Consider the following 56,474-nt stretch of genomic DNA (forward strand, 5'->3'; position numbering starts at 1 on the left):
AACAGTATGGTACTGGCATTAAGTCAGACACACAGACCAGTGGAAAAGAATAGAGTCTGGAAATAAATCCAAATATATATGGTAAACTAATTTTTGATAAGGGCACCAAAAAGAGACTATGGGAAAAGGATTGTTTCTTCAATAAATGTTTCCGGGGAAATTGGATTTCCACATGAAAAAGAATGAAATTGGATTTTTATCTTACACCATACACAAAAATCAACTCATAATCGATAAAAGACCTAAATGTAAGACCTGAAGCTACAGAAGAAACTGAAACTCCTAGAAGAAAATGGGAAAAGCTCCTTGACATTGGCTTTAGCAATAATTTCTTGGATATCGCACCAAAAGCTCAGGCAACGAAAGCAAATTTAAATAAATGAGACTATACCAAGCTAAAAAGCTTCTGCATAGCAAAGGAAACAATCAACAAAATGAAAAGGCAATCTACAGATTGAGAAAAAATATTTGCAAACCATATATCAGATAAGGGTTAATATCCAAAATTTATAAAGAACTCACACAACAGCAAGAGAACATAAAATCTGATTGTAAAATGGTCAAAGACATCTCCAAAGATGTCATAAAAATGGCCAACAGATACATGAAAAGGTGCTCAACGTCACTAATCACCAAAGAAATGCAAACCAAAACCACTATGAGATACTATACCTCATACCCTTTAGGATAGCTCTTATCAAAAAGACAAGAGATAACAAGTTTCAGCCAAGGTGTGGAGAAAGGGGAACTTTCTACGCTGTAGGTGGGAATGTAGATTGGTGCAACCATCGTGGAAAACGGTACGGATGTTCCTAAAGAAATCCAAAATAGAACTGCCATACGACCTAGCAATCTCTCTTCTGGGTATATGCCTGAAGGAAATGAAATCATCCCCTCGTTAAGATATTTACACTCTCATATTCATTGTAGCATTTTTCACTATAGCCAAAATATGGAAATGACCTATGTGTTCATAAATGGACGAATAGATAAAGAAACTGTGGTATATATACAAATGGAATATTATTCTGTCTTGTAAAAGAAGATTCTGACACATGAATGCTACAACATGAATGGATCTGAAGAAAAATAAAATAAGCCAGACACAGAAAAAATATTGCATAATCCCACTCATATGTGAAATCTTAAAAAGAAGAAGGAGGAGGAGGAAGAAGAGGAAGAGGAGGAGGTGAAAGAGAAGGAGGAGGAGAAGGAGGAGGAGGAGGTCAAATATATAGAGATAAAGAATAAACCAGTGGCTACCAGCATCAGGTGGGGGATAGAAAATGGGAACATGTAGGTCAAAGGACACAAAGTACCAAATATGTAGGGTGAACAAGCCAAAAGATCTAATGCACAACATGAGAACTATAACTATGCTATAACTATATATAGTTATATAGAACTGTAACTATAGTTAATAGCATATTTTATTCAGGATTTTTGCTAAATGAAATTATTGTGTTCTCTTGGTGGTGATGTCTCTTTGGTTTTTCTATGCTTCTTCTTGTATTTCATCGATGTTGCAATTTGCTGGAGTAGTCACCTCTTTCAGACATTATGGGCTAGTTTCAGCGTGGACAGACCTTTCCAAACAGAGCAGAGTGAGGGTGCTGGCTGGATAATATGAAGCTCAGTGTCTCCATGCAGCTCTGTCAGCTAAGTTAGTGTTGACGAAGATTGCAGGATCCTCAGCAGCCAATGCTCTCTATGTTCACAGTGGTGGCAAATGTTGTTGGGTTCTTCAGTGACAACGGCTGCAAAGGTCTTCCCATTCTTTTTTTCTTCCACCAGGGAAGCTGTGGCTGAAGAGATCCCTCTTGGCACTGGGTCTGGCTTCCAGGCCCTTTCGCAGTGATGGTGGCACTGGTATCTGATGAGTGCCACCCATGGAGCAGCCGTGGAGCTTAATCCTGAAGCATGGGCACGTATGCAGGGATTACAGCTCTGGGGGCTGGGGCAGTAATGATGCCGGTGCCCAAGAGGCAGGCATGGTGGGAAGAGAAGGAAAAACAGTCATCTGTATTTCTCAAAGCCTGACCATATGATTCTGACATTATCCTGACAGCTTTTCATAGGCCTCCCTTATATTTCAATAACAATTGGTATCTCTAACCCACTGACTTTCACATACATTCAACAGCTATTTATTTCCTTATCATTTTTTAAAAACTTCACCAAGCTACATTCCTAGGTTTCCAGTCTTTCTTAAAATACAATTTCATGTAACACACCCTAAACTCTGTCCTCCTCATACCAAATGACTTGTCAAAACCCACTCAGGGTCAAGGCCCACCTCTCCCTCATGTGCAGACAGAGAAGAAAACACCCACGGAATGTGCTGACCACAGGTGAAGTCCTTCAAGAAAAAAATACATTAATCTAGGCTAGCACTCCATCCTTCAACTCCAGGACACTTGTGGATGAGAAATTGTGACTCAGAAATGGCATCCAAACCGCAGACTCAATGACGTCATTGAGTTCTTATCAGTGGGATATAGGTTTCCAGTTGATTTTATTCAATGGTCATGAATTTGTGCTGCCCCAGCCACACTTCTTACTGTCATTTGAGTAGCCAGAGGAACAAGTTAACACAGCAAAATAAACTGGCCTGTGAGGGAATCCCACCAGTGACTATGGTCCTTGGAGTGGGATAAGGGGGTTCGTGTCCCCCTACCAAGCCAGTAGCTGAACCCTGATAGCCATTCTTGGCCTGCCTGTTGTTAGAGCCATTTCAGTCAGCTCCATCCCTTCACGGAGACTGCTATTTCTTGCCCCCCTTGTTGCTCTCTAGACCTTTCCCATTCTTCCTCCCCTGATCTAGTCTGAGCTTCTTGGTATATCTGCAGCCCAGATACTTCTCCAGCCTTCATAAACCCCAGGACTGACCCAAAGTTACCAGTAGAGAAATCAGTGGAGATGCTAAATGAACAGCCCTGAAGAAAATCCTAGTAATTGCTTTCTGCAAACTGGACAGTTGGTGGTATGCATGATATTCCTGAAATCTCCTGTGGTCACCCACAAGGCCAAACCCAGGGGAGCATTTCCAATCCTCTCACAGAACAGACAGACTCCAAGGTCAAGAGACACCATGACACCTGAATAATGGGCTTTATTTATTAATGATAATATTTTCTCAGTAAGAATTTGTTCCTTTCCCAGAATGGTAGAAAAAACATCTAGGTTCTGGCTGATGTTTCTAGAATATCACATTTGAACATTCATATATTTAAATTGTTGAAGTCTATAAAATGTGTTATCAATTTCAGATATTTCATATTTAGATCATATTGGCCATAGATTATTTTTGCAATCTTGAGTCTGTGTTATTCCTTCCCAATTCTCTTCTAATCCATGCCCTTCTAACCCCACCGTAAGACACTTCCTGAGGCTGGACATATGTGATAGTCTTTGAAATTACATTTGATTTTGGCTTTGACATTATTCTGTTCTTTCAGAGTTAGGCAGCATGTTACATTGAATAGATTCCTGCCAGGGATACCAAATACCAAGATTTCAGTGTAACTACCATTACCAGATGTAGAATTTTAAGTCAATCAGAAGGGGCCTTCATTTTTTTCAAGTGTAAAATGGGGGATTAGAATAGACTGTTTCTAAAGTTCTTCCTTTCCTCTTTAACATTCTTGACTATAATTTCAGTATTTGTAATTAAAACTGCTTTAAGTAGCTTATGGACACTGCTATAGTCTTTACAAAGTGAAAGAAGTACCATGGCATAAAGGAACAGTCAACATTACCCTCAAACACAAATTGAGACTGATGGAACACTGCATAAACTTGATTTGTTTGTAATTTTAGACCCTGATATATTATTTTTGTTTTAACTGAACAGTTCCATCATTTAAATATGAATTTGAAACATACAAAACAATTAGGTACTGCAATGTCATAAACTGCATTTTTACTACAATATTATAGATTGATTTTCAAGAGGAGACTTTCTGCTGCAGAGAATTTCTGGATCCATATTTGTATCCTTTAGCCATGACTTAGACTCCACATACACCTAGGGGAGTCTCTGCATTGTTTTGGCTGGGTAAACATTGTTCTGGGAAGAGGATAGCCACATGGTGTGGAGGTAAGATTTTCCACTCAACTTTGTTCCTAATCACTGACAAAGACATTGTGTGAGGTTACCATTATTTTAATTTCTAAATCTTTGTTCATAATGAAATCTTAGTTTCTTATCCTTCTCCTAATACGCTTTCTCATATTTGTTCACTCATTCTTCTTGCAATATTGCAAAAATTTTGTTATTATAAGTTAGCTGAACAAAGACTATATAAGGTTCAGTATTTGGAAATGTCAGATGTCAGTATTTAGGGCTTAAAAATAATACATGTAAGCAAGCATCTAATTGGCATAAATGACTGAGAAATAGCTCAAGAGCATCACAACAGAAATGTTTGTTCTTTCAATAAAAGGGTACTGCAATAATAAGAGAGTAAAAGCTTTAATCAATTAGCAATTATCACATAAAAAATGTTACAGTTGATGTGGAGAAAATGACAGACTAGAAGCAGACTGCATGCACCACTGTCAAGGAGACAATCAAAAGTTGTAGGCAGATGCCTACCTATAGATGGTTCATCTTGGAAAGAACATTGTCAAAGTCTGGAGAAGTGACAGGGGACATTTAGAGTGAAGGAAAAGGTGACAGGGTGATTCGTTTGGCAAAATCGAAGGGATCTGTGGGGAGGCATACCCACTTGGGGAAAGTCAGGAAAATAGAGCCCTGTGTCTCCACACTCACTCCACAGGCACTGTGGCCCTAGCTGTGAGGGGACTCCCTCCACTGCCACAGACTTCTGGACTGATTAGGGAACTTCTTAGAGTCTGTGCAGAGACATTGCACTGGAGAGCAGGTGCAGTAGGGGTCAGATACCTGCTGATCCCGGGTTTCTGCAGCTGATGCCATCCTGAGCTCTCAGGTACATGGCACCAGGACTGCATGGGACTCAGCTTTGCAGCAGCAGACTTTACATCACCCTCACTGGGCCAGAGAGAAAGCAGGCAAAGTGAACACTCCCCTGTGCTATGCCCTCTGATTGGGAGCTGAGCGCCCTTCTCATACCTCTCGTGCAGGATCTAAGCAGAGGATCTGGCCAGAGGAGACATCTCAGGTACCACAGGCACCACCTGGGAAGTCTTGGGCAATTGCCTCAGCAGGACTAGGTGAGGGGAGAAGCCCAGCCGTCTGGTGGCCCTGAACCATCTCTGTGGTCCCTGGGCCACCAGAAAAGGCCTCTGCCTGAGTGGCTCTGCCTTCATGATCCCCAGGTCCAGCTCTGAAGCTCTAACTGTGCCTGGACTGAAGCTCTGTTCCTGTGGCATCAGAGCTCCCACCAGGCCCATGACACCACCTCCAAGATTCCAACATTGCACTTGGACCCCAAGACCTGACCCTCTGAGTCTCCACCACTGCCACTGGGTCTTCATAACAGCCCTGAGGTCTAACGCTCCATCAGGGATCCCTTAGCCTAGAGCCACCATTATACCTGAACCTGTTTTGAGCAAACAGCCACAGACCAGACACCCATGACCACTGTCTAGATAGCCTTACTCAGCCACTGTCACCTCTGTGGGGAGACTCTGGGAGGAGCAATCCTCCACAGCACCAGCCTCTATGGAGAGTGTCTCATCCAGCCCCTAACTTGAGCTTCCAACAATGATCTAGGGAACAACCTACCACCCTTCATGAAGATCATCAAGCACTGGATTGAACTGTGACAATCACAGGGAAAGGGACAAAACAAAACAGCTACACTACAGGCCTTCAGTGTTCCTGGCTCTCCCCTGCCAGGCCAACATTCCAGAGTAGTACATAAACATGCCATCTAGGTACCTCCTCTTCTTTGCACTAAATAGGAGAGTTCCCAGCAAAGGAGAGCAGGCACCCTGCAAAGCTGTTATCCCTCAGCCAAGAGAAGAGGATTCAGGTGAGAAGAAGCCAGCCAAAGAGCAAAAGAACCCTGGCAACGTGAAAAAACAAAACAGTTTGACACCCCCAAGGGATTACAGTGGAGTAACAGTAAGGGTCTACAACAAAAAGGAAATAGTCAAAATGACAGAACATGGATGGCCAATAAGATGAGTGGAATTGATGAAAAAGTTGAAAACCAAACAAAAAAAGAAGCAAAAAAAATTTTCAGGAAATCCATGAAAAACTGAAAAAGTCACTAAGGAGCTAAACAAGATAAGAAAGAATATAATAGAACTTAAAGAAATAAAAGAGTCATTTAGGGAATTTCAAAACACACCAGAAAGCTTCAACAACTAAACCAAGCAGAAAAAGGAATCTCAGAGCTTGAAGACAAGGCCCTCAAGCTAACCCAGTCATTTAAAGATGCCAAAAGAGAATAAAGAAGAATGAACAATCACTTGGAGAAATATGGGACTTTATGAAGCAAACTAATATCGTATACAAATTATAGATATCACTGAGGGAGAAGAAAGAGCAGAAAGCATGGAAAGTCTATTCAAGAGAATTACTGAGGAAAACTTCCCTAGTATCACCAGAGGTTCAGATATCCAGATATAAGATGGTCATTGAACACGAGGAAGATTCACAGAAGTAGGACATCTCCAAGACACATAATAATCAACCTAGCCAAAGTCAAACTGAAGGAGAAAGGTCTACAGGCAGCAAAATGAAGGCAACAACTAACTTACAAAGAAAAACTCATCAGGCTAACTGCAGACTTCTCAGCAGAGACCTTACAAGCCAGAAGGTACTAGGGCCCCATCCTCACTCTTCTTAAACAGAACAACTGCCAGCCTAGAATTTTGTATCCCACAAAACTAAGTTTTGGAATTGATGGAGAAATAAAGACTTTTCCAGTCAAGCAAACACTGAGGGAATTTGTCACAACCAGACCTGCCATGCAGGAAATAGTTGAACTGCACATTATATATGGATCAGCATAATAGATACCAACCAATATAAAACTATCCAAAAGCTGAAGTTCACAGCTCATATAAAATAATAGCTCAACAAGGAAAACAAAGCAATGGAATGCTACCCAACATGATGAACAGAGCATATCAATACTATCACTCAACATTAATGGTCTGAATGCTCCATTCAAAAGACATAGGCTGGCTGAATGGATGAAAAAACACAACCGAAGTATTTGCTGCCTTCAGGAAACACATCTAACCCACAAGGACTCACACAGACTCGGGTGGAGGGATTAAAAACAATATTCCATGCAAACTGAAACCAAAAGAGAGCAAGTGTAACCATTCTCATATCAGATAAAATTGACTTTAAATCAACAATGGTAAGGAAAGACAAAGATGGTCATACAATGGTAACGGAATAATTCAACAAGAAAACATAACAATCCTAAATATATGCACCTAACATAGGAGCTTCCAGATTCATAAAGCAAATTCTACTAGATCTAAACAAAAAGATAAATATTAATAGTAACATTGTAATTGCTGGTGATTTCAACATCCCATTGACAGAGCTGGGCACATCATTGAAGGAGAAAACAAACACTGGATTTAAATGAGACTCTAGAACAAATGGAACAGAAATTTACAGAACATACTTCCGAAAAACTACTGAATATACATTCTTCCTGTCAGCACATGGGACATTCTCCAAGCTTGATCATATCGTAGGGCACAAAACATGTCTCAAAATATTCAAAAATATTGAAATCATACCATGTATCTTCTCATACCATGGTGGAATAAAACCAGAAATCAATTCCAAGAGAAACAGTCAAATCTACACAAAGACATTGATATTAAATAATCTGTTGCTGAACAAATCCTGGGTCAATGACAAGATTAAGATGGAAATCAAAAGATTGTTCAAGACAGACAGACAAACATTGATCAGATGTGGGTCTGAAGGAAGAGTGCCAGAGCCTTCAGGAGACTCCATGGGAAGAAGTTGTGGTGCAGAACAAGAATGAGCAAGCTATTGGCAAAGATCACCCTCTGACAGGCTTGGAGTCCAGTGAGAAGGGCGGGTGGAGTGGTTTGTTTCTCTGTCCCTCACATCTCTGACAGTTGGTAAGTTCCCCAGCTGCTGGAGAGACTTTCTATCCACATGAGGCAGGGGCTGCTGTTGCCAATAGGCTGGGAACTTCTTGTGAACAGGGCACCAGGCTCCCAGTCCCTCTGGGGCACTTCCCACCCCCTTATCCAGAGGAGGGCAAGTGGCACTATCTTATCCCACTTTACATGGGTTTCCTGTATCAATTCCAGGATGCATGCAATTTCTATTCTAGGTGTAGGGCTTTATTTACTTGCTGGGTTACCTCTGCTACAAAGGAGATAAGCTAATACAAGTTTACAAATCTTTTCGATTGCAGGTTCCACAAGTCCCCTGCTAAGTTTCTATCAAACAGAGCAGGCGAGCCCTTTTAAACCCACGAGGCAACAAAGTCCCAGGATCCTGCCATTTAACGTAACTGAGTACCATTCAAGTTCCCCAGCTGTTTGCCTCCACTGCCTCACTGTTGCCTGGCCCCTCCTCCACTCCTCCCTGTATGGCAGGGTGTGGCTGGTGCTGGGGTTGGGGCTACAGCCAGGGGAAGGAGCTCCCCACCAGATTGCTTCTGTCCACACAGGTTGCCAACAATCATATCCCCACTGTCAATTTTTCCCAGGGCTCCTGTGGGGATATGTGGAGCCATCTGGGTCCTGGACTTAAAAATTTTTTTCTTTCCTGAGGGCTTCTTGCTACCTGGAGGCTTTTGCAACCTCTGGGCAATGGTCCTTTCAAGGTCTTTCTTCTTTACAAAAAGTCAGTCCGGGGTAGCTTTTTTACCCATTCCTTTTGATTATCTCAAAAAAAAAAAAAAAAAAAAAAAAGAAAAGGCAGACTGGCTCATTCATCACCATTCAAATGTCATCTCTGCAGAGAAGCAGTCTCATATCTAAAATAGCCCCACCTCATCCTCCCATTCTCTTACCATCCTGTTTCATTTTCACTGAAGCATTCGTCCCCATTAGAAATGATCTTTTATCTCCATGTTTATTTGTTGCCTTCCCCATTTCTCCCACCCCTCACTAGGGCACAGTCTTCTGCCCAGGATGCAAGGTCTTGTCTACTTAATCACTAATGTAGCTCTACTGCCTACAACAGTGCCTGGTACATACCAAATATCAATAAATATCTTTGGAATCAGTGTATTATATGTAGGGTTTGCATCTGGAGGAATAGGTATAAATAGGAGTATTTTATGAATAGGTGTCCCAGTGAGTCTAAATATTAATAAAAAGTGGGCATTGTAATCGAACTCCTCTTCTTTCCCAACTCTCTACAACTATGAACCGACTCATTATTTAGATGTTGTTACTCTTTTATAGCTGCTCTGTGAATGTTAAGCATGAGTTAAGGGCTAACCTTGTCAAGGCCTTTTAGGGCACAGACACTGGAGCCAAACCATCTAGGTTCAAATCCATGCCTGGCCAAGTTTGTCACAGTGCCAATCATAGTGCAATACGCGTGTTAGTCATTAACATTGATTGTTTTCTGTCATGTGGGGACAAGGCACAATTGACAAATCCAAATAATAGGAGAATCTGTGGAAATGAAATGTGATGCTGAAAGTATGTACAACAGAGAAGTGAGAGTAGCTTGAAATTTGCTTCCAGGAATTCAAAACAATATAATTTATTAATTTTACCCTTAGATATTTATAATGCACACATACATAGGAAATGTGAAAGTTATTTAGAGTATCTCCATGATTTTGTGTTAAATGTTATAAATTTTATTTTAAAGGATCTCAACAAAACTCATCTTGCATTTTAATATTTTAAAATAAAATCCATTATATCAAAATTTTGAGCAATTAAAAAATTATAAAAACCTTGATTCAAGCCAATAATTTTGTGCTTAGAGATTTGGTGGGTAAACGTGATTTCATTTGTCTATGAAGAATTCACTCTGTTCTCTTCTGGCTTTTTCAAGACTTTCAAAAGTGATCATTCCTTTTGGCAGCTGCAGCTTACTCTTTTCTGTTTCCAGTATGTCCTCAGCTTCATCTTAAATAAAGTACAGAAATACACAAGGTGACAAAGGCATCATCAACATTTTGTGATTCCAGCTTTCTGACTGCTATATTCCTAAGACAAGCTGTAACACTGTATGAGCTATGTCCCCAAATCTCACAGTTAAACATTTCACCCATTTTCCTCAGGAGAAGTAATACACCTCCCAAAGGAAACACAGGAATTAATTCTGAAAACTCATAGACAAATCAGATCCTAGAGATTTTTTTTTTTTTTTTGACAAAAGACAGTATTTTGAAATATGAAAGAGAAAGAATAGCAAGACAAGTATTTTTTTCCCTTCAACCAGAATCAGGATAATTACTACTAATTGTGTTTGGAGGGTCTTGGGATGGAGAAACCACATATAGTCTTTCCTATTGCCCTTTAATATATAGGTGACAAGAGAAAAAATAACCTTTACTTAAAAATTCTAAGTTTTCAGAAAAGCTAATCTTTGACCTGACATCACTTATAAATACCCGAAATAATAGTGTTCTTAATCTGTATACATACATAACACACATACACATTTTTATAAACAATTCCTCTCTCAAACAACAGCTATACACTGCAGTAATTTCTTGGGCTCAGTGACATTTGCCAGCTTTTATTGTTGAAGAAGAACTAAAAAATCTTTTTAAATTGTATTAAAATATATATTATTTACATTTTATAAACCTGCGTTTGCAATGAAGGGCAACGCTTTCTGTACGTATTCCTCTTTTAACACACTGTTAATTGTACTCCAAACCCAACAGAGCAGGCTACAATTTTCAAGTTATAAGAGCATTTCATCATCTGCAAACATCTTTTGCTTTATTCTTAAATAGTAAGGTAAAAATCATTATAAAATTTTATATAATTGGGTTGGCAATTGATGACAGACTAGATGTTTTCCATGTGAGAGTGCTTTCCAGATGGTAAGTTCTCAGTATGAATTTACAGAATGGCTGATGATAAATTCAGTCAAACGAGGATTATATATTTTGGGGTTATCACTATTAATAGGCAAAAAATGATAACCTAAACTTTCTAATGTGGTAGTTTTCCGATGGATTCTAGGTTTCAGGGGTTTTGTTTGTTTGTTTGTTTTTACAGGAAATCCCCACAGAAATAACTTCTGTGTTAATAAAGCCATATTCCAGGGCAACAAAAGCCAGGATTCTATGAGAACAGTGGTATGCTAGTGAATAGTTAACAAGCAGCTCCCCGGAAAAAAATGTATGTAAGATTATTATGCATATTAGTTTATTATAAATTTTACTTAAATATATATCATAATAAATGTACAATACTCTTACTCACAAATTCCATATAGCAAATTGATTCTCACAGAAAGCTTTCATTGATGTTTGTAGAACTCTTGAAACCATAGCCAACCCACGTTACAGTTGATGAGAGAGTATAATTCCAACATGGATGGTGGTTAGTGCTTTCATTTACATTAACGAATAGGACAAAATGAAATAATGATGACATATGTTGGAACTTTATTCATTTGAGAATGATGTGAACAACTTCTTTGCTGAATCAAATAATAGTTCTTAAATATTAGAAGAATATTTCCTCAATTTTTTATGCTATTCACAATATAATGGCTACAGACAAGACATATTTTTAAGCTTAATTTGCATTATTGCATTTTCTTCATCAATTTTTTAAGTCAAGATCATAGGTTGGCAAACTTTCTTAAAGAGCCAGACAATATTATAGGCTTGTGTACTCACATGTTTCTGTGTCAATGACTCAGCTCTGTTGTAATGGGAAAGCAGCCATAGACAATACATAAATGTATTGGCATGGATATATTTAAATAAAAATTTATTTTCAAAAAAAGGTGGCCGGCCTACAGGTCATTGTTTGCCAACCCCTGGTCTAGACAATCAACAAAACAAGAAGTCAAGCCCTGATTTGGCAATTGCAGATTTCCAGTGTATATATACTTGCACCATGACCAACTTCAGGCTACCAATGGGATGTCACTGAAGTCAGAGTGTGGCTGTATTTTGTTGTGTCTGTATATTATATCTGCATTTCTTTTATGCAGACAAAATTGATAAATGACCTAAGAGTAAGAATAATAGCAAGTAATTAGAAACAGATGACTTCTGAGTATTTATTATCTTTGCTTTTAACATAATTTAATATTATTTACTTACTATAACTTAATTATAAGTTTATATAATTTAAGTTTTAATAAATTAAATGACTGCATTTAACAATCAGTTTACATAATCCCTGAAAATGTAACAATTGGTTCTTGTGAGCTGGTATGACTGGCTCCAGTGTCCCACTGTGCAAGAGCAGAAATGTTGGTCATTGGAGATCCAGTGAGAGGGCCTGGTCCTAAGGAGGAGATCCTTGAACCAGAAAACAAATCAGGAAATAGAAACTCTGGTTTATCAAAGACTTACCTTTCATTCTTTGTAGAAGGGTTCCATAGCCCAAGTCATATTGGTAGGTGAGGATAAAGCTTAATGGAACAATAGGGACCAGCAAGCCTGGCTTTTTATTTTTTATTGCTCTGTTTCAAGGCAAAAAAAAAAAAAAAAAAAAGACCCAATATCAAGAAATAACCTGTAAACATATATCTCTATATTTAAAGAAAAAAAAATACCTGCTTTTTTGGAAGAATATCCTTGATTTCAGATTTAATTCATTTGAATCTTCTATGGAAATAAGATTTCCTTACCCAATATCCCTCACCAGATTCTGCAGTTCTCAAGGGCAAGGTCTATGACTTGCTCAACTTTATTTGACTTTGAAGCTCAGATCCCTTGTTTTTAAAATGGGTAAGGATTAGTGTCTACCACTTAGGGATTGTGGAGATAAACTGGTAGAGGCCTTCTATCGTGGTGTCAAGTCAGTCCTCTAACTTATGAAGTGGAGGAAAAGACAGAAGAAATCTAAGAAACTGAAGGCAGAATTAACTATTACTACCCTGCTTCTGCAGGGTTACCCCCAAGGACTAAGCAACAAGAGGCTACTTTTACGTATACACTGTTCAGATCATAGTCCTACCTTGGCCAACTTAATAATATTATGGCCATAGAAAAGACAAAGAGAAGTAAATTATTTAAGAAAAGTTTAAAGTAAATAGCAAACATACCCAGCTGTTAAAGAGATAGCTGCAATGCCAAAAAATGTTCCAAAATATTTCATGAATTCCCGAGACCAAGCAATCTGCATAGCCATTTGTCTTTCCCTCATTTCATTCTGCATCGTTAGCTGCCTTTCCAGCTGAGGACAAAACAAAAGATAAAGTATGGTTACTCATCTTTAAATATGAATAAAGATTTAACAACCTGTTCTCCGAATGGATTTTCATTCTCTAATGCTTTAATTCATCTTTTTTTAAAAAAAAAAAAAAATCTCTGTAGATTTTGACTAAAGTCCCCTTCGACAGCTATTGCTAAGTGTCACCTTGGCAGTGAAATCTCCCTAGAATACATATAGAATAGATACCAATATTTTGTTTCTACATCATGAGGTCTTGACTGCATATGGTCTGGAGCTTTAGCCAAGCCTCAAAGATATGTCCAGCTTTTTCTATTACATGTGAAGAAAGGTCTATGAGTCTTTAAATGCAGACACATCTTATTGGCCATTATTACTACCACTTGCATGGAAACCTACCTTCCACATCTATCCCATTCCAAATTGAAATTTATTTAGAGTATCAGGTCCATATCACACCATGATATGATAGGAGAAGGGGGTTATTTTAAGACATCAATAAATATTTTTCTTTGTCACATTTTTCTTGTTGCTTCAAGTCCTTCAGCATTTTGGTAAGTGCCTTTCACTGCTTTGGACAGAAGGCAGAACACAGCCCAGAACACAGGAGGGGACTGAATTTCTGAATGGATTTGTAGAAAGTACACAGGGGAAGCAATAGTCTGAAGGGCCAACCCATTATTTGAAGAGAGTCAGATTCTTGATAAAATGTTTTTTGTTTTTTTTTAATTCTAAAATCTTAGCGCTACATATCATTAGCAAAGCTAGAGGGCAGCAAGCAGAGTGCATGATGCAAATTTTAAGGTGGGGAGGAAAGAATAATAATGTGATTCAGTTTTTGCTCCATGTCCTCTTTCCTCTGGTGGAGCCAGCCTGGAACATGATCAAATACCCACAGAGCAAGTCACCTGGCACTGCCCAGGCTGATCAAACAGAAAACAACAGCAGACAAGCCTCCTCCAGCCAGATGTGTCCTCCCTAATGCCAATGCCACTTGAGATCACCTGGACCCAAACCTAGATTATTCCAGGGAAAAAATGAACAGAGAAAGGGAGGGAGAAAGCTGAACTGAACTATTTACTCCCAAAAAAGTGAGTTTTAAATTAGAAATAATTAAGTAACTTTGACTTGTCAAAATTAAATTTGCCATCACCAGTAGAAACTGAGGTTCATTTTGAATTCTGTTAGACAGTAAAAACTAATTTGTGTTTTGCACACATGATTATTTAATGTGTGAAATTTATCCTTTTCATCCTTGCTATATTACTTATTCACAAATTTATATGATAATAATGCCCCCCAAGGTGATGCAAACGCAGCAATTAATCATTTGTGTTTTAATCAAAAGTCAGCTGGATCCAAACAAGACAGAGAGGAGCCCAGGATTAGTGGTTCTAAACCTTTGCTGCACACTGTGAGCATCTGGGGAGCTTCTCAAAGTCCCAGTGCCCAGACCCACATCCCAGACTGATTAAACCAGGTGGGACCAATGAAATCAGGATCTGGAGTTAGGATCAGGCATCTGTATTTTTTAGTTTGCCAGGTAGTTCCATTGTGCATCTGGGACTTAGAACCACTGCCTGAGATGAAAGAACTCACAGACTAGGTTTGTTTGGACCAAAGATCAAGCTGAGGTATCAGTCCGAAAGGGATCCCCTGGGAACTCTCAGCATATTGTGAGCAGAGGGGATTTAAGGGTGGTGGAACTAATCTGTCTGGTACTGTTGTGGTGGATATATGACACTTTGCATTTGTTGAAACCCAAAAACTTTACAGCACAGAGTGAATCTTAATCTATACAAACTTCATAAATCAGCCAAGAGGAGAGGAGATACACAAGATGGAATGGGGACTGTGACAAAATAATCTGATTGTATTACAAATGTCTGACACCTCATTGAGTGGGTGGGGGAAAAGAGTTAACCTAACTAACTTTGGAAAGTGGTATTTTGACTGAAAACTGCAAAACTAAAGACAGAAAGAACCATACACAAACACTGTTCACTAGTTGGTAAAGCTACTTCTCACGAGGTATGGATTAACAATTCTGAACTTGCTTTATATGTCTACTGGAGATGAACAAACAAGTAAATTGGTGGCAGATGGTTAGATCCAGGTTTCTTACCATTAGAGAGGGAAATTATAAAGAAGCAAGGAGAAAAGACTAGAATGGTGGTCTGGATGGTACTGGATGAGAGCCAGTGATATCAGTATGAACTCATGTTTAGCTTAATGGAGATACAGATGGACAAAGATAAAATATAGATATGCATATATATATATATATATATATATATATATATATATCTATACCTGTATGCATGCATGCATGGGTTAGTGTAAGTACATATTTTCCTAGCTCTATCCATTGAGAGGGTGTAGAGGCAATGATAACCTCTTGCAAACAAGCACATTCAACACCAAGACCGGTTTCTACTCTCCAACAAAAGAATACAGGGCTCCTTGGACTGACCTAGGACTGGGGCAATAAATATACAAGAGGGAGCCTAGAGCATCTTGTAGTGCCAGAAAGTCAACAAATGCTAAAAAAAAAAAAAGGAATATGTCAAAGGGACACAGGAACCAACATGAAAGAGCTCCCAATGGCTAAAGCTGGAAAAATTTGATCAGCAAAATAAATAATATAGTATTGGATTAAAACCAAAGTCCAAAACGAATATCCATGAGTCCACACTAATATAAATGGAGAAGAGAAAAATATCCTGTACAGAAGAAGTCTAAATCATTCATGTAGATACTCCTCCCCCTTCAAAGAGGTGGAGGTTAACTCCTTCCCCTTAATCTTGGACTTTGCTTGTTTACTTGCTTCCATTGAGTAGGGTATGGAAAGGCAGGGGAGAGGCAGAAAGCTAAAGAGACAAGAAGACTAAATGTAATGTGTCATCCTGGGTGGGATTCTGGGACAGAAATAGAATATTAGAGACAAACTAATGAAAGCTGAATATAAAATTTATTTAATTGTAATGGACCAAAGTTAGTTTCTTAGTTTTGACAAATGTACATAAGATGTTAACAGTGGGGTACCCTAAGTATAGGTATTTGGGAATTCTATGCCATTTCTGTAAATCTAAAACTACTCGCAAATTTAAGCTTATTTTAAACACTAGTTATGAAAAGATCTTGTATTCTGGATCTCTGCTCTCCTACTGATAACAATAGAGGCAATTTTATATATATATATATATATATATATATATATGTATAAATATATCATAGATAAATTCTGAAAATCAGCAAGATTGTATATCTACAATAAACTCCGAAACTAGAGTTAAAAAAAAATCCATGCAGACCCTTTCCATGAGCAAAAAATCCTGATGAAGAATATCATTGATTTATAATGTTAATTATCAATGAAAATTGTATTAATTATTCCATATTTCATAAGATTATGTTTAAAGTCACAGGTCTACATCTATATACATTTTTAAAATGAAATTAATAAACTTGACCACCAAACTTTTCAATAGCCATAAAGGGATAATTATATTAATGCAATTATTAATTTACTGATAATTGGCATCCTTTAATTACATATACATTCATTTTCAACCCCACTGACACTAATAACAAATAAAAGCAAAATAGAACATGCACAGTAAGTTCTCTTAACAACTTTTAAACTAAATCCTAAATACAAAATTCTTTATCCTTTTTAAAAATAATTTTAGGAATTTTTATAATAATAATTTCCTTATCTCTGTTTCTTTTGATACTGCTTTATGGAACAATTTGAATTTAAAATGTTCCTGATTATGACTTCACACTCTGAGGAACTTTCAGGCTTATCTGATGCTGGCTGAACAATTAGAGAACCACAGTTCACTTTAAAGAGAGCTAATAAAAGGGAACTAGCTTATTAGAAGCAATTGTATGTAGTTGGAGTAACCACATTCTAACCACTTTCATAAAATTGTTACAGCTGCTTTTTCCCGTGTATTTTCATTCCTCATTTTCTTTGTTTAAAAAATATTAAGGACAGCCAAAAAATTACTGACCTCAGTAATTTGTCAATCTCTTGAGTTTCCATAGGGACAATTATGTAAAAGTTCACAGACCATTTAATATAATTTTCCCCTTAATACAATATTAAAATGATCAAATTTCATTTGGACACATAAAACATTTGCATAGCACAAAGTCAGTGACATTGTCCTATAAATTATCCTTATTATAGTTTTAATCTCATTTTAATAGGAGCTTTCTCTATTTTTGAGAAACAGGCTAACCCTGAAAAAAATATCAGTTTTCGTTTCAAATGGTCTTTTGAGTTCACATGTGATAGAAATGTTTTGTTTTTATTTGCTTAATTGAACAATGCCAAAAAGTTACTCTACATGTCCTGCCAAAAAAGAGGTTTTGTTTTTATCAGAAAAGAGAATATTTTGTATGTATCTATGCTTTTGTTAAATTAATAGAGTCATTATTAATACCTTCTAAACCAAAAGCAAAATCAGTGGTTCAGGTAAAAACAAAACATAAACTAACAGCAGCTGTAATGAAAGCTGCGGAAGTGGCATTTAACTTTAATTTGTTCCATAGATATTTTAAATATTCAATATCTTTTTTTTTTTTTTTTTTTTTTTTTTTTGAGACAGAGTCTCACTCTGTTGCCCAGGCTAGAGTGAGTACCGTGGCGTCAGCCTAGCTCACAGCAACCTCAAACTCCTGAGCTCAAGCAATCCTCCTGTCTCAGCCTCCCGAGTAGCTGGGACTACAGGCATGCACCACCATGCCCGGCTAATTTTTTTTTCTATATATATTTTTAGCTGTCCATATAATTTCTTTCTATTTTTAGTAGAGATGGGGTCTCGCTCTTGCTCAGGCTGGTCTCGAACTCCTGAGCTCAAACGATCCGCCCACCTCGGCCTCCCAGAGTGCTAGGATTACAGGCGTGAGCCACCACGCCCGGCCTAAATATTCAATATCTATTAAGAAGTTTTAGAAGAATCTGGATGAGGAAATGAGGAGTAAATTGAAGCTTTTTCTTTAAAAAGATCATTTTTAATCAATGACTTATAAAAATAATTGAATACAAATAAAATTGTAGTATTATTCAGAGGCGCAAAAGCTTTGATGACAGCATCTTGTTACATATCTTCCAATAAAGATTACAGCATAATTATATCCATTCTTACTCTCAGATGTAAACATCGTATTAACATAAGGTTGCCATAAGCAAAAATGAGATTTTCAGTTTGGCAAAAACCCTGCATATTAAGTTATAGATTTCAAAATATTTAGACTTTTCTCAAAAAGATCAGAAGTTACCAACAAGTTGAGCAGCCTGGGAAAGAAACAACAAAAGATCACGAGCCTTTCAACTATGATCTAAAATTTCTTAAAGCCACGGCTCCTAACAGTGTTTGGTACATTATTAACACTGTTAACTAAAATTGAAGACAATTCCAAAACTTAAATAAAAACAATAAGAATATTTTAATTTATCCTGGATTTCCTCATTTTAAACAATACAGATGTCTTAGTTTGCTAGTTAATGTTTCACTACATCAATCTCAACAGTACACAAAGGTAAGAGTTCTATTCTGTAATACTTACATATAAGAATCTTGCAAGCAAGATTTGCTTCAAAAAACTAAAATCAGAAAATTGTTAAGAAATTGCAAGATGTTTGTTTTTACTTTATTATGGCACCTGATACACTAATAAAAATAATAATGTGGTTCCCCATGTGCTAACTACTGTGCTAGTTACATTGACTTTCCTCCCAAATCCTATGAGGTTAGTCTATGAGTTGCAGACAACGGAATCCACTCTAACAGTAGTTTAAACAGAACAAGATTTCTTGCAGGGTATTTGGCAGCTTAAGAATTTCTGGGGGAGCCACAGAAGTAAGCTTGCTTTCCATACTATCAAGAACAACACAGTCAAGAGAAATGCTCAGCCAGGACATGGGACTCTCCTAGAGGAACCCACAGCCACTGCCTCCTACCATAGATGCTCAGGACCAAATACTGAAACTCCACCTCCAACACTCTCAAAATACCAGTCACCTCCACTGCAGTGCTTTCAAGAAGATCTAATGTCTTCCTGGAGCTTTACACTGCCTACTCCTACTTCCCCAGTCTCCTCCAGCGATGCCTGCTTGGCAGAACGAGGTCAGATGTGAAACCCAGCTGCAAGGGAGTTTAGTAAATTTGTCTTTGCCTTTCTAGCCTCTGTATAGGCAGGCATGCCATACGGGAGCTGGAGTGGAGTGGAAGTTGAGCAATCTAATCAGTATTACCTGCCAAGGAAGGTATTAGCTCAGTGATTTTCCCTGTGGTAACAGTTATTAAATAGGATTTAATAACTGGGATTCAAACGCAGTTCTGCCTGCTCCAAAGCCCAACCTTGCAGTCTACATTAAGAAAACTTGAAATAATCAAGTCAATATGGAAAATAGGGGTACAGTGGACAGGGTATGTGATTGCCATCTCAAAACTTTTAGCTTTCTATATAATTAATGCAAGAATTCTAGAAAGGTACACCTAATGAGCTCTAAATTGACCTGGGGTACAGGCTGACCCGAATTATTCTGTTTAAATCTATTTGAAAGAGCCTGTATACTCACTGCCTACAGTTTCTCACCAGTATTTCATGCCCCCATCCTTTGTAGTATGATTTCAGTGACCACTACTCTCTGACACTAAGCCTCCCAAGGCCTCTGTGATCTCCTCTTCCTTGCACTATCTAAGTCCTCCGAGAACTAACTGGGAGCAACCACAACATCCAAACAATGATCATGTTCTACAGACTCCACTTTCTCAACATTTCTTAAGGGGTGGCCTTCCCCACCCTGCTGCTCAAGTGTGAGTTTGGGGCTCCAAGCCAAGGGCCCTGGAGAGACCAGGCCCAGCTTTTGGCTCTATAAGAAAATTGGTGTCTGCACTCAAGGAAGAACAAAGAAGCTAGAGAAGTTCTTCTAAAAGGTCAACTCTTGCTCCACTCCCATAACTAGAACAGAAAAGGAAAAGGCAATTCCTAAGAATAGCTGAGCACTGGAACTTTTTGCAGAGAGGGTTCCTCTTTAAATCCTGTATTTGCTCACAGTCCCCCAAAATTTCCTTCTCAAACATCTTCTCCTTTCGGTTTTCTCAGTTCCTGGAAATATAATCACCCACCAGGCTACCATCTCTTGCTGATGACTTCTAAATATAAGTCTCCATCTTAAAACTCTTTTTAGTGATAGACTCATATTTCCAACAATCTTATTGAGTATCTCCACTGGGAAATGGCTAGACAAACATCACCAAAACGTCTCTGTGTGTCTCTGGAACCCAGTCTCCTACCTGTGGCTCCTGCTCCAGATCAGATCATCATTACCCATCAATAGGACCACTGAAATTATTGCTAATTTATGTTCTACTCTTGGTTTCCTCTTCCTCTAATCCACTTTTTATACTACTCCAGATTCCTCTCAACATTGATCCTGCTTAAAAACTGTCATTGGTTCTTTAACTCCTAGACAGGACATGGCTTTTAAAAATCCTGTCCCAATTTATCTCTCTAGCTTCATGTAGTGCCAGTCTTCCCTGGACCCCAGCCTCCAGTCCTCACCAAGGCCACACGCTCACCTTTCTACACCTTTTTGCTTACAAATGAGGGCAGACTTTAGAGTCACACAGACTTGAGTTCAAATTCTAGTTCTATCATGTGATTGTGGGCAAAGTCCTCAAACTTTTTGTGCTTAGGACTCATGGAGCAGGTTTCTCCCTCCAATACTAAATAATTTTAGGTAAGTCTTTAAATTAGAAATCGCTAATATAAATCTGATTTTAATATAAAAGTAGATTGTGGAAAGAATTCATTCTTTAGTTATCCATTTCTGGAAAATAATACTTCCAACATTCATGTTCCCATATGATCTCAAAAATAATATATCATTTTATGATTACAACAAAATAAACATTAATTCCTGAAATGGAAACAAATCATTATTTTTACATGTTGTCATGTTCTGATTTGTATGGATCTAAGAGTTCTAAGATGGCATTCACCCTAGTGACCAGATCAGCTCCTAGCTGTCAGGGGTACACTTTTCTTTCTCAGTATGTATAAAATGTCATGTGCTTTGAGTGGGTATTTAAAAGACTTTGGAAAGACTTTCAGTTTCCTCTGGCACCATCCGGGTAATGAGTCATCAGAAAGAACTTGGGGAGGTGGGCAGAGAAGAGAAACTGATTTAGGAAGACCCTGATTGCTTAGCCCTAGACATGCCATTCATCTCTGCTTTGTGGATGATTTGCTCTCTGGAAGCTCTCAAAAGGGACTGGGAATTTCATAGGTGAGTCAATACGAGCCCAGGGAAGAAACAGGAAGAGACAGGAGCTGTTGGCTCACACTCCAGGATAAGATGGCATTCTCCCTAGGGACCAGAAGCCATTATAAAGACAAAGTAGAGAAACCAGCCTCACAGTAGGTGAAAATTGACCTTCACTGACGGACAGAGCCTGTGAGAACTCCCAGCCAGACTGCATATCAGGAAAGCTAGACTTCCAGGAAAAATATCGTGGAGTGAGGAGTGAGGGTGAGGCTAACAGGGGCCTGATATGTAAAATACCCAGGAAGGTTGGTGTAGCATGGCCGGAAGTACCAGGAAGGTATCTCTGCGGTCAGATAGTCATTGAGGAAACCCAGAAGAGTCAGAGGGACCAATGAAGGCTGTCTAGAAGGTTCTGAAATCCAGATGTCAGCCGTTGTCTGCCTCAGGCTGGTGAAAACCCTGGCAATTGCCAACTCTGTACCTAGTTTAGTCCTTGTTTATATTTTGTTTGCCTTTCTGTAAAATTAGCCCTGCAAAACCATGGGGCTGCCAGGGGAAGACCTGGACATGTGATACCTTTATCAGGATTGATCAAGACAGCCTAACGCTGTACTAATTTCAAAATCTGAAAGATCACAGGAGGGGTCATACATAGGCAGAGAGAGTCACAGAGGCAGGCTGTGGGGCCTGAGACCCCTTCTTTCTGGGCTCTGTCCTCACAGGGTCCAAGGACAGAATGTGAGCACTATCACATCATTCTTGCTGTTCCTTTACAAACAATGTTTATTCTCCTTGGCATTCTATAATTCACCAAATCAAGCTGGACTTTGTGGTTTTGGAGCCAGAGACAACCAGATCTTTAACTCAGGCTACTTCAGGTACTAGTTACCTGATCTAAGTCATGGTATTCCTCTAAGCTGCAGCTTCCTCAACCTGTAAAGGTACCCAGTAACACCAACCTCTCAAGGCTGTTGTGAGACTTAGAGATAAAACGCATAAAAGGCAAGCTGAGGTGTAGCCAACAAAGGGAAATGGTGCTTAGTCCAACCTACAGCTGTGCTTCTTTTTATATCTTATGTCAAGTAGGGATTTCTAAAATGTCTTCAAAATATAAAATGACTAAATCTTTAAAAAGTTTTATTTACTAACATAATGCTCAACTGTCAGAAAAATTAACAAATTTTAACAAAGGGGATTTTAGGGTTTTTTTTTTTTTTTTGCTCTATTAGGTTTCTTCACCCTAAATATCAAAGCAGCAGGGTTTTCTAAGAAAAATAATGACGCCTAACCAGAAAAGTAGTCTGCTGAATTGATGTTGGCCACAAAAGACTTTAAAAACTTGACTCAAATGGTTAAATGTTTGTGTGTGCTTAAAGCATCATTAACTTTATCAAAAATCATTGATTTGAGACAACTTTGTATGATGCAATATGGTTTTGATTTGTGCTAAATCAAAGTAAGATTACTCATCTTCGAAGCAATTGTAATTTATGGCATTTGGTTACTCAGAGTGCAAAACAAAACAGCCAATATGTCCAAAAACATTGCCTGAGAGATAAGAGAAAGAAGTCACAAACTGCTGCAATACTAATCTCATCTAGATTATCAAAATATTTCTCCCAAGGGTAGCACACTTTGGTTTCATATCAGAAAATTTTACGAACATGTGACAATAGTTTGTCACATGTAATGAGCTATAACATATTAGCCATTTCTAAGAGTCTTTGTTCAGAAGCAGCGATAAGCTGGTGTAGATCCAGCTCTGCTTTCTCCACATCACCCTGTGATGAGCGGCACACACTTTTAGAGATGTCTGTCCTCCAGAGAAAAAGGCAGCGTTTGTGGCCTTGAAGCAGAAGTCAGGCTAGCCCTTTGCTGTTGATGAACCAAGAAACAAAGCAGCCAGCCCCAGAGATGTCCTGATATGTTCAATCACACTCATGCTTGATCTAGCTCAGCTGTTAAACTTTTAGCAAGTTTGCTGACACCTTGAAGCTGGTGACATAAGTTCCCTGTAGAATTTGGGGAACGGGTGTTTGTTGGAAGCCCCACAGGTCATTTGGACGTACCTCCCCTCTCTCATGGCTGCCATGCAGGAGAGGCAGGGCTGTGTCCCTCTCAGTTGGACAATCTGAAGCTGGTCTCCTTTATAATAACAGTGACATCACCTGGTCTCCTCAGAACTACTCCAGAGGGGTACTCTTAGGATAAATTAAGTGCCACTTGTCAAGTTGTTATAGATGCTCACAATAAAGATACTATCATAATTCTGATTAATTGCTTAAGGTTAATATATTCATATAAATGAATTGCCATTGACAATCAATCCCCAGAAGGATATATTTCTTATTTTCACAGCTTATCCTAAATTTCATCTCAAAGCTCCTATCACACTCCTAATCACTGTATCATTACTGTGCAATTATAACATTGTTATTCATAAGGCAAATTGTTTATTGTTAAGTCATATTCTCATAATAGAATGTCTCAGGTTTTGTATATGTTTTATGAACAAATATTTGAAGCAGAAAGAGATGAGTATTTGAATTCTGCAGTCAGACTCCCTGGTTTGAATCTGGGTTCCAGCTACATGTTAGCTGTGTGACTTTAGGAAGCTACTTAACCTCTGTGGGCTTCAATTATCTCATTGGTAAAGTGGGAATAATAATTTGATCTCCTTACTGTGTTACCATGAAATGAAATAAGAGAATACACAAAATGCTAAGACTAGTGACTGACATTTAATATGCACTTGGTAAAAATTAGCTATTATTTAGTATTTTTGACATGTCCCTTTATTAAAACAACTTCTGGATTTTAAAAACTGTTTGCAATATTATAATAATTTCACCCTGCTATTTTCATTTTCTCCTTCAGTGAGTAGAATGGGGATGAACAACATCCTTTTTTTCCCCTTCCTATCATTTACACAAGAAATAGTAGTTTGAACAATGGACATCTCATAATAGTATGAAATAAATTTAAAGGGTTTCTGTGTATTTCTTATACCTCCTGTTGATTTTTAGTATACCTATTGTGAAAGATGTGAGTTTAAAAAAATAGGTCTAGCAGTTAAATAATGTTGCTGCAAAAATTTCAATAAGGTAAGTGTAAATAATTCTAACATTACATCTTATTATATCTCTCAAAAAAGTTCCTTCTATAATTTTATAAGAACTCTCAATATTAATCTGACTTTTTACTTAGCAACAGATGATATGTGCTTCCTCAAAGAAAATCATACAGCAATAGAATTTGCAATCTTAATTTTTTCTTCTCTATTTTCTTTTGGACTCAGAGATTTTGTTACTAGCTTGTAGTTTATGCTGAGGTTTCTATTTCTTTAATAAGCTGGTAATAAGGATAAGTAAACTTAAGGAATTAAGTAATTTCCTTCTAATAATATTTAACAATTTGCTGATTTAAAGTAAAATTACTCGTTCTTGTTTTTTTTTCTGAGTAGGTTCCAAAGAGAATAGATTTCCATTTTAAAGATTTCTAAGATTAATAATAACTAAAAGGCCAATCAAACACAAGTCTGTGCCTTCATGGAAATGAACACTAAAAACTGAATTGTAATAATCATATTCAGATGTGTGATGATTTGGGAAGAAAAGACTCTTTCAGGCTGGGCACAGTGGCTCATACCCATAATCCCAGCACTTTGGGAGGCCAAGGCAGGAGGACTGCCTGAGGCCAGGAGTTTGAGATCAGCCTAGGCAACACAGTGAGACCCTGTCTCTACAAGAAAATTTTTAAAAAATTAGTGAGGCATTGCGATATGCACCTGTAGTCCCAGCTACTCAGGAGACTAAGGCAGGAGAATCTCGATTGAGCCTAGGAGTTCAAGACTAGCCTGGGCAGCATAGTGAGACCTCCACCTCCAAAAATATCTAGAATCTACAAACAATTCAAAGAAATCATCAAGAAAAAAACAAACAGCCCCATTAAAAAGTGGGCAAAAGACATGAACAGAAGTTTATCAAAAGAACTTAAGACACAAATGGCCAACGAACATATGAAAAAATATTCAACATCACTAATCATCGGGCAAATGCAAATTAAAATCACAATGAGATATCACCTTATCCCAGTTAGAATGGCTTTTATTAAAAAGTTCAAAAACAGAAAATTGATGCTGGCATGAATGTAGAGAGAAAGGAATGCTTATACACTGTTGTTGGGACAGCAAATTAGTACAACCTCTATAGAAAACAGTATGGAGATACCGCAAAGGACTGAAAGTAGATCTACCATTTGATCCAGTAATCCCACTACTGGGTATTTACCCAAAGGAAAAAAAAGCCATCTTATCAAAAAGATACCTGCACTTGAATGTTTATTGCAGCACAATTCACAATAGCAGAGATGTGTAATCAACCCAAGTACTCATCAATTCATGAGCAGATTAACAAAATGTGGCATATGTATATCACGGACAACTACCCAGCCATAAAAAAGGATGAATTAATGCCTTTTGCAACAATTTGAATGGAACTGGAGACCATTATCCTAAGTGAAGTATCTAAAGAATGGAAAAAGAAACACCACGTCCTTGCTATTAAATTGGAACTAACCAATGAACATACACATGCACAGAGGGAAGTAAAACTCAGTCAAAATCAAGCAGAGGGGAAGAGAGATCAATGAAAACCTACCTAATGGGTATAATGAACATTATCTGGCTGATGGGCGCACTGATAGACCTGACCCACGCATTGCAAAAGCTATTCCATGTAAGCAAAAACATTTGTAGCCCCGTAATATTTTGAAATTAAAAAAAAGTTCAAAAAGAAAGATATCAGTGGATGGATGGATGGACAGCAAAATGGGAGCAGACAATAAATAAGGTCCCTTACAAGTGTAAGGTTCTCTGTGTGACTCTGGGCAAGCTGATATGGCAGCAGCTGCATCCTCACCCATCCCCCAAATCCAGTCCCTAAAGGGGGGACACCAGGGCAGATTATCCTCCAGCAATTCCCTGCTGCCCAGAATCAGGAACCATGAGAAACCTACTGCCTCGTCACAGAACTTCAGCATGACAGGCACCCTCCAGAAGTGATATGCTTTTAATCATAGAAGATATGTATTAATAGATACTAATTATCCAAAAATAGTGTCAAGTGATCCAAGGAAAAAAGTTACTTCTGTTAAGCCAAGAAAGTGGCACAAGGTTTTGCCTGGGGAAGGAAAACTGAGAGAAGTGAGCAATAATCTTCCCTCTTTGTAGCAAGTGCTTTCAGTCCCTTTGGTGAAGGAAGTCCACAGACAACAACGTGATTTCTAAGTGAATAATTAGATGTGCTAGGTTTTCAGTTTGTTAAAGCTATGAACCTGCTGCCATTCCCTCCCCCACTGCACCCTAACCCATGATAGGACATGAGGGGCGTAAAGTGAATAGATATGCCTTTGGGATCCTCTCAGTGGAGAGGTCCACATCTGACATATGTCATTTCCTGTCATAAAGCTTTGGGGAACTTGTAACATGTTCAAACATTTTTTTAAAAGAAAGCACCATATGATGTTATGATGTTGGGTGGTGTTTTACCACCAAGTTTTGATGAGTGATGGCACTTTGGCATATTGGTTATTCTGAGCTAAAAGAAATTGAGAACCAGCCAATGCAGGAAAGGCTCTTCACCTGCCCTCAACTATTTAAAATAAAGTATAAATTTCCCCTTCTGTAAATGAAATTTACATTTATAAAGGAAATTTTCATTAGTTAATGTATCTATCTTCATCAAGAAGAGGGCTACTGTCAGACAACTTCTATCACCAAAAGGCTGTTACCTGTATAACACAGTGACCTTTATTTACCATATATTTCCTCCTCTCACCTTCCCACAACTTGTCATCACCACTCCTGGCAGCCCCAAACCCCTATTCCTTTCTCTAGCTCAAGATGATGTATGTCTTCATCATCTGGCTGCTTCCTAGAGTCTCATATTTTTGTGGGACTCCCGTGCATACATATGTAATTAAAATTGTTTTTCTCCTGTTAATTTGTCTTATGTCAATTTAATTCAAAGAACCTAGAGGGGTAGAAGGAAGCAATTTTTCCTCGTCTACATTAGTTTTTCCCCCACTAAAATGCATGAAGAAAACAAAATCATCAACATAATTATTTTACCTTACATCCCTTGTCTGAAGGTTACTTGTTCTTCCACTTTATCTGTAACAACAGGCAGATTTTTTCCCATTTCTTTAGAGCTGTGCATTTAGAGTAGCCAGTTCTTGCAAATGACAGTTTTTGAATACGAAAGTTCTAATTACTTTATTTATTAAAGGTACACAGCAATAAAGTATTACTTAGAAATAAATGAATTTTAAGAGGTTTTTAAAAATCTGACCTAACAGAATTTCCTTAACTAGAATTTCCTTTATGTCCTAATGGCTTTAAATATGGAAATACTTAAATATTAAAAATATGAACACAATATTGACAGCTCTTAAGGTGGTAATAATAATTATTATTACAATATGTGCAAAAAATTACCCAAATCTGTGGGTAGATTAGCAGTTGCTAATGTTAAGATATGGGGTCTACAGCTGTAGCTCTCATTGTGCTTTTTATTTATTTGTTTGTGTACATTAAGAAGAGAACATATAATTACAGAAAGATTTTCCAAGAGGGAAAAATTACCCATAATCCTCACTCAATATAACTTTTAAAACTTTGAGGTCTTCATGTTCAGAATTTTCTCAAAATAAATATAGCTTCAAATTTTGGGGTACATAACTGAAAATAATTATTTTATACTGTAATTTGACATCCAAGTCATGTATGATGATTTCAAAATCAAGTGATATACCCATGTATAACAAATTCAGATTCTAAATGATATAACTGTATCATAATAATTAAATAAGTCCCTAACTTGATTGTCCCCATATTTCTAATTTGTCTTTGGTAAATATACTTGCACTGAACCTACCATGCATTTAAAACTAAAGTCATTAATTTACCAAGTAGATTCAAGAGAACACATAGTTTTGTTTACTGAACAGGATCCAAATATTAGTATTTCTTCTTCCAAAAAAAGCACTGTGTGAACAAATTTGAACTATCATAACACAAATATCATAAAAGTACTCAACCTTGTCTTTTCATCTTGATATCCTCATTGACTAGTACAGGGCAGGCACATCGTCAGTGTTTAATAAGTATTGAATAAATAAATCAGTATTAGAATATTCTCTTTGGGGTTCTATCCTTAACATAAAAATTAATGTGAAGAAGCAAATGAAAATACCAACATGTTCAATTATACAGCTAGTCAGCAGTATGATGTAATTCTAACATATTTTCCCAGAAACATTCTGAGGATTTGCTTTGCAAATTCATGCCTCAGTATAAGGACAAGCATAGGAGAGGTGGGGTATTAGGAGACTTCGCCCCCAAAAACCCTAGAAAACAAGTTGGATAAGATCTTAAAATAATTGGCTTCAAAATAATAAAACAACATTTCTACTTCAAACCTTAATTTTTAAGGGAAAGGAAAACTGCTGTTGCTGGTCTTAATTGTTATTGTTAATTTTGGGGGGAGCGGTGGCTGATATGGGTATTTAAGGCTGTCATTTTCAAGTAAGCATGTTTAGCGTTTCATTACCCAGTCTGTGCATCAGACAACGCTACAAGCTCAAGTCATGGAAATTAACAGAAGTCCACCAAAGACATAAAGAAATAATAAAGGCAACAAGAGGTTTAAATATAGGAGGGGCTAGAAAAAATAAAGATTAGATGATACTTTTCTAGAAAACTGCATTAATTTGTTGACACTGAAACATTGCTTTACACTATTGTGTCTTGCATGGCATTTAGAATGAGGTACACACAATAGAACAAACAAGAAAGTTTAATAAAGCAATAGAGAGAATTAGTAATTGAGATGGTTCACCTCTAGCACAGTTCTATGGCCTGTACCCTAGAGAAAGATTAGAAATGGCTCCAGTATAGGCTTCATAGATGAACAAGAAAATTTTGTCTCAAAAACATTTTTTTAAAGCAGAACCTTTTAAGACACTTATAGGAACCAATATACACTGCTTATAGATGAAATAAATCAACATTATTTACTTTGGCTTTCTGTAAATTTGTTAATTATTATATGGCCAAAGAAAATCAGCATTTGGAAGCCAATATCACCTTAATGTATGCTCTAGGTATGGACAAGAGTTGTGGTTCTATAACTGCTTTAAGGTTTCAATATCTATATCTGAAAGGGGATATCAATTTTATTATGGAAGCAGCTATTCCGTTGTCAAATCCACAAAAGATACTTGAAAGTTTTTTTCTCTTTGGTCAGCATGCACTCTTCTCATTTCATATGAATATGGATTTTTTTAAAAATAAATTTTCAACTAGTTCAAAGAACTAAATACGGCCCAGGGTTATAGCAAAGCCTGACCCAAGAATTTAATCTATAATTTTGGTATGTATCTGCAGCAGTTTGGGGAGCATCAGACTAAATATAAAATTGCTAGAAGCCTTGTTAGAGTTTAATAAACGCTTACTTTAAACTGCACATTTTTAGTGTTCATGAGAAATGCAGATTTCTCTGAAGTTTTAGAAAACTGTTTATAACAAAAACATGAACATAGCATTATTTTCTTTGAGCGATGTCAACAGAAGGCAGAGAATGTACTCCCTTGAAAGAGTTTAACTGAGAAGGATTTAGTGAAAGAACTGGGCTGTCTGTGGACAGGGTTTATGGTAACCTCAAGGGATAGGAAGGCACTCAGGGGCTGGCAACAGCAGGAAGCCATTAACTCCTCTAGGCTAGAAGGCGAAAGGGGAAGAAACAGTATTAAACAGAGTCTAATAAGAGCTGGAGCTACGGAAGTGGCACTGCCTAAAAAGATCTGTGGCTGTGGGAACCATTGCCACAGCCAAACATCATACCCAACTTCACTGTCTCCCCACCTTCCACCTCCTGCTGCTGCCTCCCACTGGCTGAGCCCAGCCAGAAGCCAGAGAGCAGGGGAACCCCGGAAATGCAGTGCTGAGGGCCAGACTCCCAGGACTCAGGGCAGGCAATGGAGCTCTGTGGGGACGAAGAAGGGGTGGCAAACAGAATGCCCCAGCCTCCACCTGATCTATATGAAATAGTTATTTAACAACACTTATGTGCATATATGATAGTAACATTCACTGGGTGTCGGGCAGGTGGGTGGTGAGGAGGAGATGGGTATATTTACACCTAATGGGTGCCATGTGCACCATCTGGAGGATGGACACGCTTGTAGCTCTGACTCAGGTGGGGCAAAGGCAATATATGTAACCTAAACATTTTTACCCCCGTAATATTCCGAAATAAAAATAAATAAATAAAAATTAAAAAATGAAATAGTGATTTGACTTAGCATGAGTTCAAATTTATTAATATTTGCATTTAAATTCTACCTCATGATCTTTGTAGTTCTTGTTTAAATCAGTTTTCAAAACTTTATAAAGTATAAAAGGAGAACAGCAAAATTAAATCCCTAACAGAAATTATGGTTATGTGCAAATCAGAATTAATTGTAAAGTAAATGCTAAGTATTGAAATAGATGGCAAATCTCTTGAGAAGAAAAAAAATAAAAACAGGAATTATCAAGGAGCATTAAAAATATTAAATAAAGAAATTTATAGGGTAGACCAAACCTAGGAAGAACATAATTTTCTCCTATGGGTAATCAGTGCTGGAAGGCTGGGTAGAAATAAGTACAATTTTGTTGCATTTATGTCATTATTGGTCTCAATGTAACAGATAAAAGCCAGAGTTGGATAATTCTAAACAGATGGCAAAGATTGGAACAATTTATCTCACCAAAATAAGATACTTTGTTTTAGAGTGAGTGAGGGATCACTGAACGAGTCTCACCTTAATGGTACAAATTTTGAAGTGATTCATACTTCACAGTCAGAATAAAGGCAAAAATAAGAATATTTTTCTACTAAAGCAGAATAAAACGAAGTCACAAAAGTAACTAGAAGTTTAAATTTTAACTCCATTCTATGCTGCTCTCTATTGAGTAAATTTCTACTCTAGAAGCAAATAGTTTAGTGCTAAGTATGAATGTGAGCGCTACAAAAAAAATGATGGGCTTCTTATTAGCGGTCACAGATGAACCAACCCATAAGAAAATCAACTCACGTACGTACTTTCACATAAGATGAAAGAAGGAAATGCCATTTCTATTCCCTCCACCTGTTCATGGCTTCTCCCTCACCTTATTCAAGTCTCTGCTTAAATACTTCTTCCTCCCAGGAAACTCTTCCCTGAACCTCACGTCCCACTTTAGTGTTCATCATAGCATTTATCTGGACCTAACATACATTTCTTTGTCTATCTTTCCTACTAAAAAGTGGGCTTTAGTTCAATCCTGTATCCCATCACTTTAGATAGATGTTGACTAAATACTTGTTGAATGAATGAATAAATGAATGAAGAAAAGAATGAAGTAATGGTCAGGCATGGAGGTGGCTGGGAGGTATTCCCCAAAAAGTCACTGTCGCTGGGGGAGGAGTGAGGAAGAGTGAGGAGGAACACCTGCTGCAGGCAGCTGTCCCAGGTGCTACCCGAGGTTACTGAATTCATGGGCCCTACAGACACAGGGTGCTCCGGCTGGCCCTGGTGTCAGCCTTGCTCGGGGTTTGTGAGCTTCTTCCCCTTCTCTATCCCTACTTCTGAGGCAGCCCTGTGAATCTCAGGTCACTCCCTTCTCTGTACTATTTAATTTTATATAAAGAAAAGAATAGGGAGGCATAGAACTTGAAGAATCGTATGGTTGAGATTTGTATAAATAAGAACTCTGGAGTAGAGCTGCCAAAATTTAAATGGATGGGATAGAGCAGAACCTGCACCGTACTGTCTGAGGACATGAGGCCAGGAGATTAGATGATCTAGCAGAATGGGAACAAAGTGGGAGCAGGCAATGAAGAAGGGCCCTTTCAAGTGTGAGGTTCTCTGCCTCTGGATGAACAGATAGGGCAGCAACTGCATCCTCCCCTGCCCAGCACCCAAAGGGGGGACACCAGGAGCAGGTTATCTCCCGGCAATGCTCTGCTGCTCAGATTCAAGAATGAGAAAACGACTGCCCAGTCACAGAACTTCAGCATGCCAGTGACCCTCCAGAAGTAATATGCTTTTAATCACAGAAGACACGTACATGCTAAATTCTCCAAAAACAACATCAAGTAATCCAAGGGGAAAGGTTAATTCTGTTATGCCAAGAAAGTAGCACAAAGTTGTGCCTGGAGGAAGGAAAACTGAGAGAGATGAGCAATAATCTCCCCTCTTTTAGCAAGTGCCTTGAGTCCGATTGGTGAAGGAAGTCCACAGACAGCAATTTGATTTCTAAGTGACTAATAATTAGATGCTCTAAGTTTTCAGTTTGTTAAAGTTATGAACCCGCTGCCATTCCTTCCCCCACTGCAGCCAACCCATGAGAGAACATGAGAGGTATAACGTGAACAGACATGCCTTTGGGATCCTCTCACTGGAGAGGTCCACGTCTGAAATACCTTTTTCTATCACAAACCTTCTGGAAAATTATGTAATATTTAAATATGTTTTTAAAAGAAAGCACCATATGATGACATGATATTGGGTGGCATTTTACCACGATGTTGTTTTTCCCCCCAAATAAAATACATGAAGAGGACAAAACCACTGCCATCATCATTTTACTTGACTTCCCTTGTTTCTGAAGATTATTTTTTCTTCCTTTAATCTGCCCAACGGGCAGATTTTTCCCTTTTCTTAGTACTATGTTATGTTTTGGATATCTAGTTCTTACAAATGATAGTTCTCAATTATAAAAGTTCTAACTGGTGTATTTATTAAAGGGGCATAGTAACAAAATATTACTTAAAAATGGATTAGTATTGAAATTTTTTTAAAAAAATCTAACCTAATAGAATTTGCTTTACTGTTAAGTGTCCTAAAACTTTAAATACACAATATAAAAAAACTGTAATATGAACAAATATTGAATTAAAATACACATTTATAATCAATTCTTACAGTGGTATGAAATCTTATTATAACATGTACAAAAAAATTTACCAAAACATTGTAGGCAAATTATTAGTTACTAATATTTAGGTACAAGGTCTACAGTTGCAGCTTTCACTGTACTTTTTGTTTGTGTACATTGTGAGATAAAATATAATTACAGAGGTTTTTTTAGATATGAAAATAACCCATAATCCCCCACTCCAATATAGCTTTTAAAACTTTGAGGTCTTCATGGTCAAAATTTCCTATGGCTTCAAATTAATATTTTTGTTTTGGAGTACACAACTGAAAATAATTATACTATAATTTGGCATCCAAATCATGTACAATGATTGAAAAATCAAATGAATGTGCCCACATATAACAAAAATCAGATGCTGACACAATTATCTTACCATAATAAATAAATCCCTAAACCAATGGCCCCCATATTTCTAACCTATCTTTAGTAAATACACTTGAACTGGACCTAACTATAAACTGAAAACTAACATCACTAACTTCCCTAATAGATACAAAGAGAACACAAAATTTTTGTTTACTGAACATAATCCAAATATTTCTTCTTCCAAGAAAAGTATTACGTGAAATAATTTGAAACATTTCACAATATATAAATATTATAAAACTTCTCATCCTTGTCTTTTTATCTTTATATCCTTATTGACTAGCACAGGGCCTGGCATACCGTCAGTGCTTAAAAAGTGTCAAATAAATAAATCAGTATTAGAATATTCTCTTTGGGGTTCTATCATTAACATAAACACTAAGAGAAGAAGTTAATGAAAATACTAACATGTTCGATTACACGGCTAGACAGCAGTAAAATCAAATTATTACATTTTTTTTTAAAGTTCTGAGGCATTGCTTGCAAATCCATGCCTAAATTTAAGGACAGGAGTAGGGGAAGTGGAGTATTTGGAGACTTTACTCTTGAAAACCTGAGGAACCAATTTAGATGTGATCATAAAATAATTGGCATAAAAATAATAAAATTTGACTTTAAAACTATAATTTTAAAAGGAAAGGAAAATGATATTGGTGCTCTTAATTGAACCTGTTAAATTATGTATGTAACTGATATTAGTATTTAAAGCTATCATTTCCAAGTACTATAAAAGTTTAACATTTCATTACTTAATCTGTACAATAGACATCTCTGTAAGCCCAAGTCATAAAATTTAACAGAAGCCCACCAAAGACATGTAAAAATCATAATTGAGGGAATAACAAGTTGAAATGTAGGAAGCGGTAGCAAAAAGTTATGTTTTAGATCACACTTCAATATTAATATAGACCTATATGAATTTGTTCACAATGAATTTGTCTAACATTATTGCCTTTGCATGACATTGGAATAAGGCATAAACATAGTAAATCAAATAAGAAAACGCAATTAGGTAACAGAATTAGTAATTACGATGGTTCACTTCTACCACAAGTCTATGCCTGTACCCCAGAGAAAGATTAGAAATGGCTCCAGTATACCAAATAAGCTTCACAAATGAACAAGAAAATTTTGTCTCCATTTTTTTTTTTAAGTGGAGCTTTTTACCTTGAGACCAATATGCACCACTCATGAATGAGTTCTAGGTCTTTTGTTGGGTGAGCATAACCATGTGTCATTTCATGTATAGTCAAAGGGAGAATTTTTTAAAAGAAATTGCCAACTATTTCAGATCACTGAGTACTGATTTATAGCAAAGGCTTTAGCATGCATCTCATGTAGTTTTGGGGATTACAAAATAAATCTACAAATTGCCAGGAGCCTGGTTACAGTTTAATGCACACACTAAAAACTACCTTTTTAGAGTTCACAATAAATGCAGGTACATTTTATATCTTAGATAGTGTTTAATATAAAAGATACACATAAAAAGCACACTCCAAAAGAGTTTAACTGAGAACACTTTAATGAAGGGACTTTGCACTGGCTGTGGGCAGGGTTTAAGTTAATAAACACAGAATAGTGAGGCACCCAGGGGCTAACAACAGCAGGAAGCCATTAATAAATACTCCTAGGCCAAAAACAGGGAAGGGAGAGGACACAGTGTTAACCAGACCCAGTGAGGGCTGGAGCTGCTGGAAGAGACAACATCTGAAAAAGATCTGTGGCTTAGGAATTCACTGCCACTGCCAGAACACAACCTAACTCACTGTCTCCCCACCCTCCAGCCCCCTGCTGGTGCCTCCCACTAGCTGAGCCCAACCAGAAGCCAGAGGGCAAGGGAGCCCAGGAAATGCAGTGCTGAGGGCCAGACTCCCTGGGCTCAGGGCAGGGAAAGCATGGAGCTGGGTGGGGGTGGGGGTGGGGTAGGGAGGTGTCACAGAATAACCAGCAGAGTAGTCACCTGATTTATATGAAATACTGATTAGAGCTGGCATGAGAGAATATTTTCAAAGTTCTTGTTTAGATTCAAAAGTCTTAGAAAACATTAAAGGTGAGCAATAATATATTTAAAATTGTTAACTTTTTTAATTTTAGTAAGAAATTATGGTTATATACAAATCCAAATTAGTTGTAAAGTAAATACTAAGTATTGGAGAGATGCCAGATCTCTTGACAGGAAAAAAAAATTGGACACAGGAAATATCCAAATGGCACCCCAAATATTAAAGCATTGTTTAAGAAGGACAAACCTAGGAAAATATAGTTTTGCCCCCCTGGAAATCTGTGCTCAAATAATACATAATAAGCATTATTTTATTGCATCTATATCATTATTCTTCTCAATGTACAGATGGAAGCCAACTATGGATAATTCCACAGTGACAACAAATATTGAAACAATTTATCCCATCAAAGACAAACCCTTTTTTTTTAGAATGAGTCGAGGGAACACAATGATTCTCATTCGTAAAGTCGCAAATTGGAAGGAATTCATATTTCACAATAAGAATAAAGGAAAAAGGGATTTCTCTTCTGACTAGTACTCATCAAAAGTACTTATAAAAGCCAAGGAAAGAATGAGGAACTGTCTCAGATGGGAGGACACTAAGGAGACTCAACAATTAAATGCAGTGTGAGATCTTGGATCGGATCCTGGAACAGAAAAGGAATATTAGGAGAAAAACTGATGAAATTTCAAAAAAAAAAAAAAAATCAGTAGTTTAATCAACACTATTGTAAGAATGTTAATTTCCTGGTTTTGATCATTGTGCAATGATTTTGTAAATTGTTAATATTAGAGAAAGCTGGATAAAAGGTATACATAAACTCCCCATGCTACTTTTGCAGTTTTTCTGTTTTATTTCAAAATAAAACATTTTTTAAAAATATACATTCACTTTTATTCTTCATGTAGTCAATTTATTCAAGTTTAATGATACTTTGGATTGTTCCCTTTAATACTAAACATTAAGGATGTATATAGGGGCTTTTCTTTTCTCTCTAGAAATCCTCCCCTGCTGCCCTAAATTCTTAATTTTCTTAAGTAAGCAGGTAAGGTAGAAACAAAACACATATAAGAAAAGTTTAAATCCAGTATCAATTAGGAAATAAAAACAATCTAAAGATTTTAATAGCAAGACTACCCTAAATTATTTCTGGAATAAGGTGGGATGAGTATGTGACTATGTATGTACATATTATTAAAATGGATAGAGAAAACAAAAATAATTATTAAAGCTATAGGATCTTTTTTGGGGGTTACCTATTTTGTGTGGGAGAATAGTATCATTTTTAGTAATCATTCTGTGTCCCAAACTTGCATATAGTAGGCATTTAATAATGCCTCACTAAGTTAATAATGTGACCTCCCTTGCTCAAGCAATGAAGAATTAAAAATGAATTAAAATTCATTCTGATTAACAATTTATAAAAATAAAATTACAGCTTGAAGGAGCAAAAGAAAAAAACTTTCTGATGGTCTATAACTAGGCTCATTAGTCTCCCTTAAGTGTGTGAACAAACCCCAAACCAGTGTGCCCACTTAGAGAAGTGAGTCTGGGAAGGATCCTGGATCTACATGGAAGGTGTAGGCAGCAGAGGACCAGTTTGGTGGCTTGACCTTTCTTTGCCATTTGTCTACCTTTGTAGAAAAGTGCCTATGGTATCAATGGCCTTTATTAATGATTTTTCTTTCACTTCCTACCACTCCTGGACTTTGGTATACAGGAAAAAATCTGAAGTATTTTAATTATCTCCCCTAAGTGACTCCAGACATGGTATTATCTGTCCCAGATCTTAGGAGCCTTGCTGAACATTTTTAGCAGCCTCTTTAAAAGTTAGATAATGCATAATAGTCTTTGTGTTTATACACAATTCTTCATAATATAATTAAACTTATTTCCAGACATTCAAACTTTAGAAGACAAAGACACGGCAGGTTGCCACTCTTTTCAACTTCAGACACTTGAAAATCACTAAAGGTGAAGATGCTCTTTTCAGAGGGGCTGTGTGGGCAGGACCTGGTAAGTAGTTTCCTCATCCGAATCAGTTATAGACTTAGTATGTGATCCCTAATCTTGTGCAGTGTCTAACTTCTTTATGCTCATAAAGAATGGACCTCATGCCGGGACAACTGGACATCCACATGCAAAAGAATGAAGTTTGACCCTTATCTCACACCACAAACAAAAATTAACTCAAAATGGATCAAAGACCTACATATAAGAGCTAAACTATTTAAAAAAAAAAAAAGCCTCTTAGAAGAAAACATAGGAGTAAGTCTTTATGACCTTGTATTTGGCAATGGTTTCTCAGATATGACACCAAAAGTATAAGCAACAAAAGAAAAAGAAATTTGACTTCATAAAAATTAAAGACTTGTGTACATCAAACAACACTATCAAGAGAGTAAAAAGACAACCCACAGGATGGGACAAAATATTTGTAAATCTTATATCTGGTAAAAATCTAGTATCCACGGTATGTAAAGGATTCTCACAAATCAACAATGAAAAGACAAACAACCCAATTTAAAAATGGGCAAAGGACTAAAATAGACATTACTCCAAACAAAATATACAAATAGCCAACAAGTACATGAAAACATGTTCAATGTCATTAGTTATTATGGAAATTCAAATCAAAACCACAATGAGACATATTATTTCAAAATCACTAGATGGCTAGAATGAAAGGGAGGAAGCAAAGAAGGAAGGAAGGAAGGAAACAAGTTTCAGTGAGGATATGGAGAAACTGTAAGGTATATATGATATGATGGGAATATAAAAAGGTGCAGCCATTGTGGAAAAGTTTGGTGGTTCCTCAAAAAGTTAAAATATAAAATTACTATATGACTCAGCAATTCCATTTCTAGTTATATATCAGAATGAATGAAAACAAGTGTTCAAACAAAAACTTAATACAAGAATGTTCATAGCGGCACTATTCATAACAGCCAAAAGGTAGAAACAACCCAAATAACCACCAATAGATGACTGGATAAACAAAACGTAGTATATCCATACAACGGAATGATATTCAGCCCTAAAAAGATGTGAAGTACTGATACATGCTACAACATAGATGAACCTTTGAAAGATTATGTTAAATAGAAGACACCAGACACAAGAGACTACATATTGTATGATTTCATTTCTATAAAATGTCCAGAATAGGCAAATCCACAGAGACAGAAAGCAGGATTAGTGGTTGCAAAGGGCTGGGAGGGACGGGGTAGGAGAGATTGGAAGTGACTGCTTAAGGGTATGGGGTTTCCTTTTGAGGTGATGAAAATGTTATAGAATTAAACAATGGTGGTGGTTGCATAACACTGTAATGTACTAAATGCCATTGAATTGTAGCACACTTTAAAACTGTGAATTTTATATGATGTCTATTTTATCACGACAAAAAAATGCACCTCAGAATGATTATGGGTGAGAGACATGGGGAGACTAGGAGCAGATAGTGGGGACAGGGAGACACGGGCAGAAGTGGGTACAAGGGGACATGCTGAAGACAGGGGAATCCAAGCACAGGAGGTAGGCAATGCTGCGGGGCAGCCCCCACTGTCCTCAGTGAACTTGCGTGATCAGGCTGCCCCTTTATTTGAGGTGCTTCCTGTTGGAGTCCCCAGATACTTCTAGCCCCTGAGCCAACTCCCACTCACTACCTGTCTTTCTACCTACAAAGATTTGGCTGCTTTCCTCTCCTCTTCACCATCTACTCTACATTCTGGGTTCCTTGTCACCACAAGTCTCTATAAACACACTGTGCTTTCTTGCTTTCCTCAGAACACAGAGCCCGTCCTATTTCACAATGTTGGTAAATCTTGAAATTTGCCTCAAAAAAAAAAAAAAAATGAGCTGGCATAAGAATGACAGATATTGGAAGTTATAAGGGTTTAAGCAATTTTAAAATGTGCTCATAATAGTTATTTGCTGCTTTGAGTCTTATGTATTTGCAAAAGCATTCATTGAGCAATCTTTTATATTGCAAAAACCATCAGGTCATGTTACGACTCTGCTCAAAGCCCTTTAGTGGCTTCCCACATCACTCAGAATACATGTCAAACAGTTGTCATGGGCACAAGGCCTATGTGAGTGCTGACTTCATCTCCCTCCACTCTTCCACTCCTTCCAGAGCTCTGGCCACTGGGCCTCTTTGCTGTTCCTCTGAGTCACCACACGTTCTCCCTCCTTGGAGTCTCTACACTCATTTTCCTTCTGCCTAAAACTGTCTTTCCCCGATTATCTACGTGGCTCATTTTCATTTCCCAAGGCTCTGCTCAAATGTCACCTTCTGGAGAGGCCTTCACTAACCATTTTACCAAAAATGGTACCCCCCACCCACCTATCTTCCTTCTCCAGGCATCCCCCCACCCTGCTTTTCTCTTCACAGAACTAACCACCACTAACACGCTGTGGTTAGCTGGTTTGTGGCCTGTGTTCTACGTTAAAGCGTAAGTTCCATGTGGGAGGGACTTTATCACTTTTGTTCACTGCTATCTCTCCCCAACTAAATGTTGCCAGTATACAGCAGGGCCTCCAGAAATATTTGGCAAATGAAAGAATGTCAATTCTAGTAATAAAAATTTTGTTTACATTACTGACTTGGCTGAGTGTTTACATGGGGCATATGCTGTGTACTAAAGTTTTATACATGGGTCATCTCATCTAATCCTCACAGCAACTCTACAAAGTGCCATGATCCTCATTATTAAATTACATACTCAGATGTGGGAAATGAGACACAAACAGGCTACACAATCTCCCCACGATCATTGATTACTTGGATCTTGTCTAAAAGACATAGGCATCAACTTGAAAAAGCTCCCACTAACTAAAGATGAGACAATTTGAGCATCACAAAGAACTGATTAAAACATATCAAAAGTTTATAGTCATACAAACAAACAAAAAATTATTTGGTTACTTTTAGAGATTCCTAGGGTATCAATTCACTATTCTGAAAATTGTTAAATAAAAGGAAAGAATCAAGCATTTATTTTGTATTTCTTGTACAAACTGTACCTCAGGGTAAGCAAGTAGTTAGTAAGAGAAAGTTCTTAATAAATTTCCAGCTAATAAACGAAGAAGGAGTGAAAGGATCTTTTTCTAAAATCACCATTTTTTCAAGCCCTAATGAAGTCACAGATCTAAGCAATGATCATGAATGGATAGCAAAGCCAGTAGATGACAGGTTGATGGGGAATTTTATAATGGATAAATCAGGTTGACACGAGTAAAAGTTAAGACCACCAGACCTTATGTGCCTTATGATGTGATGTGATAAGAAGTATACAGTACCACCTATAAAGCATCCTTGCTAAAAGAATTGAACCTGAGTCTAATCAAACCCCCTAGATTTACCAGTTTATAGGAAGAATGAAGGATAGAAGAAAATATTCAAAAATACCATGTGGAAGCAATCAGCCAAATCCAAACTATGGGACATTCCACAGAACAGATTACCTGGTTTCTTCAGGAAATAAGTAGCATGACAAGTAAAAAGGAAGGGATATCGTCACAAATTAAGAAAGACCTAGAAGTCATAATAGCCAAAGATAGTGTTAAAACTTTGCTTGGATCCTTGTTTCAAACACAACTGTAAAAAGACATATATGAGGCAATTGAGATGAAGTTTTATATAACAGAAAGAAATTATTGCCAAATTAGTTAAATATGGTTACATCCATATCTATTAGAGATTCATACTGAAATATTTACAAGTAATACAGTTATAGATTCCAGGGATTAAGGCATGGATAACTTTAAGAGGCCAATATTCTGCCTCTCACACATACATACATACATATACACACACTCACACACACACACACACACACACATGCACACACAAACTGGTTATTTGCAGCATATCTCACTCTTTTCCCACCAAACTAGACAGGAAGTTTTTTGAATATACAGCTCATGCCTTACCCATTTCTGAATCCTGCTTAGCATGTAGCACACTATTTTGTACATATTAAATAAGTGTATTTTGGGGTTTATAGCTATGCCTCATTTTCTTAACACAAAACTCTTAACAATAGATACACAGACCAAAGACTGGTTCTCATGTATTTTTTTTTAAATCTTCAATTTTTTGTATAAATATAATAAACAATAAAGAAACATTTGTTCACTGCCGAATTAATCTTTATGTTAACCATACTGCTTTGCCTACGTAAAAGTGCAGCATAGCATGGACCTATGGAATCTGTTCTTGTTTCATTCTCTCTGCGTTCACTTCCAGTTTCTATCCTATTTTACATCAGAATGGTTTTCCAGCCACTCAGGTGATATAAAATTAGTTCAGGTGCGCCATCTACTGGCATTTTAAGAAAGTATTCATCTTTACGTGAGTGATATTTAATATACCGAGTGTAACCGTCCATCCACCATTCCAGTAATACAAGCTAGAAAAGGCAGTGGGAAATTAAAGTTTGTTGATGGTCTGAAAAATACCATTATAACTAGTAGTGTGAACCCCTACCATCACAATTTGAACCAAAGTTGTTAATAAAAAAAAAAAGCTTGTTGATTTGAGGCCTTTTGTAAATTTTATTAACTAGACTCCAGTGACTGATTTAATTTCATTTCATGATTAAATTACTATTAATTGAAAGCTTATGTGTTTTCCATCGCCAATTTGATCATATTAAATCATTGCCCATCACCAATTGTGATTATGTAGCAAAGAAGGAAAGGACAAAGTTTCTTAACCCAGGATATTCATTGTAGTCCCTGGAGAACTTAATAACAACAATGTCCACACTCAGCCATGAAGGGATCTCACTGGTCTGGGGCAGGATCCAGACATCTAAAAGCCTCTAGATGAATCAAATGTTCAGCCAGGATTGAGAGCTTGGCCACTGGTATAAGAGATGTGCTTGAATCACTAATTTTGGTCTTTTTCCCCAAAAGAAAAAAAACAATAATAAGGAATTATTGCCAGGTAAAGTGGCTCATACCTGTAATCCCAGCACTTTGGGAGGCCAAGACAGGAGGATCACTTGAGGAGTTCAAGACCAGACTGGGCAACATAATGAGATCCATCTTCAAAAAAATTTTTTTAAATTAGCCAGGTGTGGTGGCATGCACCTATAGTCCCAGCTACTCAGGAGGCTAAGGTGGGAGGATTGTATGAGTCTAGGAGTTTGAGGCTACAGTGAGCTATGATGCTGCTGCTGCACTCTAGCCCATGCAACAGAGCAAGACTGTGTCTCAAAATTTAAAAAAAGGATTGAGTTGTGATTTAGCTTTTACTATCAAAAAATATAGAAAAAAACTTCACTGGGATAAGTATTCCCATTGTTAAACTTTTCTCTAATAAACGTTTCGCTTTATTTCTTCTATTTACCCTTTCCTTTGAGGTGCTATTGAATAGGAAAATTGTCAGAAGACTAAATCACAGGCTAAAGATATCATTTAGACATGGAATTTCAATTTGGATTTTTTTAAACTTCACCTCTGAAGACCTTTCAAGGGCATGCCATCCCCCACCTCAGCGGCCCATTCCATTCCACGTGCAGGGTCCTTCTCAGTCCTAGGCAGTTCTGGGACATGAGGTCAATTCCAGCCCAGCCTTAGCTAGTTTGGGTTCACTTAACACATAAGGAGGAACCCACAGGTAGCTTGTGACGACATAATTCTTCAGTTTAGTGGTGGGTTCATGGTGTTCACTTTATTATGCTTCATAACTTATATTTGTTATAAATATATTCTGTATGTATCAAATATTTCATACTCTGAACAAAGAATAGCTCTAAACCCTAAGAATGATGCTGAAAGTTTAATTCCTTCAAATAGGAAACATTCCAGGACCAACCCAATCTTCCAAAACTGCTATAGATGAGAATGTTTCTCCCTAAGATGCTCCAGTTAGGATCAGAACTCAAGTTGCTCTAGGGTTAGAAGGCTGGTTCAACGTTGTTGATCTGTATTCTCCTAGTCATACTTCCTTGAAATTAAAAGATAAATAATAAAGTATATCTTAATCAACAAGGAAAAATTAGTCATCTTAAGCAACACATGTATTGGGAGAATCAACCTACCGTGGGCCCTGAGTCTTCCTGCAGATTCTTGCTGGGTAGCCCGAGGACGCAGGCCTTGACTGCTCTTGGCCTAGACCATTTCCCAGAGTTGTGTTTGCAGCAAGCACCCTTGAGGGATGAAGTAACATCTCCTCCCAAAGTGTAGGCTTGCTCACCGCTCACGATAAAAGTGATAGATTCCATAAGCTCAACGTTCCTCAGCTGTATCACAAATCCAGTGCATCTCGACATCCAACTAGGCTCACCTATGGGACTAGAGTGCATGGAAAACTGGTGCCAATGGTGTGCACATGCTGCTTGCTGTGCTATGAGTAATAAAGCCTTCTGCCAGCATCCATGAAACAATAACAGGCTAATTTGTTACAGTAGTTCCCCCCCCCCATCTGTGGTTTTGCTTTCTACCATTTCAGTTACCCCTGGTCAACCTTGGTCTGAAAATATTAAATGGAAAATTCCAGAAAAAAAAAAAACAATTCATAAGTTTTAAATTGCATGCCATTCCAAGTAGCATGATGAAATCTTGTGCCATCACACCCGGGATGTGAATCAGCCCTTTGTCCAGGATATTCATGCTGTCGGTGCTCCCTGACCATTAATCACTTAGTAGCCATCTCAGTTATCAGATCAGCTGTCACAGTATCACAGTGCTTGTGTTCCAGTCACCCTTAGTGTACTTAATCATGGCCCAAAAGTGCAAAGGGAGTGATGCCAACAATTCAGACATGCCAAAGAGAAGCCATAAAGTACTTCCTTTAAGTGAAAAGTTTCAAGTTCTTGACTTATAAAGGAAACGGAAAAAAAGCATATGCAGAGGTTGCTAAGATCTCTGGTACAAGACATTTTGAGAGAGGGTAAAAGAGAGACCACATTCATGTAACTTTTATTACACTGTATTGTTATAATTATTCTATTCTATTACTTATTGTTAATCTCTTATTATGGCCAATTTATAAATTAAACTTTAATTAAAGTTAAATATCATAGGTATGCATGTATAGGGAAAAACATAGTATATCTGCGGTTCAGTACTACCCGTGATTTCAGGCATCCACTGGGGGTCTTGGACTGTATCCCCTACAGATAACAGGGACTACTATAGCTTACAAGTAGGATAAAATACCCCAGATGCGTCACAGGGCCTTATAGTTTCAGTGACAAGGATGAGATGCCGACAGAGAGATATGACTTTCTAGGGGAGAAAGGACAAGGATCCTCATTGGTTGGGTTAGAGGATATGAAAAGACTCCCTGAGATCTGGTAGCAAATGCTCTCACCTAGGTGGCAGTGATGGTGGGAGAGTAGAATCAGAGACCCTCACTGTCCTGTGTATTAAATGAGGTTGAGCAATAAAAGATAGAGTTGAAACAAGCTGTCCAAATGGTGCTTTGGCTGTGGCATGCTCCCCTCTGGGGTGGGAGAAGGGAAGGATGTTATCATAATGGTGGGGCAGAAAGCCCCACACTCCAGCCAAAACACAAGGCAATGTGGCTATGGCTGCTCAGTCAAGGGGTCCCCAGAGCTGAAACTCATGGTGTCAGCATTGAGGATAGAGAACTCTGGGAAGACTGAAAGCATTAGAAATGTGTTTGTTGAGCCCAGTAGCAGGGGAAGGTAAATACAAAGCCTTGCTTATAGGCACTGAGCTGCTCTCTCCCTTCACACCCCGTCCCTTCCTCTACCTCTCCCCCAACTTCAGCTGCTTTAGGGAAGAAAGCTGGGTATGCTGGGGAACTTCAGGGAAGGGAAGGACTCCAACGTTTATGGCTCTGTTGGATGTAGGAGTCAAAGTCTGCTTGGTCCCATGGAAGGAAACTATACTAAGCACTGGGGTGGCCCAAAGTGCCAAGGGCTGCAGGGCAGCACTGTGGCACCAGTGAAGGCTAAAAGAACAATGCCCCTGAATGGCAGTGTTCTCCAGAGCCTGGGGTACACAGGGGAGGAAGCAGCACCCAGAGGATAAAAAGCCCTCCCTGCTCTTTTGCACTCCCAATTGTTCTCCCCCAGCTGGAAGACAGCATAATCTGAAATTATTATAACCTCTTAAATACCCATGTTAAACTCTTTGGTTTGTGTTCTGATTGGGGTGGGTAGAGCACCTGAATTCAACTGATACAGTTTGAGTAAAGTTCACAGTGAAGACGGGAAATTAAAGGGACCTTGAGCCAATTCAAGATACTGTGATGTTTGTTCACACTCCCCCGTCCCCACATATAAATGTATGATGAAATGCTGGCATTGTAAAACTCAGTGACCCTCTCATTCAGGGATTTCCAGACCCCTTCCAGGTGGTCTAATAGAAACAATACAGTCCTAGAGAGAAAAGGGGGAAATCAGTCAACCTCCAGAGAAGCCATTGCCCGATACAGCAGTGCCACCTGTCAGAAACAGGTACCAAATACACCCTATATCAGTTTGCTAGGGCTGCCACGACAAAGGACCACAACTGGATAGCTTAAGCAACAGAAATTTATTGTCTCAGTTCTGGAGGCTAGAAATCTGAGATCAGAATGGCTGCAGGGTTGGCTCCTTGCTAAGGCAGTGAGGGAAGCATCTGCTCCAGGCCTTTTCCTTAGCTTGTGGACAGCCGTCTTCATAGCCACATTGCTTTCTCCTGGTATTCATGCCTGTGTCCAAATCTCCTCTTCTTATAAGGCCACCAGTCACTGAATCGGGGCCCACTCTCATGACCTCATTTTAACTTAGTTACTTCTGGAAAGACCCTGTCTCCAAATAAGGTCACATTCCAAGTTCCTGGGGGTTAGGACTTCAACATATGAATTTTGGGAGGACACAATTCAACCCATTCAGTTATTCAAAAAGGTAGCCAATTATTGGCCTGCTGCTGAGCTCTGTTAAAAATGAAAACTTGACCCTTGAAGGCCCTGTGACTCTCAGGCCTGACATCCCCATTTTGGGGTGGGCCAACTAGGACATGGCAACTACATGGAAAGGGCATATTTGTTGGTTAAATGAAAATAAATTGTTTGAGGGTATGGCTGGCCTGGCTCTAGTTTTGTCTCAGTTTTGCACAAAGGAATAGTAGCTACCCCTTTGGGGAAAACTTCACCTCACTCTTGCCACCCGAAACAAAGCTTACTTACTCAATGGGGCCCTGGATTCACACGGATTCTCCTAAATGCCTGGGCCTGGTTTACCTTTGATTCAGCTAAGCTGAAAACTGAGGGAGCAGATAGTGCTACTGCTGCTGTTTGACCTCAGCACCAGCTATAGAAAGCCTGACCGCTGGGGTCAGTGGGCAGAACTCAAAGCTGTCTCAGAACTCTGGTCAATCAGACTGCGGGGCAGGTTCTTGGGAGAAGCAATCCACAATAGACTCTGAATATTCTCACATTCTTGATGGCTAGATCAAGAATGCAAGGCCCTGACTGCTCTTTACTCAGCTCATTTCTCGGGGTGTGTTTCAGTGAACAATTTTGAAGAATGAGGCAAAGTAGCTCCTTCCTCTCTCCTCCCGCTGCTGCCCACCCCCCACTCATGGGTCACTGTGAAAGCAATAGATTCCCTGAGCTCAATATTCCTCAAATGTGACACAATCCATGGAGTGCCCAGCACCCATTTCAGCCCATGCCCATCTTTGTCATCTTCAGGAGTCCTGGGGGACACGGGGAATTGACACCAACCAACATCATGCTCATGCTGCTTACTGTGCTGTGAGTAATGAAGTCCTGTACCTCTGACATAGGCATCTCCCGTCTTCTATAATAGGCTAACTTGTTATCTTGCAAGCAGGGTAAAATGCCAGACGTTTCACAGACCCTGACTTCATGAGGACTGACATAAGAGTAAAAGCCCTATAGTTTCCAAAGGTCTTTGACAAGGACACATCTGATATACCTGGCTTATCCATATACCTAATATTTAGTCTCCCCTAAGTCACTTTGCTGTGTTACAATAATTCAATTGCCCATTCTTCCAATTGTTTTATTCCCCAAAAAGAAATATTTATTCTGCACAAGACACTCTTGTCAGTCTATAACTGCTATTAATAGCAATAATAACAACAACAGCAACAACCAATACTTGTTGAGTGAGCGGCATTTTTCTAAAGACTTGAGGCATTGTTTTATATACTATATATCATCTTTACTCCTTAAAACAGCCCTCTGAGGGGGATATTATTACCCTTATTGTATAGATCAGGATACTGAAGCACAAGTCATACGGTTAGTTGGGGCTGGAACTAGGACTCAAACTCAGGCCATCTAGCTTTAGTACTCACTTTTAACCACTGTCTACACTGCCTCACAGTGGGAGCTTCTACTCCCAGGGCTATAATGGACCACAGACGTCTAGAGATCTTTGTCTGAAATCTTAAAAAAATAATTCAAACTTTTAACACTTCATTTTGACTTATAACATTTTAAAATGCGTTTGACAACCTACAGTAGACAATTAGACAACCTTCTATGGTGCTTTGATCCTTTCTATCCAGTCATTGTATAAATCCAGTGTCAAGTTTTCACACTCTGTATTATTTTCCTCTTGGTGCTGGAACATATTATCACGAACTGACTGGCTTAAAACAACACATATCTATTATATTACAGTTTTGAGGTCAGAAGTTTCAAATGGGCTGGCAGGACTGCATCTCTCTGGAAGCTCTAGAGAAGAATCTCTTTCCTTGCCTTTTCTACCCTTCTAGAGGCTTTCTGAATTCCTTGACTCGTGACTCATACTCCATCTTCAAAACCACCAGTGTAGCAACTTCAAATCTCTCTCTCTTTCACTTTCACTTTTACTCTCCTGCTTCCCTCTTTCCCTTATAAGAACACTTGTGATTGCAGTGGACCCATCTGGATATCCAGAAGAGTCTCATCATTTCAAACTTCTTAAATAATCTCATTGAAAAGTCCCTTTTGCCATGTAAAGTAACATATCCACAGGTCCTGGGGATTAGGACGTGGATGTCTTTGGTGACCATTATTCAGTCTACCATACATTCCAAGCAGTTATCTCTTCCTGCACTATGGAAATTTTTACACGACTATCTGGATTGAAGATTTAAACAAGCTTATTCACCAGAGTAATCCATTTCATCTGTTTTAAGGATGGAGCCCCCTCCCCCCCTGCCCCCACCCTAAGAGCATTTTATCTTTTGGAGTCAAAGAAAACACACTGCTAGAACACATGTGGTAGAAATTTTAACCACTGTAACAACGTAATAGCTTAATTATTTTAAAATGTACCTGAAGTCGAGCATTCATAACCGCAAACTCTTGTTGATTTTTCATGTTTTCCTTCATAGACTTTGAAAATATAAACCCCATCTTGACCTAAAGTGTAAAAAAGCAAGGAGACTTAATATACTACGTGCATCTTTGTATACTCTGCTTTGGGCTACCATGAGCTTATGACAAAGTAAAAAAAAGATAAAATTTCTGACCTAAGAAAATAGTGTGGATTCTAGTCCTGGCTTCTAACTACCTGCTTGACCTTGGCCATACTTAACCAGCCTGGCCATCATTTACTCATCTAAGACCTGCTGACTGAACTAGATGATTTCCAAAATCTTTCCCTGCTCTATAAATACATGGCTCTATGTTTTCTGATTTTTCTTCCCACCATAAATTTTAAAGAACTAAATACTTGGAAAAAAAAAAAAAAACCCAACAACTGTCTTTTTCTGGTGAGAGACAGAGGGAATACCATATAGTCTCTTACTTTCTTTATGAGTGGACAAAAGAACTTTTGCATGCGAGGACGGGTGATTCAGAAGATGCCTTGTGCATCTTGAGAACAGATTTCTCTGTGTTTCTTGCATTTGTGTTTTAAGCAGATTTAAGTGTCTCCTGGTCCACACATCCCTGACTCCCTTTACATGCTCCTTATTTCCATCCACCTACTGCTGCCATTCCTCAGCCATCCTCCTCCAGCTTCACCTTTATTCTCTCCAAGCTAGTATGTACTGAAGTTCTCAAAAGGAGAAAAACATAGGGATAAACACATGGCCTGGGAAATGCACTTTTTAAATGAATACACAAGATTGTCTATCTTGTTTATCTTACATAAGAAGTTCTTAAGTAGGCTGTCAACTCTGGGTGGGCCTGAACTCCAGTTTTTGTTCTTAATCCAATTGGGTAGGTACAGAAGACCTTCACTGAGTTGTTGATTGCACTTTGAGAAGACTGCAAAACTCAGGGGAAAGTTATAACTTCTCTACCCTCCTCAACAATGTTGCCAATATCTTTTCTCTTTAGTAGGCTGTTGAGTAGGACTGTGGAACCTCAGGGTCAGAGAGGCCAGTCTTAATGCTTTACAGCCAGGATTCATAAGTATTCTGTGGGAAGCCCAACCAGGTCTCCTATTTTGCATGTCCTCATCAGGAAATCCTGGGTTCTGTGTAACTGAGGCGAAGATGGTGGGGGTAGGAGGAGTATTTCAGGGCAAGTGGGATGGGTTAGCCCTGCCAATGGGACTCCTGGTGAGTGGGAGCTGCAAGCCAGACTTCAGTGACTTCCTTGAACTCTGGCCAAGGATATAGCCTAGAGTTACAGGTGCTCTGAGCTAGAGTCAGCTTCAAAGCTGGGCACAGGAGGCCAAACCACTTACTGGGGAGAAGAGGTACAGCCCTAAATAGGCCTGGGAGGTCATGAGGTTTCCTTTCCCCTCTGCCCCTATCCAACTCCAGCACCCTGTGACAGGAGTTAGAGGGCACCTGCTCAGAGTGGGCAGATCTAGTTCTTTCCTTTCTCCAAACTTTGACAGCCCCCATGTGAATTGTCTCTAATAGCAGACCAGAACTTGCCTGAAAGCAGGAGCAATATATTATCCATCTTGATAGTCTCCATGGTGTCTACTTCCCATAAATGTTTGTACAAAGCATGAGTCATACAAGAAAAACTGTGGCTCAGGCCATTTGCCATTCCTTATTTTTCTTCTGCACATTGGAGGGGATGATTGAATTTTTACATCTGCTGCAAACATTTATAAAGAAAACAACTGTCCTCTAGTACCATTTCTCCATGCACCTACTCCATATGTCACAGAGCTGCATCCCTTAGAGTGCTGCTGTTTGTAAGGCAGTGAATCTCCCCTAAAGAAAGGTACAGTCTCAGCCAGGCGCAGTGGCTCACGCCTATAATCCTAGCACTCTGGGAGGTTGAGGCAGGAGGCTCGTTAGAGGTCAGGAGTTCGAGACCAGCCTGAGCAAGAGTGAGACCCCGTCTCTACTAAAAAATAGAAAGAAATTAACCAGACAACTAAAAATATATAGAAAAAGTTAGCCGGGCATGGTGGCACATGCCTGTAGTCCCAGCTACTCGAGAGGCTGAGGCAGGAGGATTGTTTGAGCCCAGGAGTTTGAGGTTGCTGTGAGCTAGGCTGATGCCACGGCACTCTAGCCTGGGCAATAGAGCAAGACTTTGTCTCAAAAAAAAAAAAAAAAAAAAGAGAGAGAGAGAGAGGTACAGTCTCATGCCAATAATCTGGAAAAGAAAAACTATCTGGGAAGTTAGGATTTAGACTTACCTCTTTCTGGGCCTTGCTCTCTTGGGGTCTGGACTTGTAGTTTGGATGTGTCACAGGACACTCCTAGAAGGATAGGTCAAAGGTAGAAACCAAGCAGGAAATAGAGCTGCCCTCTGAGAAAACACACCTGAAAATAAACACACCTCACCCTGTCAACTTCACCCTGGAGTTCAGTACTTTCAACCTCTTCTCCTTCCCCATCCCTTAGAAAGCCATTTTGCAAAGTCTGGGAGTATTCCTTAGGGTGTCTAGAATATTCTAGGCTTTTTCCCTCCCACTCACAAAATATATACCAGAAAATAAGCAAGAGTGACCTTGCAATAGGGTAAACTTTGACTTCACTCGTTTGCATAAGTCTTTGAAAAATTCTAATGCTTTATCTTGGGTAAAAAATTTCTTGCTACTTAACACAACTTAAGACACAGTGTTTCTCAAAGGGCTGAGAATGCTGATTTGAATCCCTTCTACCTTCATTTTTCCTTTAATTACTCCTGAGACTTTGTAAGGGGTCTTTCATGCTCCAGCCCTGCCTCTGCTGTTCTACTGATTACTATGAGAAGGTGTATTTCTGGGGAGGGGAGTTGGGGCTGCAAGGTCCAGGCAGACTTTCTCTGGTCAAATCAGACATGGATTTGATTTTACTTTAAAAAAACAAAAAGATAATTCCATGATTCTGTTATCCACATTTCTGTGTTCACTTATTTCCTGATCAAGTGACACATTACTTAAACTTATGACTCGTCGTATAATCACAATTATTTTCAACAAATATTTGGGTTCCATTGACACTAGATCACTTCCCCCTGCAAATACCAGGGCACAGCCCACGCTTCCTGGCGATTTTCTGTAATTAACTCCACCCTCGCTCCTTGGAGCCAATTACTGTAATTTAGTTATTCCCCCCCGCCCCCGCAATGGTATGCGGATTTCTGGTGATATTTTTCCCAACTCTATTATAACGATACGGAGAGGTCACGAGCCCATGCGACGAGAACGGACTCTAAAGAAACGAGGTTGGCAATACCTATCACACCCATGGGCAGTAGGTAGGGCAGCCAGGGACGGGCGCTCACGTGGAGAGGGCGCCCAGCGCGGCCTGGCACGCCGGGCCCGGGAGTCGCGCCGACTGACGCAGTCGCGCGGACTCTTCCCACCCACCCGCCTGAGGCCGGCGCTCACTCACTGGGCAGTGGGCGCGGCGAAGGCGCAGGCACGAGGGGATCGCCGCAGAAGCCTCCAGGCCCGGATTCCTTTAGACTACGGCAGGGACCGGGCCTTGCCCCGGAGAGCCTCGGGATTGGCTGACCTTGACAGTAGATTCCGAGCCTCAGCCAATCAGCGCGGCCCTCGACTTCCTTAAAGGGCCAGCACTCCCGACAGACGCCTGGTGTGTCCTTCCGGGCCAGGCACTCGGGGACCGGAGGTGGGAGGGGCAGGTCAAAGGGGCAAATTCAAACGCGCTGCTACTCAGCTGTCAGATTTTGAGCAGAAACAGGGGAAGCAGAGTGGAAATCTCAATGAGAGGCATCAGTATCCTTATCTGCAAAACTACCACCGTTAAAGTGGCAAAAAGTAAGCCAGGAAACGAAAAAGAACAGACTTCACCGAAATTACTAATTCTTCCCTTTTGGACAGAGCCATCTTTCCTTCCTGTTGCTCAGAGAGATGTCCATTTCTTCTCACCCTCACAAGCAATTTCTGTCTTGAGTAAGCCAAGTCTCTCTCCCAGTCTTACTGAGAGAACACTTGATATGTTGGCACTCTGTCCTTTACTACCAAATAGCTTGGGAGAAGAGCATAAATTTTACCAGTCTCTGGCCGTGAAGAAGGTCCATGAGGAAGGTGCCTTCTTTAGCCCTGGCTAACTACCACATCAGTAGAGAAGGCGTCTGACCTCCTCCAGGCTTAGCATGTGAGTGAACAGCGCACTGACCTCCCGGGCTTTTCTTGATGCTGTCAACAGCAGCCCTCAGTATTCTGGAACTTGGGTCTCACGTTCCAGATACTATTGGTTGAATAGCTGGATGGGAAATTGCAACAGCACCGTCTTTTCCAGTTGTGGGAGTGCGTGGGTTACTTGGAGCAAAGCCATGTGGAGCTTCGGCACTCTTTAAGGGTGGTTAACAACTAAAACAAGAAGTAAGGAATAGCGTTTGAGTGCACAGACTCTAATATAAACACACCTACATTCAATTTCCAGCTCTGTCACTGTCACTCTATGACTTTATCACCTTTACGATAAGACTAAAGCCAACTAATTTATTGATGAGTCGTGAGGACTAAATGAGATTCTTGAGGTACTTAGCACAGTGTCTGGCACATAGTTAGCCTTCAATAGACAGTAGTAATAAACCAGCAACAGTAGGGAGCTGTTACGAACTCTAGGCCTGAAGGGACAGAGGGAAGGGAGCAGTTACTAAAACCAGCAGGAGCTGTAGCTGTGGCTGTAGGAGAGGGTACCCAACAGGAGCTATGTTGTTGAGTAGAGGAAAGAAATCAATGCCAACCTTCAGCTGAGCAGGGTGAGACCCTATTATTGTAGCCAATGCTTGTACCTCAGCCCAAAGCAGGGACAGGATAGAGAAGAAAGACCCACCTCTCTGCCCTCCCAGCTCTAATATCCGGCTGGAGGCTTCCATTGGCTGGATCCACCATGAAGCCAGAAGACAAGGGAGCTGGGTTGATGCAGTCTGTAGAGGTCAGCCTCCTAAGCACAATGCCTGGAAGGAAAACCAGAAAATATCCAATACATCATTTCTACAACCTTGGGTGTATTGTGTTTGGAAGTCCAAGATCAAAAGGAAGAAATTTTTCCACTAGAGGACCTAGCTATGGTTTTATTGAATTGGAAGCTGAAGTGCCCCCTGGTCATTTTGTTTCTCAGAGTGATGGAATTGGGATGATTGATCCCAATTACCAAGGGGATATTGGGTTACAGCTACACAATGAGGGCAAGGAGAACTATGAAACCCAGAGGTTCACTGGGCACTTCTTAATACTACCATGTGCAATAATAATGATCATTAGATTACTGTAGGAACCCAATAAAGTCAGGACCACTTAAGTTTCAGATCATGCAGAAATTAAAATGTTGTAGCACTATACCAGGTAAAAAATTCTGATCTACCTGATGTGGGCAGGGGAAACACAGATGAATGATCCAGAAGCTAGGATTATCAATTTTAGTCTTGCAACAAGCTATAGTGGCAGGACTATAGTAGTTCTGCACTTAAAATGTCAATTGATTATTTTTTCCTTGCCCCTCTTTCCCTGTTACCTTGCAGGAAGAGTACTGGTGGAAATAAATACTAGGATTTAGTTTCTAGGTGAGAGTATACCTGAATTGAGATCACCTCAAGGCAATATGGTGGCTTATGGGGCTTGTTAAAGAAAACCAGAGTTGGACAATAGTTAAAAGTAGTAAAATTGAATTTTATTCAGGAATTATTGGGAACAATAGGGGAAAAGAGACTTAAGTATAGAACTGGACTCAATTGCAAATACAGCAAGGATAAGTGGGGATTTATAGCCAAGGAGCAGGTTGAGGGGGTTGGAATGCAGTGAGGGGAGGTCAGTGGATAGAAAATTACTAAGAGCAGATGGAAAGAGTAGGGGGAATTCTTGTTAAACTGACCTAATAGGATTCTTGTTGAAGGCAGGCAAGAATGATCAGACATCACCTGGAGGATGGTGGGGGATGAGGAATTTTATCATATATTGAGGATGATCAAATAGGCAGGGTGGGGGGATTCTCTCTAAACTGACTTAGCAGGATTCTTCCTAAAACTAATTCTGCAAAGATGGACACTGATGCCCAAGGTCAAGACCTAGTTGAGGAGAGGGCTTAGAGGAGCTGGACTAAACTTTGGTCAAGCAGAACATCTTTGCTGGGCGTGGTGGCTCACACTTGTAATCCCAGCACTTTGGAAGGCCGAGGCAGGAGAATCACCTGAGGCCAGCAATTTGAAACCAGCCTAGCAACAGAGCAAGACTCTGTCTCTACAAAATATCTTTTTTAAAAAAATAAAGAATATTTTGTCAGACTCTGTGGTTCCCATGTGTAGGGGATGAGCTTCTCTGCATCTGAACAAAGGGCAAGAATAAATGCTGGGTGCCAAAACAAGCAAGCTTTTGGGTTTTGTGTTTGCCTTCCCTCATATCCATTCTCCTCCCTTTCCTGCCCTGTTCCCTACACCAGAAGCTGACCTCACTGGAAAGCATCTCCTGGGCTCTCCTCAGTTGGTTTCCATTTGCGTATGGAGAGTGGAAGACATTCAGGCATATGGAAAGCAAGAGGAAAAAGACATCAGGATGTATATTCTCCATTCTTTCTCTTTTTTTGGCTGAAGACCTGGTGGTGGCTGTGTTTCAGCACAATTGCACCTTTTGACAAGTGGTCCTTCCTCCATGGCTCCAGCTCACTGAGCTCTGGAAACACTTTCCTCCCTTGCTTTATAGCCTAGAGATGGCACAGACTTCCTGCTGTTGCGGGATTCTGGGTGCTTCAACAGGATGGTTTTCTTAAACTAGTCCACCCCCCTTTAAATAGTGTCTTCATTAGTATATCTTTAGGCAAACCAACTGAGTAAAATTCTGATTCCTGATGGATGCACCTTAAACTGTACACACACATTATAAGTGTTCTTGTATATATGATACTGTTCATAATTTTAAAATATAAGTGAAAAATGTGACCATAAGAATATATGCCCAGGGAATTGAGAAAAATCTTGATATAGATATTGGACACATTTTATGGAATGTGGGGTAAGAGGATTAAAAGAAATTTATTTCAATATCAAATGGTATATAACTTTAACTGGTATGTGAATTATTTCAAATTGTATGAATTTATGAATATATGTGTTCTTAGTTTTACACAAATATATATATGTGCTTTTTATCATTTTGCATTATAGCATACAGATTTTCATGTTGTTACATATTTACCATTTTTAACAGCTAAA

The 56,474-nt window shown here is 38.8% G+C and overlaps 1 protein-coding gene across 6 annotated transcripts; it reads right to left on the reverse strand.

The window, feature by feature from the left end:
* Positions 1-9,636: 9,636 nt before the first annotated feature.
* On the reverse strand, positions 9,637-54,211 carry PLGRKT (plasminogen receptor with a C-terminal lysine). 6 transcript variants are annotated; one of them, XM_069474185.1, is made up of 6 exons: positions 54,104-54,211; positions 51,508-51,634; positions 49,227-49,313; positions 13,154-13,284; positions 12,459-12,568; positions 9,637-10,035 (listed from the first exon to the last, which is right to left on the reverse strand). In XM_069474185.1, the coding sequence occupies exons 3-6, from the start codon at positions 49,305-49,307 to the stop codon at positions 9,914-9,916; spliced, it is 444 nt and encodes a 147-aa protein (XP_069330286.1). In that variant the 5' UTR covers positions 49,308-49,313; positions 51,508-51,634; positions 54,104-54,211; the 3' UTR covers positions 9,637-9,913. The 6 variants fall into 6 exon arrangements, with proteins under 6 accessions (XP_069330286.1, XP_069330284.1, XP_069330289.1 ...); XM_069474183.1 differs by lacking the exon at positions 54,104-54,211 and adding an exon at positions 52,691-52,783; XM_069474188.1 differs by having other exon boundaries at positions 9,684-10,035; positions 51,508-51,570.
* Between the last annotated feature and the right edge of the window lie 2,263 nt (positions 54,212-56,474).

Source organism: Eulemur rufifrons, chromosome 7, assembly GCF_041146395.1.
Source record: "Eulemur rufifrons isolate Redbay chromosome 7, OSU_ERuf_1, whole genome shotgun sequence".
NCBI classification, from domain to species: Eukaryota; Metazoa; Chordata; class Mammalia; order Primates; family Lemuridae; genus Eulemur; species Eulemur rufifrons.

Coding starts and splice junctions, on each gene's coding strand:
- PLGRKT (XM_069474185.1), bottom strand. CDS start 49,307: ATGGGGTTTATATTTTCAAAGTCTATGAAGGAAAACATGAAAAATCAA. Junction 13,285..49,226: donor TTATGAATGCTCGACTTCAG/GTACATTTTAAA, acceptor TTTTGTCCTCAG/CTGGAAAGGCAGCTAACGAT. Junction 10,036..12,458: donor CCTTCTACAAAGAATGAAAG/GTAAGTCTTTGA, acceptor ACTTTATTTAAG/ATGAAGCTGAGGACATACTG.